The sequence below is a fragment of the Protomyctophum bolini genome (assembly GCF_963924005.1).
Source record: "Protomyctophum bolini genome assembly, chromosome: 21".
Lineage (NCBI taxonomy): Eukaryota > Metazoa > Chordata > Actinopteri > Myctophiformes > Myctophidae > Protomyctophum > Protomyctophum bolini.
Genome location: NC_137882.1, coordinates 8105812 through 8177900, shown reverse-complemented (window position 1 = coordinate 8177900; position 72089 = coordinate 8105812). Strand labels below are relative to the sequence as shown.

General features: G+C 38.6%; 3 protein-coding genes across 3 annotated transcripts; 1 reads left to right on the top strand and 2 right to left on the bottom strand.

Moving 5' to 3' along the window:
- Positions 1–32267: 32267 nt before the first annotated feature.
- LOC308336766 (small ribosomal subunit protein bS18m-like) lies at positions 32268–42002 on the bottom strand. Its single transcript, XM_080794308.1, has 6 exons — positions 41895–42002; positions 38085–38134; positions 37233–37316; positions 34950–35007; positions 33294–33353; positions 32268–32770 (listed from the first exon to the last, which is right to left on the bottom strand). The coding sequence occupies exons 1-6, from the start codon at positions 41950–41952 to the stop codon at positions 32694–32696; spliced, it is 387 nt and encodes a 128-aa protein (XP_080650434.1). The 5' UTR covers positions 41953–42002; the 3' UTR covers positions 32268–32693.
- Positions 42003–43410: 1408 nt separating this feature from the next.
- LOC308336060 (glycosylphosphatidylinositol anchor attachment 1 protein-like) lies at positions 43411–45255 on the bottom strand (the record flags this gene model as incomplete). Its single annotated transcript, XM_080793305.1, has 1 exon — positions 43411–45255. One exon carries the CDS (start codon positions 45253–45255, stop codon positions 43411–43413), a length of 1845 nt encoding a protein of 614 aa, XP_080649431.1.
- A 2160-nt stretch (positions 45256–47415) lies between these two features.
- LOC308336058 (uncharacterized protein) lies at positions 47416–66255 on the top strand (the record flags this gene model as incomplete). The annotated part of the gene is made up of 18 exons (XM_080793302.1): positions 47416–47660; positions 47802–48096; positions 48597–48683; positions 49645–49914; positions 51002–51208; positions 52472–52747; positions 52933–53160; positions 54328–54451; positions 55341–56237; positions 59505–59559; positions 59660–59954; positions 60407–60493; positions 60792–61061; positions 61927–62133; positions 63854–64129; positions 64490–64717; positions 65121–65244; positions 65339–66255. 18 exons carry the CDS (start codon positions 47416–47418, stop codon positions 66253–66255), a joined length of 5088 nt encoding a protein of 1695 aa, XP_080649428.1.
- Between the last annotated feature and the right edge of the window lie 5834 nt (positions 66256–72089).

Genomic DNA, 72089 nt, shown 5'->3' with positions numbered 1-72089 from the left:
AAAAACATGGGCTATAACCTTTCGTTTTGTCATTTTGTCATTTTTTTCAAATCTTCAAAAATGATGAAAAACGGCGCGCTATAGTATGCCGTACGATATGGGCTATAGCCCATGGTCCAAAATGATGAGAAACGAGGCTAACTTTTTTTTTCAAAATTTCAAAAAACATGGGCTATAACCTTTCGTTTTTGTCATTTCGTCATTTTTTTCAAATCTTCAAAAATGATGAAAAACGGCGCGCTATAGTATGCCGTACGATATGGGCTATAGCCCATGGTCCAAAATGATGAGAAACGAGGCTAACTTTTTTTTTCAAAATTTCAAAAAACATGGGCTATAACCTTTCGTTTTTGTCATTTCGTAATTTTTTTCAAATCTTTAAAAATGATGAAAACGGCGCGCTATAGAATGCCGTACGATATGGGCTATAGCCCATGGTCCAAAATGATGAGAAACGAGGCTAACTTTTTTTTTCAAAATTTCAAAAAACATGGGCTATAACCTTTCGTTTTTGTCATTTTGTCATTTTTTTCAAATCTTCAAAAATGATGAAAAACGGCGCGCTATAGTATGCCGTACGATATGGGCTATAGCCCATGGTCCAAAATGATGAGAAACGAGGCTAACTTTTTTTTTCAAAATTTCAAAAAACATGGGCTATAACCTTTCGTTTTTGTCATTTCGTCATTTTTTTCAAATCTTCAAAAATGATGAAAAACGGCGCGCTATAGTATGCCGTACGATATGGGCTATAGCCCATGGTCCAAAATGATGAGAAACGAGGCTAACTTTTTTTTCCAAAATTTCAAAAAACATGGGCTATAACCTTTCGTTTTTGTCATTTCGTAATTTTTTTCAAATCTTAAAAAATGATGAAAAACGGCGCGCTATAGTATGCCGTACGATATGGGCTATAGCCCATGGTCCAAAATGATGAGAAACGAGGCTAACTTTTTTATTCAAAATTTCAAAAAACATGGGCTATAACATTTCGTTTTTGTCATTTTGTCATTTTTTTCAAATCTTCAAAAATGATGAAAAACGGCGCGCTATAGTATGCCGTACGATATGGGCTATAGCCCATGGTCCAAAATGATGAGAAACGAGGCTAACTTTTTTTTTCAAAATTTCAAAAAACATGGGCTATAACCTTTCGTTTTTGTCATTTCGTCATTTTTTTCAAATCTTCAAAAATGATGAAAAACGGCGCGCTATAGTATGCCGTACGATATGGGCTATAGCCCATGGTCCAAAATGATGAGAAACGAGGCTAACTTTTTTTTTCAAAATTTCAAAAAACATGGGCTATAACCTTTCGTTTTTGTCATTTCGTCATTTTTTCAAATCTTCAAAAATGATGAAAAACGGCGCGCTATAGTATGCCGTACGATATGGGCTATAGCCCATGGTCCAAAATGATGAGAAACGAGGCTAACTTTTTTTTTCAAAATTTCAAAAAACATGGGCTATAACCTTTCGTTTTTGTCATTTCGTCATTTTTTTCAAATCTTCAAAAAATGATGAAAAACGGCGCGCTATAGTATGCCGTACGATATGGGCTATAGCCCATGGTCCAAAATGATGAGAAACGAGGCTAACTTTTTTTTTCAAAATTTCAAAAAACATGGGCTATAACCTTTCGTTTTTGTCATTTCGTCATTTTTTTCAAATCTTAAAAAATGATGAAAAACGGCGCGCTATAGTATGCCGTACGATATGGGCTATAGCCCATGGTCCAAAATGATGAGAAACGAGGCTAACTTTTTTTTTCAAAATTTCAAAAAACATGGGCTATAACCTTTCGTTTTTGTCATTTTGTCATTTTTTTCAAATCTTCAAAAATGATGAAAAACGGCGCGCTATAGTATGCCGTACGATATGGGCTATAGCCCATGGTCCAAAATGATGAGAAACGAGGCTAACTTTTTTTTTCAAAATTTCAAAAAACATGGGCTATAACCTTTCGTTTTTGTCATTTCGTCATTTTTTTCAAATCTTCAAAAATGATGAAAAACGGCGCGCTATAGTATGCCGTACGATATGGGCTATAGCCCATGGTCCAAAATGATGAGAAACGAGGCTAACTTTTTTTTTCAAAATTTCAAAAAACATGGGCTATAACCTTTCGTTTTTGTCATTTCGTATTTTTTCAAATCTTTAAAAATGATGAAAAACGGCGCGCTATAGAATGCCGTACGATATGGGCTATAGCCCATGGTCCAAAATAATGAGAAACGAGGCTAACTTTTTTTTTCAAAATTTCAAAAAACATGGGCTATAACCTTTCGTTTTTGTCATTTTGTCATTTTTTTCAAATCTTCAAAAATGATGAAAAACGGCGCGCTATAGTATGCCGTACGATATGGGCTATAGCCCATGGTCCAAAATGATGAGAAACGAGGCTAACTTTTTTTTTCAAAATTTCAAAAAACATGGGCTATAACCTTTCGTTTTTGTCATTTCGTCATTTTTTTCAAATCTTCAAAAATGATGAAAAACGGCGCGCTATAGTATGCCGTACGATATGGGCTATAGCCCATGGTCCAAAATGATGAGAAACGAGGCTAACTTTTTTTTCCAAAATAAAAAAACATGGGCTATAACCTTTCGTTTTTGTCATTTCGTAATTTTTTTCAAATCTTTAAAAATGATGAAAAACGGCGCGCTATAGAATGCCGTACGATATGGGCTATAGCCCATGGTCCAAAATGATGAGAAACGAGGCTAACTTTTTTTTTCAAAATTTCAAAAAACATGGGCTATAACCTTTCGTTTTTGTCATTTTGTCATTTTTTTCAAATCTTCAAAAATGATGAAAAACGGCGCGCTATAGTATGCCGTACGATATGGGCTATAGCCCATGGTCCAAAATGATGAGAAACGAGGCTAACTTTTTTTTTCAAAATTTCAAAAAACATGGGCTATAACCTTTCGTTTTTGTCATTTCGTCATTTTTTTCAAATCTTCAAAAATGATGAAAAACGGCGCGCTATAGTATGCCGTACGATATGGGCTATAGCCCATGGTCCAAAATGATGAGAAACGAGGCTAACTTTTTTTTTCAAAATTTCAAAAAACATGGGCTATAACCTTTCGTTTTTGTCATTTCGTAATTTTTTTCAAATCTTAAAAAATGATGAAAAACGGCGCGCTATAGTATGCCGTACGATATGGGCTATAGCCCATGGTCCAAAATGATGAGAAACGAGGCTAACTTTTTTTTTCAAAATTTAAAAAAACATGGGCTATAACCTTTCGTTTTTGTCATTTTGTCATTTTTTTCAAATCTTCAAAAATGATGAAAAACGGCGCGCTATAGTATGCCGTACGATATGGGCTATAGCCCATGGTCCAAAATGATGAGAAACGAGGCTAACTTTTTTTTTCAAAATTTCAAAAAACATGGGCTATAACCTTTCGTTTTTGTCATTTTGTCATTTTTTTCAAATCTTCAAAAATGATGAAAAACGGCGCGCTATAGTATGCCGTACGATATGGGCTATAGCCCATGGTCCAAAATGATGAGAAACGAGGCTAACTTTTTTTTTCAAAATTTCAAAAAACATGGGCTATAACCTTTCGTTTTTGTCATTTCGTCATTTTTTTCAAATCTTCAAAAATGATGAAAAACGGCGCGCTATAGTATGCCGTACGATATGGGCTATAGCCCATGGTCCAAAATGATGAGAAACGAGGCTAACTTTTCTTTTCAAAATTTCAAAAAACATGGGCTATAACCTTTCGTTTTTGTCATTTTGTCATTTTTTTCAAATCTTCAAAAATGATGAAAAACGGCGCGCTATAGTATGCCGTACGATATGGGCTATAGCCCATGGTCCAAAATGATGAGAAACGAGGCTAACTTTTTTTTTTCAAAATTTCAAAAAACATGGGCTATAACCTTTCGTTTTTGTCATTTCGTCATTTTTTTCAAATCTTCAAAAATGATGAAAAACGGCGCGCTATAGTATGCCGTACGATATGGGCTATAGCCCATGGTCCAAAATGATGAGAAACGAGGCTAACTTTTTTTTTCAAAATTTCAAAAAACATGGGCTATAACCTTTCGTTTTTGTAATTTCGTAATTTTTTTCAAATCTTTAAAAATGATGAAAACGGCGCGCTATAGAATGCCGTACGATATGGGCTATAGCCCATGGTCCAAAATGATGAGAAACGAGGCTAACTTTTTTTTTCAAAATTTCAAAAAACATGGGCTATAACCTTTCGTTTTTGTCATTTTGTCATTTTTTTCAAATCTTCAAAAATGATGAAAAACGGCGCGCTATAGTATGCCGTACGATATGGGCTATAGCCCATGGTCCAAAATGATTAGAAACGAGGCTAACTTTTTCTTTCAAAATTTCAAAAAACATGGGCTATAACCTTTCGTTTTTGTCATTTCGTCATTTTTTTCAAATCTTCAAAAATGATGAAAAACGGCGCGCTATAGTATGCCGTACGATATGGGCTATAGCCCATGGTCCAAAATGATGAGAAACGAGGCTAACTTTTTTTTTCAAAATTTCAAAAAACATGGGCTATAACCTTTCGTTTTTGTCATTTCGTCATTTTTTTCAAATCTTCAAAAATGATGAAAAACGGCGCGCTATAGTATGCCGTACGATATGGGCTATAGCCCATGGTCCAAAATGATGAGAAACGAGGCTAACTTTTTTTTTCAAAATTTCAAAAAACATGGGCTATAACCTTTCGTTTTTGTCATTTTGTCATTTTTTTCAAATCTTCAAAAATGATGAAAAACGGCGCGCTATAGTATGCCGTACGATATGGGCTATAGCCCATGGTCCAAAATGATGAGAAACGAGGCTAACTTTTTTTTTCAAAATTTCAAAAAACATGGGCTATAACCTTTCGTTTTTGTCATTTTGTCATTTTTTTCAAATCTTCAAAAATGATGAAAAACGGCGCGCTATAGTATGCCGTACGATATGGGCTATAGCCCATGGTCCAAAATTATGAGAAACGAGGCTAACTTTTTTTTTCAAAATTTCAAAAAACATGGGCTATAACCTTTCGTTTTTGTCATTTCGTCATTTTTTTCAAATCTTCAAAAATGATGAAAAACGGCGCGCTATAGTATGCCGTACGATATGGGCTATAGCCCATGGTCCAAAATGATGAGAAACGAGGCTAACTTTTTTTTTCAAAATTTCAAAAAACATGGGCTATAACCTTTCGTTATTGTCATTTCGTAATTTTTTCAAATCTTTAAAAATGATGAAAAACGGCGCGCTATAGAATGCCGTACGATATGGGCTATAGCCCATGGTCCAAAATGATGAGAAACGAGGCTAACTTTTTTTTTCAAAATTTCAAAAAACATGGGCTATAACCTTTCGTTTTTGTCATTTCGTAATTTTTTTCAAATCTTAAAAAATGATGAAAAACGGCGCGCTATAGTATGCCGTACGATATGGGCTATAGCCCATGGTCCAAAATGATGAGAAACGAGGCTAACTTTTTTTTTCAAAATTTCAAAAAACATGGGCTATAACCTTTCGTTTTTGTCATTTTGTCATTTTTTTCAAATCTTCAAAAATGATGAAAAACGGCGCGCTATAGTATGCCGTACGATATGGGCTATAGCCCATGGTCCAAAATGATGAGAAACGAGGCTAACTTTTTTTTTCAAAATTTCAAAAAACATGGGCTATAACCTTTCGTTTTTGTCATTTTGTCATTTTTTTCAAATCTTCAAAAATGATGAAAAACGGCGCGCTATAGTATGCCGTACGATATGGGCTATAGCCCATGGTCCAAAATGATGAGAAACGAGGCTAACTTTTTTTTTCAAAATTTCAAAAAACATGGGCTATAACCTTTCGTTTTTGTCATTTTGTCATTTTTTTCAAATCTTCAAAAATGATGAAAAACGGCGCGCTATAGTATGCCGTACGATATGGGCTATAGCCCATGGTCCAAAATTATGAGAAACGAGGCTAACTTTTTTTTTCAAAATTTCAAAAAACATGGGCTATAACCTTTCGTTTTTGTCATTTCGTCATTTTTTTCAAATCTTCAAAAATGATGAAAAACGGCGCGCTATAGTATGCCGTACGATATGGGCTATAGCCCATGGTCCAAAATGATGAGAAACGAGGCTAACTTTTTTTTTCAAAATTTCAAAAAACATGGGCTATAACCTTTCGTTATTGTCATTTCGTAATTTTTTCAAATCTTTAAAAATGATGAAAAACGGCGCGCTATAGAATGCCGTACGATATGGGCTATAGCCCATGGTCCAAAATGATGAGAAACGAGGCTAACTTTTTTTTTCAAAATTTCAAAAAACATGGGCTATAACCTTTCGTTTTTGTCATTTCGTAATTTTTTTCAAATCTTAAAAAATGATGAAAAACGGCGCGCTATAGTATGCCGTACGATATGGGCTATAGCCCATGGTCCAAAATGATGAGAAACGAGGCTAACTTTTTTTTTCAAAATTTCAAAAAACATGGGCTATAACCTTTCGTTTTTGTCATTTTGTCATTTTTTTCAAATCTTCAAAAATGATGAAAAACGGCGCGCTATAGTATGCCGTACGATATGGGCTATAGCCCATGGTCCAAAATGATGAGAAACGAGGCTAACTTTTTTTTTCAAAATTTCAAAAAACATGGGCTATAACCTTTCGTTTTTGTCATTTTGTCATTTTTTTCAAATCTTCAAAAATTATGAAAAACGGCGCGCTATAGTATGCCGTACGATATGGGCTATAGCCCATGGTCCAAAATGATGAGAAACGAGGCTAACTTTTTTTTTCAAAATTTCAAAAAACATGGGCTATAACCTTTCGTTTTTGTCATTTCGTCATTTTTTTCAAATCTTCAAAAATGATGAAAAACGGCGCGCTATAGTATGCCGTACGATATGGGCTATAGCCCATGGTCCAAAATGATGAGAAACGAGGCTAACTTTTTTTTTCAAAATTTCAAAAAACATGGGCTATAACCTTTCGTTTTTGTCATTTTGTCATTTTTTTCAAATCTTCAAAAATGATGAAAAACGGCGCGCTATAGTATGCCGTACGATATGGGCTATAGCCCATGGTCCAAAATGATGAGAAACGAGGCTAACTTTTTTTTTCAAAATTTCAAAAAACATGGGCTATAACCTTTCGTTTTTGTCATTTTGTCATTTTTTTCAAATCTTCAAAAATGATGAAAAACGGCGCGCTATAGTATGCCGTACGATATGGGCTATAGCCCATGGTCCAAAATTATGAGAAACGAGGCTAACTTTTTTTTTCAAAATTTCAAAAAACATGGGCTATAACCTTTCGTTTTTGTCATTTCGTCATTTTTTTCAAATCTTCAAAAATGATGAAAAACGGCGCGCTATAGTATGCCGTACGATATGGGCTATAGCCCATGGTCCAAAATGATGAGAAACGAGGCTAACTTTTTTTTTCAAAATTTCAAAAAACATGGGCTATAACCTTTCGTTATTGTCATTTCGTAATTTTTTCAAATCTTTAAAAATGATGAAAAACGGCGCGCTATAGAATGCCGTACGATATGGGCTATAGCCCATGGTCCAAAATGATGAGAAACGAGGCTAACTTTTTTTTTCAAAATTTCAAAAAACATGGGCTATAACCTTTCGTTTTTGTCATTTCGTCATTTTTTTCAAATCTTCAAAAATGATGAAAAACGGCGCGCTATAGTATGCCGTACGATATGGGCTATAGCCCATGGTCCAAAATGATGAGAAACGAGGCTAACTTTTTTTTTCAAAATTTCAAAAAACATGGGCTATAACCTTTCGTTTTTGTCATTTTGTCATTTTTTTCAAATCTTCAAAAATGATGAAAAACGGCGCGCTATAGTATGCCGTACGATATGGGCTATAGCCCATGGTCCAAAATGATGAGAAACGAGGCTAACTTTTTTTTTCAAAATTTCAAAAAACATGGGCTATAACCTTTCGTTTTTGTCATTTTGTCATTTTTTTCAAATCTTCAAAAATGATGAAAAACGGCGCGCTATAGTATGCCGTACGATATGGGCTATAGCCCATGGTCCAAAATTATGAGAAACGAGGCTAACTTTTTTTTTCAAAATTTCAAAAAACATGGGCTATAACCTTTCGTTTTTGTCATTTCGTCATTTTTTTCAAATCTTCAAAAATGATGAAAAACGGCGCGCTATAGTATGCCGTACGATATGGGCTATAGCCCATGGTCCAAAATGATGAGAAACGAGGCTAACTTTTTTTTTCAAAATTTCAAAAAACATGGGCTATAACCTTTCGTTATTGTCATTTCGTAATTTTTTCAAATCTTTAAAAATGATGAAAAACGGCGCGCTATAGAATGCCGTACGATATGGGCTATAGCCCATGGTCCAAAATGATGAGAAACGAGGCTAACTTTTTTTTTTCAAAATTTCAAAAAACATGGGCTATAACCTTTCGTTTTTGTCATTTCGTCATTTTTTTCAAATCTTCAAAAATGATGAAAAACGGCGCGCTATAGTATGCCGTACGATATGGGCTATAGCCCATGGTCCAAAATGATGAGAAACGAGGCTAACTTTTTTTTTCAAAATTTCAAAAAACATGGGCTATAACCTTTCGTTTTTGTCATTTCGTAATTTTTTTCAAATCTTTAAAAATGATGAAAACGGCGCGCTATAGAATGCCGTACGATATGGGCTATAGCCCATGGTCCAAAATGATGAGAAACGAGGCTAACTTTTTTTTTCAAAATTTCAAAAAACATGGGCTATAACCTTTCGTTTTTGTCATTTTGTCATTTTTTTCAAATCTTCAAAAATGATGAAAAACGGCGCGCTATAGTATGCCGTACGATATGGGCTATAGCCCATGGTCCAAAATGATTAGAAACGAGGCTAACTTTTTTTTTCAAAATTTCAAAAAACATGGGCTATAACCTTTCGTTTTTGTCATTTCGTCATTTTTTTCAAATCTTCAAAAATGATGAAAAACGGCGCGCTATAGTATGCCGTACGATATGGGCTATAGCCCATGGTCCAAAATGATGAGAAACGAGGCTAACTTTTTTTTTCAAAATTTCAAAAAACATGGGCTATAACCTTTCGTTTTTGTCATTTCGTCATTTTTTTCAAATCTTCAAAAATGATGAAAAACGGCGCGCTATAGTATGCCGTACGATATGGGCTATAGCCCATGGTCCAAAATGATGAGAAACGAGGCTAACTTTTTTTTTCAAAATTTCAAAAAACATGGGCTATAACCTTTCGTTTTTGTCATTTTGTCATTTTTTTCAAATCTTCAAAAATGATGAAAAACGGCGCGCTATAGTATGCCGTACGATATGGGCTATAGCCCATGGTCCAAAATGATGAGAAACGAGGCTAACTTTTTTTTTCAAAATTTCAAAAAACATGGGCTATAACCTTTCGTTTTTGTCATTTTGTCATTTTTTTCAAATCTTCAAAAATGATGAAAAACGGCGCGCTATAGTATGCCGTACGATATGGGCTATAGCCCATGGTCCAAAATTATGAGAAACGAGGCTAACTTTTTTTTTCAAAATTTCAAAAAACATGGGCTATAACCTTTCGTTTTTGTCATTTCGTCATTTTTTTCAAATCTTCAAAAATGATGAAAAACGGCGCGCTATAGTATGCCGTACGATATGGGCTATAGCCCATGGTCCAAAATGATGAGAAACGAGGCTAACTTTTTTTTTCAAAATTTCAAAAAACATGGGCTATAACCTTTCGTTATTGTCATTGCGTAATTTTTTCAAATCTTTAAAAATGATGAAAAACGGCGCGCTATAGAATGCCGTACGATATGGGCTATAGCCCATGGTCCAAAATGATGAGAAACGAGGCTAACTTTTTTTTTTCAAAATTTCAAAAAACATGGGCTATAACCTTTCGTTTTGTCATTTTGTCATTTTTTTCAAATCTTCAAAAATGATGAAAAACGGCGCGCTATAGTATGCCGTACGATATGGGCTATAGCCCATGGTCCAAAATGATGAGAAACGAGGCTAACTTTTTTTTTCAAAATTTCAAAAAACATGGGCTATAACCTTTCGTTTTTGTCATTTCGTCATTTTTTTCAAATCTTCAAAAATGATGAAAAACGGCGCGCTATAGTATGCCGTACGATATGGGCTATAGCCCATGGTCCAAAATGATGAGAAACGAGGCTAACTTTTTTTTTCAAAATTTCAAAAAACATGGGCTATAACCTTTCGTTTTTGTCATTTCGTAATTTTTTTCAAATCTTTAAAAATGATGAAAAACGGCGCGCTATAGAATGCCGTACGATATGGGCTATAGCCCATGGTCCAAAATGATGAGAAACGAGGCTAACTTTTTTTTTCAAAATTTCAAAAAACATGGGCTATAACCTTTCGTTTTTGTCATTTTGTCATTTTTTTCAAATCTTCAAAAATGATGAAAAACGGCGCGCTATAGTATGCCGTACGATATGGGCTATAGCCCATGGTCCAAAATGATTAGAAACGAGGCTAACTTTTTTTTTCAAAATTTCAAAAAACATGGGCTATAACCTTTCGTTTTTGTCATTTCGTCATTTTTTTCAAATCTTCAAAAATGATGAAAAACGGCGCGCTATAGTATGCCGTACGATATGGGCTATAGCCCATGGTCCAAAATGATGAGAAACGAGGCTAACTTTTTTTTTCAAAATTTCAAAAAACATGGGCTATAACCTTTCGTTTTTGTCATTTCGTCATTTTTTTCAAATCTTCAAAAATGATGAAAAACGGCGCGCTATAGTATGCCGTACGATATGGGCTATAGCCCATGGTCCAAAATGATGAGAAACGAGGCTAACTTTTTTTTCAAAATTTCAAAAAACATGGGCTATAACCTTTCGTTTTTGTCATTTTGTCATTTTTTTCAAATCTTCAAAAATGATGAAAAACGGCGCGCTATAGTATGCCGTACGATATGGGCTATAGCCCATGGTCCAAAATGATGAGAAACGAGGCTAACTTTTTTTTTCAAAATTTCAAAAAACATGGGCTATAACCTTTCGTTTTTGTCATTTTGTCATTTTTTTCAAATCTTCAAAAATGATGAAAAACGGCGCGCTATAGTATGCCGTACGATATGGGCTATAGCCCATGGTCCAAAATGATGAGAAACGAGGCTAACTTTTTTTTTCAAAATTTCAAAAAACATGGGCTATAACCTTTCGTTTTTGTCATTTTGTCATTTTTTTCAAATCTTCAAAAATGATGAAAAACGGCGCGCTATAGTATGCCGTACGATATGGGCTATAGCCCATGGTCCAAAATGATGAGAAACGAGGCTAACTTTTTTTTTCAAAATTTCAAAAACATGGGCTATAACCTTTCGTTTTTGTCATTTTGTCATTTTTTTCAAATCTTCAAAAATGATGAAAAACGGCGCGCTATAGTATGCCGTACGATATGGGCTATAGCCCATGGTCCAAAATGATGAGAAACGAGGCTAACTTTTTTTTTCAAAATTTCAAAAAACATGGGCTATAACCTTTCGTTTTTGTCATTTCGTCATTTTTTTCAAATCTTCAAAAATGATGAAAAACGGCGCGCTATAGTATGCCGTACGATATGGGCTATAGCCCATGGTCCAAAATGATGAGAAACGAGGCTAACTTTTTTTTCCAAAATTTCAAAAAACATGGGCTATAACCTTTCGTTTTTGTCATTTCGTCATTTTTTTCAAATCTTCAAAAATGATGAAAAACGGCGCGCTATAGTATGCCGTACGATATGGGCTATAGCCCATGGTCCAAAATGATGAGAAACGAGGCTAACTTTTTTTTTCAAAATTTCAAAAAACATGGGCTATAACCTTTCGTTATTGTCATTTCGTAATTTTTTCAAATCTTTAAAAATGATGAAAAACGGCGCGCTATAGAATGCCGTACGATATGGGCTATAGCCCATGGTCCAAAATGATGAGAAACGAGGCTAACTTTTTTTTTTCAAAATTTCAAAAAACATGGGCTATAACCTTTCGTTTTTGTCATTTCGTCATTTTTTTCAAATCTTCAAAAATGATGAAAAACGGCGCGCTATAGTATGCCGTACGATATGGGCTATAGCCCATGGTCCAAAATGATGAGAAACGAGGCTAACTTTTTTTTTCAAAATTTCAAAAAACATGGGCTATAACCTTTCGTTTTTGTCATTTCGTAATTTTTTTCAAATCTTTAAAAATGATGAAAACGGCGCGCTATAGAATGCCGTACGATATGGGCTATAGCCCATGGTCCAAAATGATGAGAAACGAGGCTAACTTTTTTTTTCAAAATTTCAAAAAACATGGGCTATAACCTTTCGTTTTTGTCATTTTGTCATTTTTTTCAAATCTTCAAAAATGATGAAAAACGGCGCGCTATAGTATGCCGTACGATATGGGCTATAGCCCATGGTCCAAAATGATTAGAAACGAGGCTAACTTTTTTTTTCAAAATTTCAAAAAACATGGGCTATAACCTTTCGTTTTTGTCATTTCGTCATTTTTTTCAAATCTTCAAAAATGATGAAAAACGGCGCGCTATAGTATGCCGTACGATATGGGCTATAGCCCATGGTCCAAAATGATGAGAAACGAGGCTAACTTTTTTTTTCAAAATTTCAAAAAACATGGGCTATAACCTTTCGTTTTTGTCATTTCGTCATTTTTTTCAAATCTTCAAAAATGATGAAAAACGGCGCGCTATAGTATGCCGTACGATATGGGCTATAGCCCATGGTCCAAAATGATGAGAAACGAGGCTAACTTTTTTTTCAAAATTTCAAAAAACATGGGCTATAACCTTTCGTTTTTGTCATTTTGTCATTTTTTTCAAATCTTCAAAAATGATGAAAAACGGCGCGCTATAGTATGCCGTACGATATGGGCTATAGCCCATGGTCCAAAATGATGAGAAACGAGGCTAACTTTTTTTTTCAAAATTTCAAAAAACATGGGCTATAACCTTTCGTTTTTGTCATTTTGTCATTTTTTTCAAATCTTCAAAAATGATGAAAAACGGCGCGCTATAGTATGCCGTACGATATGGGCTATAGCCCATGGTCCAAAATTATGAGAAACGAGGCTAACTTTTTTTTTCAAAATTTCAAAAAACATGGGCTATAACCTTTCGTTTTTGTCATTTCGTCATTTTTTTCAAATCTTCAAAAATGATGAAAAACGGCGCGCTATAGTATGCCGTACGATATGGGCTATAGCCCATGGTCCAAAATGATGAGAAACGAGGCTAACTTTTTTTTTCAAAATTTCAAAAAACATGGGCTATAACCTTTCGTTATTGTCATTTCGTAATTTTTTCAAATCTTTAAAAATGATGAAAAACGGCGCGCTATAGAATGCCGTACGATATGGGCTATAGCCCATGGTCCAAAATGATGAGAAACGAGGCTAACTTTTTTTTTTCAAAATTTCAAAAAACATGGGCTATAACCTTTCGTTTTGTCATTTTGTCATTTTTTTCAAATCTTCAAAAATGATGAAAAACGGCGCGCTATAGTATGCCGTACGATATGGGCTATAGCCCATGGTCCAAAATGATGAGAAACGAGGCTAACTTTTTTTTTCAAAATTTCAAAAAACATGGGCTATAACCTTTCGTTTTTGTCATTTCGTCATTTTTTTCAAATCTTCAAAAATGATGAAAAACGGCGCACTATAGTATGCCGTACGATATGGGCTATAGCCCATGGTCCAAAATGATGAGAAACGAGGCTAACTTTTTTTTTCAAAATTTCAAAAAACATGGGCTATAACCTTTCGTTTTTGTCATTTTGTCATTTTTTTCAAATCTTCAAAAATGATGAAAAACGGCGCGCTATAGTATGCCGTACGATATGGGCTATAGCCCATGGTCCAAAATGATGAGAAACGAGGCTAACTTTTTTTTTCAAAATTTCAAAAAACATGGGCTATAACCTTTCGTTTTTGTCATTTTGTCATTTTTTTCAAATCTTCAAAAATGATGAAAAACGGCGCGCTATAGTATGCCGTACGATATGGGCTATAGCCCATGGTCCAAAATTATGAGAAACGAGGCTAACTTTTTTTTTCAAAATTTCAAAAAACATGGGCTATAACCTTTCGTTTTTGTCATTTCGTCATTTTTTTCAAATCTTCAAAAATGATGAAAAACGGCGCGCTATAGTATGCCGTACGATATGGGCTATAGCCCATGGTCCAAAATGATGAGAAACGAGGCTAACTTTTTTTTTCAAAATTTCAAAAAACATGGGCTATAACCTTTCGTTATTGTCATTTCGTAATTTTTTCAAATCTTTAAAAATGATGAAAAACGGCGCGTTATAGAATGCCGTACGATATGGGCTATAGCCCATGGTCCAAAATGATGAGAAACGAGGCTAACTTTTTTTTTTCAAAATTTCAAAAAACATGGGCTATAACCTTTCGTTTTGTCATTTTGTCATTTTTTTCAAATCTTCAAAAATGATGAAAAACGGCGCGCTATAGTATGCCGTACGATATGGGCTATAGCCCATGGTCCAAAATGATGAGAAACGAGGCTAACTTTTTTTTTCAAAATTTCAAAAAACATGGGCTATAACCTTTCGTTTTTGTCATTTCGTCATTTTTTTCAAATCTTCAAAAATGATGAAAAACGGCGCGCTATAGTATGCCGTACGATATGGGCTATAGCCCATGGTCCAAAATGATGAGAAACGAGGCTAACTTTTTTTTTCAAAATTTCAAAAAACATGGGCTATAACCTTTCGTTTTTGTCATTTCGTAATTTTTTTCAAATCTTTAAAAATGATGAAAAACGGCGCGCTATAGAATGCCGTACGATATGGGCTATAGCCCATGGTCCAAAATGATGAGAAACGAGGCTAACTTTTTTTTTCAAAATTTCAAAAAACATGGGCTATAACCTTTCGTTTTTGTCATTTTGTCATTTTTTTCAAATCTTCAAAAATGATGAAAAACGGCGCGCTATAGTATGCCGTACGATATGGGCTATAGCCCATGGTCCAAAATGATTAGAAACGAGGCTAACTTTTTTTTTCAAAATTTCAAAAAACATGGGCTATAACCTTTCGTTTTTGTCATTTCGTCATTTTTTTCAAATCTTCAAAAATGATGAAAAACGGCGCGCTATAGTATGCCGTACGATATGGGCTATAGCCCATGGTCCAAAATGATGAGAAACGAGGCTAACTTTTTTTTTCAAAATTTCAAAAAACATGGGCTATAACCTTTCGTTTTTGTCATTTCGTCATTTTTTTCAAATCTTCAAAAATGATGAAAAACGGCGCGCTATAGTATGCCGTACGATATGGGCTATAGCCCATGGTCCAAAATGATGAGAAACGAGGCTAACTTTTTTTTCAAAATTTCAAAAAACATGGGCTATAACCTTTCGTTTTTGTCATTTTGTCATTTTTTTCAAATCTTCAAAAATGATGAAAAACGGCGCGCTATAGTATGCCGTACGATATGGGCTATAGCCCATGGTCCAAAATGATGAGAAACGAGGCTAACTTTTTTTTTCAAAATTTCAAAAAACATGGGCTATAACCTTTCGTTTTTGTCATTTTGTCATTTTTTTCAAATCTTCAAAAATGATGAAAAACGGCGCGCTATAGTATGCCGTACGATATGGGCTATAGCCCATGGTCCAAAATGATGAGAAACGAGGCTAACTTTTTTTTTCAAAATTTCAAAAAACATGGGCTATAACCTTTCGTTTTTGTCATTTTGTCATTTTTTTCAAATCTTCAAAAATGATGAAAAACGGCGCGCTATAGTATGCCGTACGATATGGGCTATAGCCCATGGTCCAAAATGATGAGAAACGAGGCTAACTTTTTTTTTCAAAATTTCAAAAACATGGGCTATAACCTTTCGTTTTTGTCATTTTGTCATTTTTTTCAAATCTTCAAAAATGATGAAAAACGGCGCGCTATAGTATGCCGTACGATATGGGCTATAGCCCATGGTCCAAAATGATGAGAAACGAGGCTAACGTTTTTTTTCAAAATTTCAAAAAACATGGGCTATAACCTTTCGTTTTTGTCATTTTGTCATTTTTTTCAAATCTTCAAAAATGATGAAAAACGGCGCGCTATAGTATGCCGTACGATATGGGCTATAGCCCATGGTCCAAAATGATGAGAAACGAGGCTAACTTTTTTTTTCAAAATTTCAAAAAACATGGGCTATAACCCATCGTTTTTGTCATTTCGTCATTTTTTTCAAATCTTCAAAAATGATGAAAAACGGCGCGCTATAGTATGCCGTACGATATGGGCTATAGCCCATGGTCCAAAATGATGAGAAACGAGGCTAACTTTTTTTTTCAAAATTTCAAAAAACATGGGCTATAACCTTTCGTTTTTGTCATTTTGTCATTTTTTTAAAATCTTCAAAAATGATGAAAAACGGCGCGCTATAGTATGCCGTACGATATGGGCTATAGCCCATGGTCCAAAATGATGAGAAACGAGGCTAACTTTTTTTTTCAAAATTTCAAAAAACATGGGCTATAACCCATCGTTTTTGTCATTTCGTCATTTTTTTCAAATCTTCAAAAATGATGAAAAACGGCGCGCTATAGTATGCCGTACGATATGGGCTATAGCCCATGGTCCAAAATGATGAGAAACGAGGCTAACTTTTTTTTTCAAAATTTCAAAAAACATGGGCTATAACCTTTCGTTTTTGTCATTTCGTCATTTTTTCAAATCTTCAAAAATGATGAAAAACGGCGCGCTATAGTATGCCGTACGATATGGGCTATAGCCCATGGTCCAAAATGATGAGAAACGAGGCTAACTTTTTTTTTCAAAATTTCAAAAAACATGGGCTATAACCCATCGTTTTTGTCATTTCGTCATTTTTTTCAAATCTTCAAAAATGATGAAAAACGGCGCGCTATAGTATGCCGTACGATATGGGCTATAGCCCATGGTCCAAAATGATGAGAAACGAGGCTAACTTTTTTTTTCAAAATTTCAAAAAACATGGGCTATAACCTTTCGTTTTTGTCATTTTGTCATTTTTTTAAAATCTTCAAAAATGATGAAAAACGGCGCGCTATAGTATGCCGTACGATATGGGCTATAGCCCATGGTCCAAAATGATGAGAAACGAGGCTAACTTTTTTTTTCAAAATTTCAAAAAACATGGGCTATAACCCATCGTTTTTGTCATTTCGTCATTTTTTTCAAATCTTCAAAAATGATGAAAAACGGCGCGCTATAGTATGCCGTACGATATGGGCTATAGCCCATGGTCCAAAATGATGAGAAACGAGGCTAACTTTTTTTTTCAAAATTTCAAAAAACATGGGCTATAACCTTTCGTTTTTGTCATTTCGTCATTTTTTCAAATCTTCAAAAATGATGAAAAACGGCGCGCTATAGTATGCCGTACGATATGGGCTATAGCCCATGGTCCAAAATGATGAGAAACGAGGCTAACTTTTTTTTTCAAAATTTCAAAAAACATGGGCTATAACCTTTCGTTTTTGTCATTTCGTAAATTTTTTCAAATCTTTAAAAATGATGAAAAACGGCGCGCTATAGTATGCCGTACGATATGGGCTATAGCCCATGGTCCAAAATGATGAGAAACGAGGCTAACTTTTTTTTTCAAAATTTCAAAAAACATGGGCTATAACCTTTCGTTTTTGTCATTTCGTCATTTTTTTCAAATCTTCAAAAATGATGAAAAACGGCGCGCTATAGTATGCCGTACGATATGGGCTATAGCCCATGGTCCAAAATGATGAGAAACGAGGCTAACTTTTTTTTTCAAAATTTCAAAAAACATGGGCTATAACCTTTCGTTTTTGTCATTTTGTCATTTTTTTCAAATCTTCAAAAATGATGAAAAACGGCGCGCTATAGTATGCCGTACGATATGGGCTATAGCCCATGGTCCAAAATGATGAGAAACGAGGCTAACTTTTTTTTTCAAAATTTCAAAAAACATGGGCTATAACCCATCGTTTTTGTCATTTCGTCATTTTTTTCAAATCTTCAAAAATGATGAAAAACGGCGCGCTATAGTATGCCGTACGATATGGGCTATAGCCCATGGTCCAAAATGATGAGAAACGAGGCTAACTTTTTTTTTCAAAATTTCAAAAAACATGGGCTATAACCTTTCGTTTTTGTCATTTTGTCATTTTTTTCAAATCTTCAAAAATGATGAAAAACGGCGCGCTATAGTATGCCGTACGATATGGGCTATAGCCCATGGTCCAAAATGATGAGAAACGAGGCTAACTTTTTTTTTCAAAATTTCAAAAAACATGGGCTATAACCCATCGTTTTTGTCATTTCGTCATTTTTTTCAAATCTTCAAAAATGATGAAAAACGGCGCGCTATAGTATGCCGTACGATATGGGCTATAGCCCATGGTCCAAAATGATGAGAAACGAGGCTAACTTTTTTTTTCAAAATTTCAAAAAACATGGGCTATAACCTTTCGTTTTTGTCATTTCGTCATTTTTTCAAATCTTCAAAAATGATGAAAAACGGCGCGCTATAGTATGCCGTACGATATGGGCTATAGCCCATGGTCCAAAATGATGAGAAACGAGGCTAACTTTTTTTTTCAAAATTTCAAAAAACATGGGCTATAACCTTTCGTTTTTGTCATTTCGTAAATTTTTTCAAATCTTTAAAAATGATGAAAAACGGCGCGCTATAGAATGCCGTACGATATGGGCTATAGCCCATGGTCCAAAATGATGAGAAACGAGGCTAACTTTTTTTTTCAAAATTTCAAAAAACATGGGCTATAACCTTTCGTTTTTGTCATTTCGTCATTTTTTTAAAATCTTCAAAAATGATGAAAAACGGCGCGCTATAGTATGCCGTACGATATGGGCTATAGCCCATGGTCCAAAATGATGAGAAACGAGGCTAACTTTTTTTTTCAAAATTTCAAAAAACATGGGCTATAACCTTTCGTTTTTGTTATTTCGTCATTTTTTTCAAATCTTCAAAAATGATGAAAAACGGCGCGCTATAGTATGCCGTACGATATGGGCTATAGCCCATGGTCCAAAATGATGAGAAACGAGGCTAACGTTTTTTTTCAAAATTTCAAAAAACATGGGCTATAACCTTTCGTTTTTGTCATTTTGTCATTTTTTTCAAATCTTCAAAAATGATGAAAAACGGCGCGCTATAGTATGCCGTACGATATGGGCTATAGCCCATGGTCCAAAATGATGAGAAACGAGGCTAACTTTTTTTTTCAAAATTTCAAAAAACATGGGCTATAACCCATCGTTTTTGTCATTTCGTCATTTTTTTCAAATCTTCAAAAATGATGAAAAACGGCGCGCTATAGTATGCCGTACGATATGGGCTATAGCCCATGGTCCAAAATGATGAGAAACGAGGCTAACTTTTTTTTTCAAAATTTCAAAAAACATGGGCTATAACCTTTCGTTTTTGTCATTTTGTCATTTTTTTCAAATCTTCAAAAATGATGAAAAACGGCGCGCTATAGTATGCCGTACGATATGGGCTATAGCCCATGGTCCAAAATGATGAGAAACGAGGCTAACTTTTTTTTTCAAAATTTCAAAAAACATGGGCTATAACCCATCGTTTTTGTCATTTCGTCATTTTTTTCAAATCTTCAAAAATGATGAAAAACGGCGCGCTATAGTATGCCGTACGATATGGGCTATAGCCCATGGTCCAAAATGATGAGAAACGAGGCTAACTTTTTTTTTCAAAATTTCAAAAAACATGGGCTATAACCTTTCGTTTTTGTCATTTTGTCATTTTTTTCAAATCTTCAAAAATGATGAAAAACGGCGCGCTATAGTATGCCGTACGATATGGGCTATAGCCCATGGTCCAAAATGATGAGAAACGAGGCTAACTTTTTTTTTCAAAATTTCAAAAAACATGGGCTATAACCCATCGTTTTTGTCATTTCGTCATTTTTTTCAAATCTTCAAAAATGATGAAAAACGGCGCGCTATAGTATGCCGTACGATATGGGCTATAGCCCATGGTCCAAAATGATGAGAAACGAGGCTAACTTTTTTTTTCAAAATTTCAAAAAACATGGGCTATAACCTTTCGTTTTTGTCATTTCGTCATTTTTTCAAATCTTCAAAAATGATGAAAAACGGCGCGCTATAGTATGCCGTACGATATGGGCTATAGCCCATGGTCCAAAATGATGAGAAACGAGGCTAACTTTTTTTTTCAAAATTTCAAAAAACATGGGCTATAACCTTTCGTTTTTGTCATTTCGTCATTTTTTCAAATCTTCAAAAATGATGAAAAACGGCGCGCTATAGTATGCCGTACGATATGGGCTATAGCCCATGGTCCAAAATGATGAGAAACGAGGCTAACTTTTTTTTTCAAAATTTCAAAAAACATGGGCTATAACCTTTCGTTTTTGTCATTTCGTAAATTTTTTCAAATCTTTAAAAATGATGAAAAACGGCGCGCTATAGAATGCCGTACGATATGGGCTATAGCCCATGGTCCAAAATGATGAGAAACGAGGCTAACTTTTTTTTTCAAAATTTCAAAAAACATGGGCTATAACCTTTCGTTTTTGTCATTTCGTCATTTTTTTAAAATCTTCAAAAATGATGAAAAACGGCGCGCTATAGTATGCCGTACGATATGGGCTATAGCCCATGGTCCAAAATGATGAGAAACGAGGCTAACTTTTTTTTTCAAAATTTCAAAAAACATGGGCTATAACCTTTCGTTTTTGTTATTTCGTCATTTTTTTCAAATCTTCAAAAATGATGAAAAACGGCGCGCTATAGTATGCCGTACGATATGGGCTATAGCCCATGGTCCAAAATGATGAGAAACGAGGCTAACGTTTTTTTTCAAAATTTCAAAAAACATGGGCTATAACCTTTCGTTTTTGTCATTTTGTCATTTTTTTCAAATCTTCAAAAATGATGAAAAACGGCGCGCTATAGTATGCCGTACGATATGGGCTATAGCCCATGGTCCAAAATGATGAGAAACGAGGCTAACTTTTTTTTTCAAAATTTCAAAAAACATGGGCTATAACCCATCGTTTTTGTCATTTCGTCATTTTTTTCAAATCTTCAAAAATGATGAAAAACGGCGCGCTATAGTATGCCGTACGATATGGGCTATAGCCCATGGTCCAAAATGATGAGAAACGAGGCTAACTTTTTTTTTCAAAATTTCAAAAAACATGGGCTATAACCTTTCGTTTTTGTCATTTTGTCATTTTTTTCAAATCTTCAAAAATGATGAAAAACGGCGCGCTATAGTATGCCGTACGATATGGGCTATAGCCCATGGTCCAAAATGATGAGAAACGAGGCTAACTTTTTTTTTCAAAATTTCAAAAAACATGGGCTATAACCCATCGTTTTTGTCATTTCGTCATTTTTTTCAAATCTTCAAAAATGATGAAAAACGGCGCGCTATAGTATGCCGTACGATATGGGCTATAGCCCATGGTCCAAAATGATGAGAAACGAGGCTAACTTTTTTTTTCAAAATTTCAAAAAACATGGGCTATAACCTTTCGTTTTTGTCATTTCGTCATTTTTTCAAATCTTCAAAAATGATGAAAAACGGCGCGCTATAGTATGCCGTACGATATGGGCTATAGCCCATGGTCCAAAATGATGAGAAACGAGGCTAACTTTTTTTTTCAAAATTTCAAAAAACATGGGCTATAACCTTTCGTTTTTGTCATTTCGTAAATTTTTTCAAATCTTTAAAAATGATGAAAAACGGCGCGCTATAGTATGCCGTACGATATGGGCTATAGCCCATGGTCCAAAATGATGAGAAACGAGGCTAACTTTTTTTTTCAAAATTTCAAAAAACATGGGCTATAACCTTTCGTTTTTGTCATTTCGTCATTTTTTTCAAATCTTCAAAAATGATGAAAAACGGCGCGCTATAGTATGCCGTACGATATGGGCTATAGCCCATGGTCCAAAATGATGAGAAACGAGGCTAACTTTTTTTTTCAAAATTTCAAAAAACATGGGCTATAACCTTTCGTTTTTGTCATTTTGTCATTTTTTTCAAATCTTCAAAAATGATGAAAAACGGCGCGCTATAGTATGCCGTACGATATGGGCTATAGCCCATGGTCCAAAATGATGAGAAACGAGGCTAACTTTTTTTTTCAAAATTTCAAAAAACATGGGCTATAACCCATCGTTTTTGTCATTTCGTCATTTTTTTCAAATCTTCAAAAATGATGAAAAACGGCGCGCTATAGTATGCCGTACGATATGGGCTATAGCCCATGGTCCAAAATGATGAGAAACGAGGCTAACTTTTTTTTTCAAAATTTCAAAAAACATGGGCTATAACCCATCGTTTTTGTCATTTCGTCATTTTTTTCAAATCTTCAAAAATGATGAAAAACGGCGCGCTATAGTATGCCGTACGATATGGGCTATAGCCCATGGTCCAAAATGATGAGAAACGAGGCTAACTTTTTTTTTCAAAATTTCAAAAAACATGGGCTATAACCTTTCGTTTTTGTCATTTTGTCATTTTTTTCAAATCTTCAAAAATGATGAAAAACGGCGCGCTATAGTATGCCGTACGATATGGGCTATAGCCCATGGTCCAAAATGATGAGAAACGAGGCTAACTTTTTTTTTCAAAATTTCAAAAAACATGGGCTATAACCCATCGTTTTTGTCATTTCGTCATTTTTTTCAAATCTTCAAAAATGATGAAAAACGGCGCGCTATAGTATGCCGTACGATATGGGCTATAGCCCATGGTCCAAAATGATGAGAAACGAGGCTAACTTTTTTTTTCAAAATTTCAAAAAACATGGGCTATAACCTTTCGTTTTTGTCATTTCGTCATTTTTTCAAATCTTCAAAAATGATGAAAAACGGCGCGCTATAGTATGCCGTACGATATGGGCTATAGCCCATGGTCCAAAATGATGAGAAACGAGGCTAACTTTTTTTTTCAAAATTTCAAAAAACATGGGCTATAACCTTTCGTTTTTGTCATTTCGTCATTTTTTTCAAATCTTCAAAAATGATGAAAAACGGCGCGCTATAGTATGCCGTACGATATGGGCTATAGCCCATGGTCCAAAATGATGAGAAACGAGGCTAACTTTTTTTTTCAAAATTTCAAAAAACATGGGCTATAACCTTTCGTTTTTGTCATTTTGTCATTTTTTTCAAATCTTCAAAAATGATGAAAAACGGCGCGCTATAGTATGCCGTACGATATGGGCTATAGCCCATGGTCCAAAATGATGAGAAACGAGGCTAACTTTTTTTTTCAAAATTTCAAAAAACATGGGCTATAACCCATCGTTTTTGTCATTTCGTCATTTTTTTCAAATCTTCAAAAATGATGAAAAACGGCGCGCTATAGTATGCCGTACGATATGGGCTATAGCCCATGGTCCAAAATGATGAGAAACGAGGCTAACTTTCTTTTTCAAAATTTCAAAAAACATGGGCTATAACCTTTCGTTTTTGTCATTTTGTCATTTTTTTCAAATCTTCAAAAATGATGAAAAACGGCGCGCTATAGTATGCCGTACGATATGGGCTATAGCCCATGGTCCAAAATGATGAGAAACGAGGCTAACTTTTTTTTTCAAAATTTCAAAAAACATGGGCTATAACCCATCGTTTTTGTCATTTCGTCATTTTTTCAAATCTTCAAAAATGATGAAAAACGGCGCGCTATAGTATGCCGTACGATATGGGCTATAGCCCATGGTCCAAAATGATGAGAAACGAGGCTAACTTTTTTTTTCAAAATTTCAAAAAACATGGGCTATAACCTTTCGTTTTTGTCATTTCGTCATTTTTTTCAAATCTTCAAAAATGATGAAAAACGGCGCGCTATAGTATGCCGTACGATATGGGCTATAGCCCATGGTCCAAAATGATGAGAAACGAGGCTAACTTTTTTTTTCAAAATTTCAAAAAACATGGGCTATAACCTTTCGTTTTTGTCATTTTGTCATTTTTTTCAAATCTTCAAAAATGATGAAAAACGGCGCGCTATAGTATGCCGTACGATATGGGCTATAGCCCATGGTCCAAAATGATGAGAAACGAGGCTAACTTTTTTTTTCAAAATTTCAAAAAACATGGGCTATAACCCATCGTTTTTGTCATTTCGTCATTTTTTTCAAATCTTCAAAAATGATGAAAAACGGCGCGCTATAGTATGCCGTACGATATGGGCTATAGCCCATGGTCCAAAATGATGAGAAACGAGGCTAACTTTCTTTTTCAAAATTTCAAAAAACATGGGCTATAACCTTTCGTTTTTGTCATTTTGTCATTTTTTTCAAATCTTCAAAAATGATGAAAAACGGCGCGCTATAGTATGCCGTACGATATGGGCTATAGCCCATGGTCCAAAATGATGAGAAACGAGGCTAACTTTTTTTTTCAAAATTTCAAAAAACATGGGCTATAACCCATCGTTTTTGTCATTTCGTCATTTTTTTCAAATCTTCAAAAATGATGAAAAACGGCGCGCTATAGTATGCCGTACGATATGGGCTATAGCCCATGGTCCAAAATGATGAGAAACGAGGCTAACTTTTTTTTTCAAAATTTCAAAAAACATGGGCTATAACCTTTCGTTTTTGTCATTTCGTCATTTTTTCAAATCTTCAAAAATGATGAAAAACGGCGCGCTATAGTATGCCGTACGATATGGGCTATAGCCCATGGTCCAAAATGATGAGAAACGAGGCTAACTTTTTTTTTCAAAATTTCAAAAAACATGGGCTATAACCTTTCGTTTTTGTCATTTCGTCATTTTTTCAAATCTTCAAAAATGATGAAAAACGGCGCGCTATAGTATGCCGTACGATATGGGCTATAGCCCATGGTCCAAAATGATGAGAAACGAGGCTAACTTTTTTTTTCAAAATTTCAAAAAACATGGGCTATAACCTTTCGTTTTTGTCATTTCGTAAATTTTTTCAAATCTTTAAAAATGATGAAAAACGGCGCGCTATAGTATGCCGTACGATATGGGCTATAGCCCATGGTCCAAAATGATGAGAAACGAGGCTAACTTTTTTTTTCAAAATTTCAAAAAACATGGGCTATAACCTTTCGTTTTTGTCATTTCGTAATTTTTTTCAAATCTTCAAAAATGATGAAAAACGGCGCGCTATAGTATGCCGTACGATATGGGCTATAGCCCATGGTCCAAAATGATGAGAAACGAGGCTAACTTTTTTTTTCAAAATTTCAAAAAACATGGGCTATAACCTTTCGTTTTTGTCATTTTGTCATTTTTTTCAAATCTTCAAAAATGATGAAAAACGGCGCGCTATAGTATGCCGTACGATATGGGCTATAGCCCATGGTCCAAAATGATGAGAAACGAGGCTAACTTTTTTTTTCAAAATTTCAAAAAACATGGGCTATAACCCATCGTTTTTGTCATTTCGTCATTTTTTTCAAATCTTCAAAAATGATGAAAAACGGCGCGCTATAGTATGCCGTACGATATGGGCTATAGCCCATGGTCCAAAATGATGAGAAACGAGGCTAACTTTTTTTTTCAAAATTTCAAAAAACATGGGCTATAACCTTTCGTTTTTGTCATTTTGTCATTTTTTTCAAATCTTCAAAAATGATGAAAAACGGCGCGCTATAGTATGCCGTACGATATGGGCTATAGCCCATGGTCCAAAATGATGAGAAACGAGGCTAACTTTTTTTTTCAAAATTTCAAAAAACATGGGCTATAACCCATCGTTTTTGTCATTTCGTCATTTTTTTCAAATCTTCAAAAATGATGAAAAACGGCGCGCTATAGTATGCCGTACGATATGGGCTATAGCCCATGGTCCAAAATGATGAGAAACGAGGCTAACTTTTTTTTTCAAAATTTCAAAAAACATGGGCTATAACCTTTCGTTTTTGTCATTTCGTCATTTTTTCAAATCTTCAAAAATGATGAAAAACGGCGCGCTATAGTATGCCGTACGATATGGGCTATAGCCCATGGTCCAAAATGATGAGAAACGAGGCTAACTTTTTTTTTCAAAATTTCAAAAAACATGGGCTATAACCCATCGTTTTTGTCATTTCGTCATTTTTTTCAAATCCTCAAAAATGATGAAAAACTGCGCGCTATAGTATGCCGTACGATATGGGCTATAGCACACGGTCCAAAATGATGAGAAACGAGGCTAACCTTTTTTTCCAAAATTTCAAAAAACATGGGCTATAACCCATCGTTTTTGTCATTTCGTCATTTTTTTCAAATCCTCAAAAATGATGAAAAACTGCGCGCTATAGTATGCCGTACGATATGGGCTATAGCCCACGGTCCAAAATGATGAGAAACGAGGCTAACTTTTTTTCCCAAAATTTCAAAAAACATGGGCTATAACCCATCGTTTTTGTCATTTCGTCATTTTTTTCAAATCCTCAAAAATGATGAAAAACACGCGCTATAGTATGCCGTACGATATGGGCTATAGCCCACGGTCCAAAATGATGAGAAACGAGGCTAACTTTTTTTTCCAAAATTTCAAAAAACATGGGCTATAACCCATCGTTTTTGTCATTTCGTCATTTTTTTCAAATCCTCAAAAATGATGAAAAACTGCGCGCTATAGTATGCCGTACGATATGGGCTATAGCCCACGGTCCAAAATGATGAGAAACGAGGCTAACTTTTTTTTCCAAAATTTCAAAAAACATGGGCTATAACCCATAGTTTTTGTCATTTCGTCATTTTTTTCAAATCCTCAAAAATGATGAAAAACGGCGCGCTATAGTATGCCGTACGATATGGGCTATAGCCCATGGTCCAAAATGATGAGAAACGAGGCTAACTTTTTTTTTCAAAATTTCAAAAAACATGGGCTATAACCCATCGTTTTTGTCATTTCGTCATTTTTTTCAAATCTTCAAAAATGATGAAAAACGGCGCGCTATAGTATGCCGTACGATATGGGCTATAGCCCATGGTCCAAAATGATGAGAAACGAGGCTAACTTTTTTTTTCAAAATTTCAAAAAACATGGGCTATAACCTTTCGTTTTTGTCATTTCGTCATTTTTTCAAATCTTCAAAAATGATGAAAAACGGCGCGCTATAGTATGCCGTACGATATGGGCTATAGCCCATGGTCCAAAATGATGAGAAACGAGGCTAACTTTTTTTTTCAAAATTTCAAAAAACATGGGCTATAACCTTTCGTTTTTGTCATTTCGTCATTTTTTCAAATCTTCAAAAATGATGAAAAACGGCGCGCTATAGTATGCCGTACGATATGGGCTATAGCCCATGGTCCAAAATGATGAGAAACGAGGCTAACTTTTTTTTTCAAAATTTCAAAAAACATGGGCTATAACCTTTCGTTTTTGTCATTTCGTAAATTTTTTCAAATCTTTAAAAATGATGAAAAACGGCGCGCTATAGTATGCCGTACGATATGGGCTATAGCCCATGGTCCAAAATGATGAGAAACGAGGCTAACTTTTTTTTTCAAAATTTCAAAAAACATGGGCTATAACCTTTCGTTTTTGTCATTTCGTAATTTTTTTCAAATCTTCAAAAATGATGAAAAACGGCGCGCTATAGTATGCCGTACGATATGGGCTATAGCCCATGGTCCAAAATGATGAGAAACGAGGCTAACTTTTTTTTTCAAAATTTCAAAAAACATGGGCTATAACCTTTCGTTTTTGTCATTTTGTCATTTTTTTCAAATCTTCAAAAATGATGAAAAACGGCGCGCTATAGTATGCCGTACGATATGGGCTATAGCCCATGGTCCAAAATGATGAGAAACGAGGCTAACTTTTTTTTTCAAAATTTCAAAAAACATGGGCTATAACCCATCGTTTTTGTCATTTCGTCATTTTTTTCAAATCTTCAAAAATGATGAAAAACGGCGCGCTATAGTATGCCGTACGATATGGGCTATAGCCCATGGTCCAAAATGATGAGAAACGAGGCTAACTTTTTTTTTCAAAATTTCAAAAAACATGGGCTATAACCTTTCGTTTTTGTCATTTTGTCATTTTTTTCAAATCTTCAAAAATGATGAAAAACGGCGCGCTATAGTATGCCGTACGATATGGGCTATAGCCCATGGTCCAAAATGATGAGAAACGAGGCTAACTTTTTTTTTCAAAATTTCAAAAAACATGGGCTATAACCCATCGTTTTTGTCATTTCGTCATTTTTTTCAAATCTTCAAAAATGATGAAAAACGGCGCGCTATAGTATGCCGTACGATATGGGCTATAGCCCATGGTCCAAAATGATGAGAAACGAGGCTAACTTTTTTTTTCAAAATTTCAAAAAACATGGGCTATAACCTTTCGTTTTTGTCATTTCGTCATTTTTTCAAATCTTCAAAAATGATGAAAAACGGCGCGCTATAGTATGCCGTACGATATGGGCTATAGCCCATGGTCCAAAATGATGAGAAACGAGGCTAACTTTTTTTTTCAAAATTTCAAAAAACATGGGCTATAACCCATCGTTTTTGTCATTTCGTCATTTTTTTCAAATCCTCAAAAATGATGAAAAACTGCGCGCTATAGTATGCCGTACGATATGGGCTATAGCACACGGTCCAAAATGATGAGAAACGAGGCTAACCTTTTTTTCCAAAATTTCAAAAAACATGGGCTATAACCCATCGTTTTTGTCATTTCGTCATTTTTTTCAAATCCTCAAAAATGATGAAAAACTGCGCGCTATAGTATGCCGTACGATATGGGCTATAGCCCACGGTCCAAAATGATGAGAAACGAGGCTAACTTTTTTTCCCAAAATTTCAAAAAACATGGGCTATAACCCATCGTTTTTGTCATTTCGTCATTTTTTTCAAATCCTCAAAAATGATGAAAAACACGCGCTATAGTATGCCGTACGATATGGGCTATAGCCCACGGTCCAAAATGATGAGAAACGAGGCTAACTTTTTTTTCCAAAATTTCAAAAAACATGGGCTATAACCCATCGTTTTTGTCATTTCGTCATTTTTTTCAAATCCTCAAAAATGATGAAAAACTGCGCGCTATAGTATGCCGTACGATATGGGCTATAGCCCACGGTCCAAAATGATGAGAAACGAGGCTAACTTTTTTTTCCAAAATTTCAAAAAACATGGGCTATAACCCATAGTTTTTGTCATTTCGTCATTTTTTTCAAATCCTCAAAAATGATGAAAAACTGCGCGCTATAGTATGCCGTACGATATGGGCTATAGCCCACGGTCCAAAATGATGAGAAACGAGGCTAACTTTTTTTCCCAAAATTTCAAAAAACATGGGCTATAACCCATCGTTTTTGTCATTTCGTCATTTTTTTCAAATCCTCAAAAATGATGAAAAACGGCGCGCTATAGTATGCCGTACGATATGGGCTATAGCCCACGGTCCAAAATGATGAGAAACGAGGCTAACTTTTTTCTTCAAAATTTCAAAAAACATGGGCTATAACCCATCGTTTTTGTCATTTCGTCATTTTTTTCAAATCTTCAAAAATGATGAAAAACTGCGCGCTATAGTATGCCGTACGATATAGGCTATAGCCCATGGTCCAAAATGATGAGAAACGAGGCTAACTTTTTTTTCCAAAATTTCAAAAAACATGGGCTATAACCAATCGTTTTTTTCATTTTTTTCAAATCCTCAAAAATGATGAAAAACGGCGCGCTATAGTATGCCGTACGATATGGGCTATAGCCCACGGTCCAAAATGATGAGAAACGAGGCTAACCTTTTTTTCCAAAATTTCAAAAAACATGGGCTATAACCCATCGTTTTTGTCATTTCGTCATTTTTTTCAAATCTTCAAAAATGATGAAAAACTGCGCGCTATAGTATGCCGTACGATATAGGCTATAGCCCATGGTCCAAAATGATGAGAAACGAGGCAAACTTTTTTTTCCAAAACTTCAAAAAACATGGGCTATAACCCATCGTTTTTTTTATTTTTTCATTTTTTTCAAATCCTCAAAAATGATGAAAAACGGCGTGCTATAATATGCCGTACGATATGGGCTATAGCCCACGGTCCAAAATGATGAGAAACGAGGCTAACTTTTTTTTTCAAAATTTCAAAAAACATGGGCTATAACCCATCGTTTTTGTAATTTCGTCATTTTTTTCAAATCCTCAAAAATGATGAAAAACGGCGCGCTATAGTATGCCGTACGATATGGGCTATAGCCCACGGTCCAAAATGATGAGAAACGAGGCTAACTTTTTTTTTCAAAATTTCAAAAAACATGGGCTATAACCCATCGTTTTTGTCATTTCGTCATTCTTTTCAAATCTTCAAAAATGATGAAAAACTGCGCGCTATAGTATGCCGTACGATATAGGCTATAGCCCATGGTCCAAAATGATGAGAAACGAGGCTAACTTTTTTTTCCAAAATTTCAAAAAACATGGGCTATAACCCATCGTTTTTTTCATTTTTTCCAAATCCTCAAAAATGATGAAAAACTGCGCGCTATAGTATGCCGTACGATATGGGCTATAGCCCACGGTCCAAAATGATGAGAAACGAGGCTAACTTTTTTTTTCAAAATTTCAAAAAACATGGGCTATAACCCATCGTTTTTGTAATTTCGTCATTTTTTTCAAATCCTCAAAAATGATGAAAAACGGCGCGCTATAGTATGCCGTACGATATGGGCTATAGCCCATGGTACAAAATGATGAGAAACGAGGATAACTTTTTTTTTTTAATTTAAAAAAACATGGGCTATAACCGATCGTGTTTTTCATTTTTTTCAAATCCTCAAAAATGATGAAAAACGGCATGCAGTATGCCGTACGATATGGGCTATAGCCCATGGTCCAAAAGGATAAACAAACGCCATAGCCTACTTTTGCCACGATGCAAGGCATTTGTAGACTATTTTTTAACTCAGTATTGGACAAATGACAGCAACAATATTCGGTATCTAGAGATACTATAATGTTTTAAACTAGCTCATTTCTCATTTGTTAAACAAAAAGAAAAGAATACCACTATTATCAGTCTGAATGTCTGAATTTGACCCTTTCCAATTTATTTTCAGACCATAATGCCACCTGAGGAGGAATAAAAGGAGTAAGGAATAAAGGTAAAATAAAACACATGGTTGTTGTTGTTTCCTTCAAAGTCAAAATGAGAAGTATTTTGCTGGAAATATTTAAATCGGGTTTTAAGTTTGGTCTGCTATTTGTTTTTAATAGTGAAAATGTGGCACAAATCATTGAAAATGATATATATTCTTTCAGAGCGAATGTTTTTAACTCAAATCTTTGCTTATGGGGGATCCCTAGAACAACATATTTTCAGATGGGGGTCGGCGGCCAAATACATATAGTTTTTGGGGGTCCTTGACATGAACCACTGATATAGAAAGATAGGTTTTTCAGAAAACCCGTCATGATTTAGAAGACATTTGTAGAATCGTCCTCAGGTCTAAATGGGTTAAAAGGTTGTGCGGTGGCTGGCTATGGAATGTCAGGAGACTGAGAACAGGGGGGAGAAATTAAAAGTAAAGGAGACGTGACTGAAAGAGGAGGACTAAAAAGGTTGAACAATGAAGAGCTCCACTCAGTGGAGAGAGAATGTTGATGCCACTCTTCAGCAACCATAGGTACATGGTGAGGGTACTACAGTAGCTTGCCCTCTGGTGGACGATGGAATGAGTGGCCACAAGTGTTGTTTTTTACAGCTAATTTAGATTTTAGTTTACATTTTTAAGATTTTTAGTTGAATCATTTTCATTTAGTTTTAGTCACCTGAAATTTTCTAGTCAGTCCAGTTTTAGTCAACTAAATGTCATAAGATTTTAGTCGACTAAATCTACAGTTGATTTAATAGACTAAAATGTGTTTTGACAGGCCTTGATATCATTGTAATGGCAGATTTTACACTTTGGTTGCATGCTGAAAATAGCAGATTGCGAGCGCGGTCCCGTGAATTTGTTGCGTGCGTGCTCGTTACGTGCACACGCCCACGACTCACCAGACCTGGATTCGGTTTAGCTTTTTTTTTTACGCTCTTCAACAGAGAACAAGAGACCTGTGTTGATCCAGGCAACAACGCCTGCGTTCCTCGCTTCACGTTTGCAAGGCCCTTTAAGCGTGAAAGAAATAGTCCTCCACTCCTCCAGCGCAGTTTGCTATTGTAAAGTTATGCTTTGCTATTATGGTTTTAAACCTAGGTTCCTGCTGTTCTACATAATTATAGGCAACCATTTGAAGAAATCGTAGACAAGAGGAAACCTCTTAAGAAATGTGTTAAGACAATTAGCATTTTATGGACAACTAAATATTACGACATTTAGACATAAAGCCGAGACATAGACAAGAGAATGACGGACTCTGTGGAATCCAAAATGACTGAAATCAGCAGTGGCAACTGAGAACTTGACTCCGTGTGAACAGCTACAGCATCTGCTGCTTCAGCTATGGAGGGTCGTGCCGCGGCAAGCCGCTCACCACAGAGTTAGGGGGAGACACAGAGGAGTCATTCCCTCGGGAGGTCCAGCAAGTCTTTAAGGTCGGGAAGGAAAATGAAGAAGCCAGCAGACAGCCGTGGGGAGTTGTGGTGCTTAAGAAGTTATCTGAAGCTACAGACAAAAAAAACCTTATTGTAACTGAATCAGCCTGTAACCGGAAAATGGGGTCCAGGTTGGAAAACCCCCCCCCAAAAAAACAAACTATTCCAAGAGTCTGATATCACAGATGTTCGGGTCTTTCATAAACTGCGGATGTTTGTGGGTCACCGACATGAAACCTGCGTAGTGAAAAACAAGAATGAAAACTTCATATCATACCAGCATGCGTGCCAAGCTAAAACCTCTTGAAAGTATTGGCATGACTCTTGCAAAACAAAAATGTGCTTTAATTAGATACTGTAAGTAACATGATCAGCATGGACATTTTGGTAACAAATTCACAATGTGATTTTGTCTGCTGTCCATATCAAGCTTTAAGAATGTAAAATGTAAGATTGATGCCAGGAAAAAAAAATTAAACGCTGGCACGATTTCAGGGTATGCGCATGCATGAAGTGAGTGGAAAATCGAGTGGCAATGTGAATTTAACTTGAATGATGAATCTGTCATTTAATGCAATCAGATAGGACTTTTCTGTTTGGAAACTTTGGATGTATGGGCTGTCTGTCAAGGCCAGAAATTAGGATTTTGTCACTCAGTAGGCATTCCCGCAGAACTTCCAGGTATGATGATGTCATGCGCATACCCTCTATTTGGAAAACAACTTAAGTGTTTTTAGAACATTATGCAGGGTAGACTTACCCATTATTCTGGCCTTTTTAACAGCTTTAGTGACATCCCGTTGTTTTTTTGCACATAGGCCTGTAAAATAAAATAAAAAAATGTAATTCTTAACCCGACAACCTACTTCCATCTTTTGTTTATTAGTTATAGTCCGGGAGCTAGACCCAGCCCTCATAACAATTTTTGCTACCTTTTTTTCCACTATTATTTCCTGTTAGCATATACCTTGGGCCATCTCAAAATGAAGGGACCACTCCCAACTCGGGGCCGTTTGGTTTCAGGGGCCCAAAAAACCCTTTTTTGGTATATGTCTCTGGCGAAATTGTATAAAGGCAAATAAAAAATCACTAAAATTACATAAATACACATGGAAGTGTGAAATTTGGCATGGAGTATCCTGACACATAGGGGTAAGTATCAGAATAGGATTTTGGGGCTATCTACCATTGTATTCTTAAATATGACCTACATCATCCTCAGAAACACAAAAATATACACTGTCCGTTTAACCAATGGTGGCGGTGGAGCTGGGGAGGGGGACTCCGGTCCATCTCTGATGGCAGGGTGATCCGTGCTCGAAGGACCATGAAAGAATTGTATACTGTACGAAGGGGTTTGCTGGTTGTAGGCTATATCACCCTTACACCAGTTATGCCTATTAGAGAACCATGCAGGACCATAGTCGGCTTGTGGTTTCACATATATTTATTGAGGGTGACATGGAGTGATGATGGTTGAATTATATTAATGCATCAAGGTGGACACAATCAGGTTTCTACCTCTTCTCCCATTCAACATTTCTATTTTATTTTTTTCTATTTTCTATTAACATTTGGGGTGCACATTGATTTGGGTGACTATTGATAGGCTATGTACTGAAACAAGCTATTATGTGCATATAATATAATAAATAAATATAAATATAATAAAATGCATTTGTGTTCCTGCTGTAGTATTCATGTTTCTAACTTCAGACAGCAGTAGTTGCAGAACATGTGAACCTATTGTTACATTCTAGGTCTCTGGAAGGCTATAGTGACTGATAATGAAAATGTCTCCGATTTGAGGTATAGTGCAGCATTTTGGCCACAGAAAGAGTAATCTTCAAGATAGAGAGGTCATCTTGGGCTTAAATTGAAGCTTAAGGATATGGGAAGTTTTCTATATACAAGTGAGGCAGTTATATTCACCCTAATGTGCTGGAAAATAACCATCTTTGTTGTTATTTGTTAAACGGACAGTGTATATTTTTGTGTTTCTGAGGATGATGTAGGTCATATTTAAGAATACAATGGTAGATAGCCGCAAAATCCTATTGTGATACTTACCCCTATGTGTCAGGATACTCCATGCCAAATTTCACACTTCCATGTGTATTTATGTAATTTTTTATTTGCCTTTACACAATTTCGCCAGAGACATATACCAAAAAAGGGTTTTTTGGGCCCCTGAAACCAAACGGCCCCGAGTTGGGAGTGGTCCCTTCATTTTGAGATGGCCCAAGGTATATGCTAACAGGAAATAATAGTGGAAAAAAAGGTAGCAAAAATTGTTATGAGGGCTGGGTCTAGCTCCCGGACTATTATTACACTGCAGGGTCTGTACTTGAGACTATAGCATTGAACTACAGTACATTGAACTTAAGTGTTATATATAATTTAAATACTTCTTCACCTGTTATGTGTCGGCCATAAATTCTACCGGTATGAGGGGATATGAACTGGGACAAAAGCTGCAAGGAAAAGAGCACAGTACTGCAAATTAATTTGATCAATGCAACTTCAATATAAAGCAAGATAATATAAAAGCAAGATAGTGCCACCAGAATTTGAATAGTATAATTTGGAATAGCATAACTTGAAATGTAGTGGTATAGATACCAAGAATACTCTTTTAAATATTCTCTCTCTCTCTCTCTCACTATACGCACGCAGCCACACACTGTTCTTTTGGGCATGGAGGCACAGCACTGAGCGGCGTGAGCGCACTGATATAACAGACAGCAGCGCAAAATGTTTACACGTTTATTGAGATGAAAGTTCCTACTCCCCACTAGTCCCCACACAGTGACAGCACTCCATGTTTACGGCACGCACAGACAGAATATTCTGTAGGCTAATACTATTACACTGCAGTGTTTATGTGTTTTCTTAAGCAATTGATTAATGTACTCGTCCTCATTTGGATCAGGGCTTCAGTCTCCTCATTCGACCACGTCTATCCACGGTAACGGGACATCTTTGCGCTGCGTAAAATATGCCTTCTCCGTCTCCAACTGTGTTCAGCTCCTCACCCGCCACATTGTTTGCTTCATTTCCTTTATTTACTGTGGATTGCATTCACACCTGCACCGAATCGTAATCAAGCCCGATTGGAAGCGAAGCGAAACCCCCGTTATTGCTCGGAGTATAATGCGGTTCTTTGATCCGCATTACGATTCGTATGAGCCTTCACACCTGCCAAACGAAGTGCACTTTCTGAAAATGCGGAGCAGGATTCGTTTTAATCGCAGCAAAGCTCTCTGGTATGAATGTGACCTGAGAAGGGCTGGACAATTAACTGAAAATATATCAAAAGATTCAAAACCAATATTCAGAACTAATAACTGACTTAATCTGGCTCATGTAGATGAATAGATTAATCGAGAAGCAGTATTTTTCCTTTCTTATTTCAATGAATCAAAATTTGAATAGATTAAAAATAAATAAATATAATCGATTAAATGATTCATTTGTATGATTAACCACTAAGGATATGGTAAGTGATATATTTGGTTCAGTTTCAGTCAATAGGGAGGGTATCAGGTTACGATCGCCCATAATACATCTCGCCCACGATTTTTTCACACCGACCGCTCTGTGCTATATTCTTTATTTAGTTTTACTGAGAATAAGGTTAGAAATAAGTTTAGGGTTAGGCATAGTTTAGCTGGGGTTAAGTTTAGGTATAGGGTTAGGTTTAGGCATAGTTTTATTGAGATTAAGGTTAGGTTTAACCGTTTAGGCATAATTGACTTAGGTTACTTTAGGAATACCAGGGCACGCAGTTCCGCCGGCTGTACGCCCCGGGCAAGGTGTTAAATGGGCGACTCGTCTGGTATTCATAAGGAGAGAGAGAGTACCCACTTATCAGCTTTAATTTGAAAGTGTTCCAGTTCCAATTTTGTCTGCTCATTTCTTGGTATTATCACTTCCAACAGAAAATGCAATTTCTTTTTTTTTTATATATATATTTTTTATCCTATCCCACGATTTTGTAACCCATTTTTCACCCCTGTGTCAATCATCTAATGTGATCCTGGGCTCTACACACCCTCCACCAACCTAGTCCCCATATATGGGGGACAAGGGGAGAGCAACGGACTTGAACTCATGCTTCCTTCATGCCTGAGTGTCCAAGTTGCTCCTTTACACCTGACAGGGGGGAGTTTCCCTGGTTGGACGTAGCGCATGGAAGGAACACGTTATTCCAACCAGTTCCTTTCCCCTCCATCAGGCAGTTTAGAAAATGCATTTTCAGTTTACTAAAGAGATGGACTAGACAGGGAGACCCCTGATACTGAACAAACACTCATTAGCAACGAGTACCATCATAGAGCTAAAATCACTATCATTACCCTATCATAATTCATTGTACAATGTGACGTACAAAAATAGCTAATGTATTGTACAAGCTCACAACACTTGCAGTTCTGCTACGATGCAGTCACCTTTTGAGAACCTTTCCCGAATTATTACAATATAACCTTTAAAAAGAAGAAAACAAAGCAAAATAAATCAACCGATTGTTGTTCATATATAATGGACTACTAGTTTGTAAATATGATAAAGGTATCCATTATATGAGCACATATAACACATTATTGTTTATGTCTCAGTTAAACCTTCGCATTGTTCTTGTTACAAAGTTTAATCAAATAGCAAAAAATAAATAAATATACATGTTTTTAATACTAACCTGGATATTCTTATAATCCACTGTGATATTGTGAAGAATACAGACTTTGGGTGGTTTCTTGAATGGATTGTCCATCTTCACAGGCTAATGAGTGAATGAGTCATAAAATATTTGCTGAGACAATGTGCTGTAACTTCAAAGTATAACATGAGTAGGGGTGCAACAGTTAATGGAAGAAATATTAGAATCCATAAGGACCGATATTCGAAAGGTGAAAATTTTGTAAACAATTACAAAAATAATAAAGATAGCCAATCTAACAAGCTACGACTCAAGGAGCTCACAGAGATCTGCTACTTTGCCATTTGTTGAACATTTCTGGAAAATCGTACATTTCACCAATTTGTCTTTGTTTCTCTTCTCTTTATTGATTTATTTTAAATAAAAGGAATATTTTTACTCCACTACTTTAACTCAAGTATAAATTTGACTTTCACTTGTAGTTGAATAATATTTGACCAGGAGTATCTATACTTTACTTTGAGTCAAGTACTGTCCACCGTAGTGTTGCACAATTAATCAAAACAAATGTTGAGATCTAGATTCAGACACCTATGCGATCGATCTCAATTCTAAATTTGAGTTAGAATCGTGCAGCACTAGTTGGCTGTCCAAAAAGGGAGGTTTAATTAAAGCCACAGGGCTCCATGGGGTGCTACATTTTGAATGTACAGTAGTAATGTTCAGCAACTACACTAAAAAAACATTTCCATGGAAAACATTAGAATCGTGTGACGGTGTGAGAATCGCAATCTCAATTCTTGTGGAGGGAAATCGGGATTCACATTTGAGCAAGAATCGTGCAGCACTATAATAAGCACATGGTGTTATATAGTTTTATAGTTTTCATACCAGAGCATCGTTGTGTTGAGTCACACTGGCGGTGGACAGACTCTTTACATCTGGAACAGACAATACAGTCACTTGTTAATACAGTAACACGGACTGGGCAACTAAACATTGTGGGCAGTGTAAAGTAGAAAATAATAGTAATAATAATAATAACTAGAACTGCACACTGCCATATCAAGCACAAGTAGTCATTAAGTCATACGCTGGCACGGCGCATACACATCAAACCGCAATATGGACGAAAACTATTACTTGTGCGCTCTGCTTGTGCAAGTAATAATAATAACTAGAACTGTACTCTGCCGAGTGCCTACTTGCGCTTTGCACACAAGTAGGCCATAAATGACCTACTAGTGCGCAAGCAGAGCGTGCAAGTACTGTCAACCGCTACGAACTTTAAAATCTTAGCCTCTCTGTACAACATTGGAATTAAATACTAAAGTCGGGTTATAACTGGCCGTCAATGGTGACTTAATTAGTTTCAATATTAGTTAGCTAACAGGTAATGTATGTAAATTGTAAGTTGAATAAAGGTAATTATTCAGATTACGTACATGTATACATACAAGGCATTACCTTTAATCCAACTGACACTGAAACTTTATTACGTCACCATCGAGAGCCAGTTATACCCTGGCATTTGTACATACTGTATCTTCATATAAACAGTACAACTTACATAGATACATGTATGTAAGTTGTATATGTATTATGTAATTTTTTTTTTTAAACATCTGTTTATTATGATTTTTGGCATAGAAGCATTTCAATAATGATTAACCATAAAATTACAGATCGGACAAAAAATAGCAAAAAACATACAAACAAGAGACTTACAATAAAAGGAGACAAAAACAATAAAATTATAACTGACAAGGCTGATGACTACACGGCACTCCGAGGGCAGAAACAAACAACATCACTATAAATTCTAAAAAACATTTCTGATATGAAAAGGAAGACATATGCATACATGTGTACCCTCATAGACAATACAAACATACATACAGTATACACATATCAAACATTAATTAGATGACATTACGGGGCAGAACAACATTGAATTACACCACTTCAGTCCAATGTAACAAGCATCTCAATAATGGGCGACCAGGTTTTTAGATAAAGGTGTTCCCTTTTCGACAAGGTGAATCTAATTTTCTCCATATGCAGCACTCCTCCCAGCTCCCTTAGCCACATGTCAACTGTCGGAGGTTTATCCGATTTCCAGGCTTGTAGTATTAATTTACTAGCTAACAGTGTTGCGAGCGAGATGGCCTGTGCCTCGTATTTGTTTTGTACTTGATCTGGTTCCACCACACCGAAGAGTGCAACTAGAGGTGCCGGGGGGGAAGTCTCTTTTATAAGCTTTAGCCAAGAAATCAAAAATTTCATTCCAGAAACGTTGCAATTTATGACATTGAAGGAACTGATGAGACAAAGTCCCTTGTTCCGTTAAACACTTTCCACACATGGGAGAAGAATCTTTAAAGATTTTGTTTAATTTAGTTGGGGAATAGTGCAGCCTATGAACAATCTTAAATTGAATCAGAGAGTGCCTAACATTGATAGAGCTATGGTGAATGTTGGTGATACAATCCTCCCATACTCCATCTGAAATCTCTATGCCTAATTCTCTTTGCCAATTGTCCTTAAACAAGCTTGAGGATGGGTTAACCACGGTCAGTAAGGTGTCATAGAATTGAGAGACTGCACCTTTTTCAAAGGGCTCAGTGTTGAAGAAACTATCCAAGACTGGATGACTGGGTTGTTGTTCATATTGTGGGACATGCGTTCTAAGAAAATGTCTCAATTGCAAGTAACGGAAGAAATGTGATGATGGGAGCCGGAAGGATTCTCGTATTTGTTGAAAAGAGGCAAGATAACCTTTACCACGACCTTGATTAAAGTATACATTTCGAAGGTTCACAATACCTTTCTCCTTCCATGACATAAAAACCGGGTCTGCCAGTCCCGGCTGAAAAGCCGGATTGGAACATATAGGAGAATCCAAATATATTTTAGGAGCCTTTGTCAATGCTAAGATCTGAGACCATATTTTCAGAGAGTTTTGAATTATGGGGTTATGTCCATAACTACTTTTCGTGATCTTAATAGGGCTATTAAGTAATGCAGGAAGACACGACCCAGAACAGGATGCATGCTCGATACTAAGCCATGCAGGCAAATTTTCCAGGTTACATCCAGGATAGCAGTCATACCATAGATAAATAAAGTTTAAGTGAGCCGCCATATAGTATAACCTGAATTGAGGGAGTCCAAACCCTCCTTCGTTCTTACTTTTGCATAGATGTGGCCTGGCTATTCTAGGTGTTTTACCAAACCAGATGAAGGATGAAATGATAGAGTCCAGTTTTTTTAAATAATATTGAGGGATACTTATTGGAATTGACTGGAATATATATAGGAATCTAGGCAGAGTCACCATTTTTATAGCATTTATGCGCCCAGCCATTGAAATAGGCAAAGTGCTCCAGAATTCTATATTTTTCTCTAATTGCTTAATATTTTTTTCCCAATTTAGTTTCAATAACTGATTCAATTTACTCGTAACCACTATGCCTAAGCTTGTAAATTTATCCAGCACAATTTTAAACGGGGTAGATTCCAGGAATGATCTATCTGCAACCTGTGACAAGGGCATCAATTCACTTTTTGACCAGTTTATCCTATATCCCGAAAAGGAACGAAAATTATTTATGAGGTCTAGCAAGGGAGGAATGGAAGCCCTGGGATTTGAAATGAATAAAACCACATCATGTATTATGTAATTTGTAAGTTGAGGAGTAGTATACTGTGGTTACTTGGGTTATTTTATGTGTATGTCGTGGCTGCATGATTTGAGAGTAACGTAATGAAGATATGTACAAATTAATCATTACATGACGATATGTACCAAGATATGTACCAATGCCAGGCAACTGGCTCGCAATGGTAATGTAATAAAGATAGGTTTCAGATACATATACACATATATATTTATATACATGTATGTATAATGTCAGTTGTATATATGTACATACATACATACGTATACATACGCTTGGATTTTAGGTATGCGGTGTAGATTTCTGACGAGCCGAAATCATTTCGGCACTACAGCGCCGAAACAGCGGTAAAATAGGAGTATGAATCGGCCCTAACTTGGACTCAGGGGGGTGGACGCCTCTGCCTTGCATAGTCCCCAGTGAATAGGCATGTTGCCCTTCACTGGTAAAACTATTTTGGTATTCTTTTAAAAAATATATGAATGTATTGTGGGCTGGGATTTTACAAAAAAGCCCCCCTTTTAAATACATACATACATACATACATCTCAGAAGTTGAAGCAGTTTTTTTAAGGACCCACTTTTAGGCCAGTGCAACAGAGCATGCTTTTGCCTTTTTTAAACCCTACCCATTTTAACCAAATACATTATGCTTGGATTTTACACGGTATGCCATCTGGTGGCCAATAAACCGAATACAAATCTCAGAATGTTTAAGCCGTTTTAAGGAACCATTTTTAGGCCAGTGCAATAGAGCATGCTTTTGCCTTTTTTTAAACCGCACCGATTTTAATCCAATACATACATACATACATACATACATACATACACAAGCCCCTTTTGGCACCCTCGAAAGGGAAGCGCGCACGCACACAGGCGCGCGCACACACACACACACTATATGGACCAGAGCTAGTACTACATACATACATTACATTTCATGAATTCCATATACAATAGCAATACATCACCCCCACGCGCTATTTATGTATTTGTATATTTTGCGTGAATGTAATCTTACTTGAGATTCTGGGCGTAAAAACACGTTTTAGTGTTTGTAATCCTCGGAGAAGAGACATGTCGAGAAAATAAAAACTGACGGACAGAGAACACAGGATGTTGGTACGGCCATTAATTCATTCCGTGTTCGACTCGGGCGCTGTTGCAGCCTATATTGTAGTTCCTACCATGGGATGTATTATTTAACTCTGTTCCCAGGGCTCGGGCCTCGGTGCCGGTGCTCGGGTCTTCAACGTGACTAGCGATTCACCGGCCCTGTTCTCAGTCCATGAGTCAGAGTAAATTACGAATTGAGTGGGCAAAACCATATTAAATTGTTTTTATATGATCAATATATCGTAAAATCGGAATCCCTCCCCCCCTTTGTTTCCCCCTCACTGTATATGTTTCTTTTCCCTTTTTACCTCCTTTATGATGAATTCCTGTTCTGTTCTGTTCTTTGGCTATATAGAAGTGTCTATTTGTACATCTCTAAATGTTTTGATGAATTGAACAAGGTGGACCCTCTTGTAAACAAGTGTAATACTTTATTGGGTCATCCGTCTTTTGTATTGAGTTGTGCTTGAAATGTACTGTAATTCTGCAAACTGTTAATAAATATTTCAATCAATCAAAAACAGGTGAATAGGTAAAAATCACACCTGTGTGAAGTGAGGCCGGGGCTCTCATACATCAACATTCCGAGCTCAACCAATCAAATCATCACAAATGTCATTCCGGCCAATCACTTTTCTTCCCTCACTTTTATCTTCTTTTAGTTTAGTTTAGTTTATTTGATCATCCTTCAGTTTCAAATACAATATTTACAACAATGAATGGAAGCTGTTACAACTTACAAAACATGAACACAAAAACATGTATTCTGCTCAGTGGAACAAATCATCGCTATGGGGTGATCAGCCAATCACAAGCCAATGTTTGTGACCACACAAACCCGGAAACCTAAATTGAATTAGCCTAATATTTATCACCATAAAACTTCCCCAGTTGATTACTTACACGAAGACAATGATTTATTGTAGGCCTATTAAGTTTTCTGAAATTGTACATTTTAATATACAAATTAGGCATTATATAGGAAAATATGAAAATATGAAAAAGCTACTGCTGTGGAAGGGTTATCATATATGTTGTGGTTTTGCCCGCACTCAATTCATAATTAACTCAATTCATAATTAACATTCCAATTAGCCCTTCACTATAGGTCGCCTCCCCAACGCATCATTGTCCAATAGGCCCGTTAGCAGCGAAGAAAGCTTGACCTGCATAGAAACCGTTGCTAAACTATTTGGATTGGCATTGGACAATCGCTTTTTGGGGTGGGATTTAGTGAAGGGCTAATTGTGGAGCCCTAGCCTCGGAAACCCAGACAGTGAAGCCCTGGCTCATGGATTAAGAACCGGAACGGTTTAACCGTGGTGGAAAAGGGGCCCCTGTGCAATCTACCTGTTGAAATAAAGAACCAATACAACCACTGCGGTTTCCTAATGCCAAAAGGTGATTGCCGACTGTATCTACTACCTCCAGAAAAGAATATTCCAGAACAGCAGCCAGCAGGGGTAGATTGTTAAGGCCACAAGAGGGTAGACCAGAGAGCCATACAGGGAGTTGTCCAGGATGCCCTGTGAGATGGCAGACAGGAGGAGCCTCCAGCCGTCCAGGAAGTCGACAGGCCTCCCCTGCAGCTCCCGGGAGAATAACACGCTGCAAAGTAGCGTGCCTGCAGGGCTGAGGACGATCATGATGAAAGCCGACGGAAACTTTGGTACGTGGGGTGTGACGAAGGCTGCCAGGGGCACCAAGGTGAGAGCCAAGACGAAGCCAAGGGAGAAGTTGACGAAGGCGGTGCAACCCAGCAGCAGAGTCAAGTACACGACAGCCACCAGCTTCAGAACTCTCAAGCCCTGCTCCGTAACCTGTCCTGACAGCAGCCTGTGTGGAAGAGCGAGGCCCGCTGTGTAGATGACAACGGCCGTCAGGACAACAGCCTCCGTCTCAGACAGAGGGAAGTGTCCCACGGCCGCCACCTGAGAACGGATGGGCAGTGTGTAAAGAGCCACACCTGTCAGGTGGCTGATCGCAATCGGAGTCAACACAGACAACAGTATCCCCGAAGGGCTGGATGTCGAGTCGATGGCAGTGACGCCGTTGTCTGCCGTTGACGGTGGAGATACAAGTTGAACCCACAAGTCTAAGGCACGAAGCAGCAGTACGACAGCGAGTAAGCCAAAGGCTGGCATATAGTAAGCGATGGAGACGAAGTGAGAGAGCGATGGCATGAGATAGAAGAAGGAGGACTGGTGCAGGCGAGCCGAGAGATTATTGAGCTTCCGATACATTCCTTCCATGAGCCTGCCGACTTTGGTGGCATCAGCCTTGTACTGGTGGAAACTGTTGATCCCCTTGATGGAGGCAGCATCTATGTGGTAGCTCAAGAACAGTCCGTGGTTACCCCAGGGCCGTCCACTGGCCTGCTTCAATACCATCAGTAACATGGTCTGGATGGCATGGCTGTAACCTGACACTGTGTGCCAGTCCTTCCTCTGATGTTTGCCCTGGATGGTGCAGGGAACCATTATCTTCTGGCAGAAGGCACTGAAGAGGTTGACCAGATCCAGGTTGGGCAGCTGACCATTAAGCCCCTCTAGAACCAGGTCTAAGCTGGTAATGACATCACTGCTGAGCTCCAAGGAAAGTGCTGCTTGGATGGAGCCACCGCGGCCTAGGAGTGGAGACCAGCCCATACCCGTAGCATTGGGGTGGTGGTAGCCCTCCAGCCAGGCCTGCATACCAATCAGATCATGATCATTCACCAGGAAGATGATATCCTTGGCCCAGTAAATCTGACTCCGAAGGTACTGTGCCAAGCCAAGCAGAAGGCCCACGGCCTGGTTGTTGCTATTCCCTGGGCTAGAGGGGACACTCAGCATCAGGGCTTCGGCGCGATGGGCTCTAGGAGCCCGCAGGATCCCATACACATTAGTACCGTTCACAATAACTCTCTCTGTGTTGTCGTCAGGGAAGGGGAGTGTCCGGTTGAAGCTCTGGGTAAACGCCTCCAGCCCTCGAGACTCCATGGTTTTCACCAGCCAATCCACTGGCATCCCATGTGCCTTCTTTTTGTTAGCCGCGAACTCCCTGCCAGTGGCCATAGCCATCTCTCCCGCTGTGAAACCCTCCTGAACCACAGTGTGATGCAAGGCCGTCTCCGTCATCTTTGTATGCGGAATAAATGGCTCAAAGGCGAGGCCCATGAACCATGCCACGCCTGCCATGTAACATATAACAGAGATCAGGGCATTCCGACGGACGAGCACCTGTGTCAAAGCACGCCTTCTGTTTGGGTCTAGCAGTAGTCCCATCATCATGCATACTGTCCTGTTGAGACGACTTGAGATGGTACAACCTTTCTTTTCAGACGTTATAAAGGGCCAATATTGCAAAACTGCAAAACTGATGACGTGGTGTGATGATGACATAACCAGTTCCCTACACTAAATGCTGTTTTTGTCTGTCATAGTAACATGATAGGGTTGACGTGGTAATAATGATGACAAATTCAAGAGGGTTGAGAACATAGCTACAAAAGAAGAATACAAAACTGCTCGCCCCAATTCCAACTCGGCCCAAACTGCGAAGAACGGTCGCCCCGACCGCGAAGAACGGTCGCCCCAAATTTGCCGGGCGCGGCTGCACTAATAACTTTGGGGCAGGCCCGTCTAGAGTTTGAATGGACAGGTATCAATCAGAGGGAGACATCGAAGAGGAAGGACGGGTGGGGAAGGATCAAGTTAACATATGGAATGTCAGAACAGGTCAGCTCCATATATAGAGATGGAGGCGTGATGTCACGCGGCGTGACCATATGGAGGCGTGATGTCACGCGGCATGACCATATATGGAGGTGTGACATGACACAAGGAAATGCAGGTTTTCATAGTAAATGCGACCCATGGTCGCAAAAATTGTGAGCTTGTTGATCAGTAGTTTTGTTCTCAATTGTCTTATATAAAGTTTAAACCATTTGGGCCCACATAGGAGCGGTTCTGGCCAGTCTGGGTCACGTGTCACGTGAAGTGGACAGTTCTCAGTAGAGCGATGCAATGGAACTATTCAATTACGATAAAAATGTAGACCTTCATCAGACATTCTTATCGAGTGACTTATTATTTTTTATTATAAGTCATCATTGTATAGAGAAATAGGCATTTGTATAAAAGGCGTTGACCCGTGTGATATTGAATTAGCGTTCTTCTTAAACCTTGTGTCTTCCCAATGGCCTGTTGATGTGTCTCTTAGTTCTGGGTTAATTAAAAAAACAACATGTTTTTGTCAGATTACATCACTCCGCTAAGGGACTGTCATTTTGGAGCAGAGCTCATTGCGGGAACACCTCTGTGAGTTGAAGACGCCTTAATGCCTTAGGCTTCAACCTTGATTTCCCTCCCTCACACCTCAGCCATTGAAAACAACATCCCCAATCCTCCACTCACTTCCCCCTGGAACAGTGTCTTTCAAGTCTGTTGCATCATGGGAACTTGGGCCTGTACGTGCCACAGGCTGTCACCTAGTCAGATCACCTTTACTGTCATTGACCCTGATATTTACTGTAGTAGTTACAGTCTCAGCTGCCTGCCTGCCTGCCTTAAAACAAAGGCAGCTTGCTGTGGTTGTCTACAATTAGGGGTGAGGTACTGCCAATGTATCTTTTTAATTTAGTTTTCACCCACGTCTTTCAGAAGCTAGACTGGACAGGCACGATCTCAATGGATTGGGCCTGTGCCCGAGGGGCCCAATGGGCTCTCTGTCTGTCTGTCCGTCTGTCCTGAGCATAACTCGGCCACCGACTAGTGACAATTCCATCGGACCAACGGTGTATGCACCGGCCTCCTGATTGACCAATTAACCCAACCCCCCAGATTGGCCCTTATATGCAGACATCGGCTTCCCCATGCCTTCGTGCTGGTGGAGAAAATAATGGGTCTTGATATGAAAAGGGTTGAAAACCACAGGATTAGAATATCAGCATTTCTATTACAAAAATCACACCCATGTGAAGTGAGGGGCGTTCTTATTGTCATACATCATCATCATACCTCATCATACATCACGCTCTGTCAAATCATCACAAACGTGGTACACACAAACATACATGGTATCAAAAAAGGAAAAAAAAAGTCGGAAGCAGCTTTATTTACATGTGTTTACGGGATGAAAAAAGGAGCCTCCGGAGTGCTTTTGCCGTACGATGTAATGTAAGTCAATGAGGAGCATTATTTAATTATAAAAGTCAATGGAGAAATTATTTTAGATTTCTCGCCAATCTATGGATTTTCATCTTGTCAAGGTAACTACACAACCCAAACCTCTACCAAGGTGGTCTTTCCCTTTAAGCCCTGCCCCTATACTCATTATGTAATGACATACATTTGGCACAGGGGACAGCCTATAGTTACTTAGTACTGTGTATAAAATGTAGAAACTGGACAAAGGACTTGGAAAGGGGACAGAGGAGGACAGTCATGAGGGTTTCTCTAGACATACACATGCTTCCATACCTGTACTTGTACTTGATTGTGTTCCATCACTCCTCTCCTTTGTCCTCCTCCCCTTCCTCTTCCTCATGCGAGTTACAGGCACAGTTTAATCTCAACCAAATTTACAAGGCTGGCGACTTCATTCTGGGTGGCTTGTTTCATGTCCACCTCTCTTCTATCTTCCCCGGGCTGTCTTTCACCTCCAAACCACAGGACCCCACTTGCTATGGGTGAGTATCACACAAAAATACAAAAGCAAAACAAGAACAAGTTATTTGTTTTTGAAAACAATACTACCACAGGATGATTTGATGTATGTTTCTAGAAAGATACATGTTCAAGGTTACATGGGCATTCTGTGTGTTATATAGTTTTGACATTCAAAGGTTCAGGTGGGCTCAGACTATGGCTTTTGCAATAACTGAGATCAACAGGAACCCCAGCCTGCTACCCAACGTGACTCTGGGATACAGGATTTATGATACCTGTCACACGCTTGGAGTTGCGTTCCGTACGGCATTGTCACTGGTCAGTGGCAGAGAGGAGCAGTTTCAACTGGACGAGCGCTGCGTTGGCTCCCCTCCAATGCTCGGAATTGTGGGCGCTGATTCCTCAACAAATTCTATTGCCATCTCTAGTATATTAGGTTTGTACAGGGTGCCCATGGTAAGTTTCCTATACTTGAACCACCCTTTTCAAGTTTCAATTTGATTCATGTTTAAATGTAGTAATATTCCATTATTATTTACAAATCTATAATATGACGATTTCTGAAGGGCAAAGAAAGTCTCTCAGAGACAGACAGAGAGACCGAGAGAGGGGACTGTGTGATTTATTATTGTTTGCAATTTACAGTAAGCAACGAAAACAAGAATACAATAATAATACAATACATCAAATATAGAAATATAATCTAGGATTGTAGCTAAACCAAGAACGTATGATCAGTCTAAACAGTATAATATAATAATAATCAATGGTGCTGAAGTGAACAAAGAGCAGTGTTTTCACACACCTTTAAATTGCGCAGACCCATTTGTATGGGTTGCAAGTACATATTCCCTTTTTTTCCTAAATATTTTCTCCTCACTCACATGCTCTCTGCTTACAGGGAAAATGTAGAAAATGTAGCGTATAGCAGAACAGATGTTGTGTGTCTGTTCCAGGTGAGTTACTACGCTGCCTGCTCCTGTCTGAGTGACCAGATGCACTTCCCATCCTTCTTTAGAACAATCCCAAGTGATGCCTTCCAGGTGAACTAGCTTCTACACACTAAAGATCTGTCGGTATCAAGTAGGCCTAGTTAGTACATTTTCCACACTTAAAATATCCCTCTAGTGCAGGGGTGTCCACAAGTTATTTTCAAAGGGGGAATTACTTGAGTATTATGGGCCAACTGTACTCTACCTTTGGACTAGTACAACAGACACGATAAATTGTGATTTGCTCAAATGGCTGTGTAGCCAAACGTAACCTGGTGCGAAAAATCCTCTATAAAAATAAAGTATTTCTTTGACATATTGAGAATTAAACAACACAAGGAACAAGCAGTTAGGAATCCTCAGTAGAATTCTACTGAGAAATAGACCTGTCTGCCCAGGTTGATTTCAGAACAGTCAACTATTTCAATGTACGAATAGCCTTCTGGCGTGCAATAAATAATACATTTTTAGGAAGGAAGCCATACAAAATCTGCCTTCCTAGCTGCATCAATTGCCCCCTGGGCAGGACTTTGGACCTGTCTCTAAAGTGAGTATAATAATAGAAATAGAAGCGCTGCAGGGATGTCAGTGGCTCTTAAAGATATAGGGTGCTCTTTATTAGTGATACTAGGTAGGATTATAGACACAAAGGTTTTTCTCCCCTCCAAGGTGGTACTGCTTAATTTCCAAAAGGTGTAAAATGCAGACTTTGTCAGAAAAAAGGATTCCAAGGCACTCTGTCTTTGGTGAAAAAATATAAATATGATTTATGTGATGAGCATTTCTAATATAAATATGATTTATGTGATGAGCATTTCTCACCAAAGACGAATCCTTTTTTTCTTTGCTAGTCTGCATTTTGGAAATTAAGCAGTATACCACCTTGGAAGAAGATTTTTTTTTTTTTTGTCCAAGTGTAATTGATGTTTCATAGATATCTATTTCATAGATAGATTCACTGTTTTTACCCCTATGTGAATATGGCCTTCCTCCATTCTTTATCTATAATTAGGTACGAGCTATGCTCCAGATTATGAGGCGGTATGGTTGGACCTGGGCAGGAATGCTTTTCACTGACGATGACTATGGCCGCAATGCTGCCCGATCCTTCCAGTCTGACCTGGCCCAGTCTGGTTTGGGTTGTCTGGCGTATGTGGAGGTTCTGCCCTGGGACCACGACCCGGCTGAAATTCAGAGAATTGTCACTGTGATGAAGAAATCGACAGCTCGCGTGGTCATTGTATTTCCATACGGGAGCTATCTAGTCGATCTCATGGAAGAGGTCAGGGCTATAGATGCTTATTTAGTCATTCATAATAAGAATTACAAGTAATCTCAAATTAGTTTTTATTGGCGTTGATACATCCTTTCATATATTTCAATTAAATGTATTGTTGAGGGGCGCTAGCCCCTCCTATATCCAGCTTTTAGTGTATGTTCACAAACTTGCACCTACACAAAAATGTAATTCCCATTGACAATGAATGGAATTCTTTTTACGTCATAGTGTCTGAGAAAATAGACAGTGTCTATTTTACATCATGTTGATGTACGATGATAAGAGCGTCCCTCACTTCACTTGTGTGAGTTTTTAAATGTAACTGCAATGCAATTTTATCTTATACCAAGTATAATCAAATTGCTTGTGTGCGTTTACTTCACTCCACTACAATGTGAACATTTTAGTTACTAGCTACTTTGTAGATTTTCATTATTATTATTATGAGAAAACTCACTGACATTTGAAAATAGCAGATCTAGATCAGCTATTCTTTTGTTGTCGTTTAAAAAAATTAATACATTTTGAACTTGTGAAATGGGACTGCACAATGATATTGTACTTTTGCTACCTTAAGCATATAGGCCTACATTTTTTAATACGGGTTCTTTACTTGTAACAGAGTATACCGGTATCTGAATTGTATTACTTAACCCATTAAGACCTGAGGACCTGATTCTACAAATGTCTTCTAAAACCTATGTTTCTATATATCAGTGGTGCTCAAACCTTTTCATGTCAAGGAGCCCCAAAATGATGATGTATTTGCCCACCGACCAACCAATCTGAAAATATATTGTTCCAGGGACCCCACCAGAAGCAAATAATTTGAGTTAAAAACGCTTGCTGTGAAAGAATATATATTGAAAGATACGCACACATTTTCACGATAAAAAAAAAAAAGCAGATCTACAAGCTTATAGCGCGGCACTCGGTGCCGCACTATGAGCTTGTAGATCTGCTATTTTTCAACAGCTAAAGCTTAAAATAATGGTTAAAGTTGCTAAACGCTAAAGCGACGCGGATGCGGACCCTAAAAATGGGTTAAGCAAAACATGAGTGAGTGCTTCTTTCATCACGGAATATACAGGTGATCAAGCAGGACGTGAGGGGCCTGCAGTGGATAGCCAGTGAAGACTGGACATCCTACGCCATACTGGAGTCTCCTCGTTTCCTGCCGTACCTGACCGGCGTCCTGGGCATTGCCATCCATCGCGGACGGATACCCGGTCTCAAGGACTTCCTGTTGAATATACATCCTGACAATGACCCCGACAACAGCCATGAAAATAACATAGTGAGTCCAGGAGTTTGGTGTTTAACCTGCCATGTCTGCTTTCAATGACTTACGGTATCTATCTATAAATGCACCATGTCTCTGTACGTCTGTCTGTACGTATACGTACGTGTGTACGTACGGCTGTAATGCACGTAACTCGAGAACCGTTTGCCAAATTCGTCACACGCGTTTCACACCCCCACAGAAAGTGAAGTGACCGGTGTCGAGTCGGTCGGACCCACGGTTGTCCAGAACCGCCACAAAAGGCCTTTGTCCGGGCTCTGGACATGCAGGGCCCCTGCCCATGCTCCATACATGGAGCTGGCCTGTTCTGACATCACAACACTTCATATTTGGGCATGTCTGACACAGAACTCCATATATAGAAATAAAGGAACACAGAGAGAGAGATACAGAAATCTCCATATGGGCATTAAAGGGACAGACAGATGGGTGGAACGGGTACTCTGACACGAGTACAACGGGTATTGCCTATAGCTGGGTGGGGCGTGGCTCTCCAACTCTCCTACAGACTCTGTGCTTTATAGCCGGCACCGGTCTAGTGTATTATTAAAGGTAGGGAAGTGTGTGGTATTCTTTTGGTTAAGTGTGTTTTGTTAAAGAGTTGACGCTCCATATTTCTGAATCATTGCGATAAAGCAGGGGTTTTCAACTGATTGTGAACCAGGGACCACCACCCTGACTAAGAATCAAGATCAAGAGGAAAGAATTGCACTTTTACTCCACTACAAGTATATGAAAACATTTACTGGTTAGGCTAACCTTGTAGATTTTGATTATTAATTACATAAAACATATTTGAATTAATAGGTGTGGTGTGGGGGAAAGCTTGAAAATGAATAATTCATTGCACAATACTACACGATAGTACACGCCACGGTAGTACATGCAACTAATTATATCAAAAACCATTATCGGTCATTATTCAACTGAAATATGCTAGTAGAGAACCACTGATCAATTCTTATCTGACGGTTACCCTAATTCCATTTTACTTTATTCAACCTTCCATATTAAATTAACTGATATACTGATTGTACGAGCGTCGAGCACACACATGCGATACATATTTCCTAAAAAGGATGACTCAAAAGAAACAATGGCAATCTGGTACACTTCCCCTTCTTGAGATTAAAACTCCCTTTTTCTGTGGAATTTCCACAGTATCCTGTACTGAACAAACAGTCTATATAGCAATGAATACCATGTAATACAATATAAAGATATGTCACTTAGCCTGCCTTCCTTGTATTCCTTCAGGTGAGGCAATTTTGGGAGTACACATTTGGATGTAAATTTGCACCCCTTCCGTCTGAGTGGGTGGATGCTGGTGGAAGGATGTGTACAGGACAAGAGGATCTCTTAACAGCAGAAACAATACTTTTGGATTTGTCAGTCTTCAGGCCAGAGTACAATGTGTACAAGGCTGTGTATGCTCTGGCCCATGCCTTCCACGACATGTTGCAATGTGTGCCAGGAAGAGGGCCTTTCTCTGGTCACAGCTGTGCCAGTTTGCAAACAATACAGCCATGGCAGGTGTAATACTAATTCAGAGATTACCTGTTGCTGTTTCCAGGACATTTGTAATTAATGTATTGTGTATGACATCGTCAAAAAGCCATATTGTTTTCTGACAGATGTGTGTAGTTAATACAGCAGTCCAATGTATATTGCATACACTAGTTTAGTTATTTTTGTATTTGTTTTTAATAATTTTCTAGCTTGTCTATTATCTGGAAAAGATCAACTTCACCACATCAATTGGTGAGCATGTATCATTTGATGAGAATGGTGATGCTTTACCTTTCTATGATGTCATCAACTGGGTGCAGTTCCCTGATGGAAGCGCAAAGGTTCTCAATGTAGGCGTGTACAAGAAGTCAGCCTCCGGAGTTGAAGAACTCGTTCTTGATGAAGACAGAATCTTCTGGAACTTTGAATCCAAAAAGGTCACTTAATTTATTTTTCTGAAACAGCTCATCGTTAGCCTCATAGCATAATAAGTCAATCAAGGTGACAATCAAAGATTTGTTTTTCTGCCCTTATATGTGCCTAACTCTCCTAACATTGCTGATTCATCCTGCCTTATTGCCTACGTATGTCGTATCAGAATGCTTGATACATACAAAAAAATGGAATGTAACAGGTGTTAATCTTCTTTCTAATCGTCTAGTCAAGGGGTTCCCAAAAGGTACTGTATCGTGATCTACCAGTAGATCACAAAGGCTGTGCCGGTAGATCACCACATGCATGGCCGTAAGAAATGTAATTAAAAAAAAGCATCTGCCATTGAATTAGGGTGTCTGCAATGAATTACCGTACATCAAATAGGGCCTGTCAGCTCATACCCACAATGCAATACTTTGTTTTCAAGAGTGTTGCTGTGCACAAACGTCAGTAGCATTACAAAGGTATACAAAACAAAACACTGACAGTACCAATTCCATTTCCCCTCCCTCTATTTCCCATTCCGAGTGTGTTTTTGTCTTATATGCAACACCAACAACTCTATACCAAAGCCCCTTCAGGTACATTTTCAAACTATTCTCAGCAATGGGATAATATTTTTTTGGTCTGGTCATTTTGAAAGTAGCTCTTAACCCATTCTGACCGGGCACCCATTTTGGTGTTAGCATCATGTTATGCTTTACCTATTGAAAAATAGCAGATCTACAAGCTCATATCGCGCCACCGAGTGGCGCGATACGAGCTTGTAGGTCTGCTATTTTTTTTTAATTCGAAGAACGACTGACATTTTTAGAATCTGATCTCAGGTCAGAATGGGTTCATCAGACCAGTGTGTGTCCAGTGGAAAACCTCGTATGAATCTGATCTCAGGTCAGAATGGGTTAAGTCAAAAAAGTGCACCTCTGGTCTAGTCTATCTTCTATAGTCTATCTTCTTTCTGATAGACTGAGGACATACTGTATGGTCAATAAGGCACAATGAAGCAGCAGTGTTAGGAGTGTATACACTCCTAACACTACTCTATAGAGTAACTAGAGTTGTGCAGAAATCTCAATTTGACCGTGCTATGAGGCCAACGTCATGTTGAGCGCAATGCAATTTAGTTTCAACTTAAATTGATCATTGCTATGCTACGTTCCTCTCTATAGCCACCTCGGTCAGTGTGCAGTGAGAGCTGCTCCCCTGGAACCCGTGTGTCCAGAAGGAAAGGGGAATCTGTCTGCTGCTTTGACTGCATTGCTTGTTCTGAGGGGGAGATCAGCAATGAGACTGGTACTGTATGTTAAGTTATGAGACTGGTACTGTATGTTAAGTTATGAGACTGGTACTGTATGTTAAGTTATGTATGTATTTGCGTTACTATGAAATTGTAAATTTTTGTCCGTCAGTCAGTGAGTGTATCACTCAAAATCCCCATACATGGAAAAGCCCACATATATGGTGCCCTGCACCTGCAGATCTTGTGACATCACGTGAGATCATCAGGGATCATCCCTGATGTCATAGTAAATGCGACCTGCTGTCACAATTAAGCCCATATATGGAGCTCGCTGGTGTCATCAACATTGGCATTTGGCAAGCAACTCTACATCTGACCTCAAACCCTTAGATCTCCATATATGGATATATGTCAGAACCTGTCGTGACATTCCATATGTTTATCCTTCCCCATCCAGCCTTCCTCTTCGATGCCTCCCTTTTAACTGACACCTGTCCATTTAAACTCTAGACGGGCCTGCCCAAAGTTATGAATGCAGCCGCGCACGGCACCCGGCAAAAACTATAGAGTTCTCAACATGAGGCCCGAAAATTAAGGCGGGCCCTACCTGGGCCCTCATCAAACCCTGTACACTAAAGACACTGTCCCTGCTGCCACCCTTAGATCTCCATATATGGAGCTGACCTGTTCTGACATTCCATAATTGATCTGACCTCATCAAACCCTGTACACTCAAGACACGCTCCATATATGGCCAGTACAGAATTCATTCCATATGTTGATCTGACCCCCCATGCCAAAGCGCCAGCGCTCGCCCAGCAGTCTGCTGTCATCCAGGGGGATGCGTCGCTTCTCGCCCTCAGGCGTCTTGACTCTTAATGGTAGTATAGGCTATCTTTAAGCTGATACTGTCTATCCCTTTAACCTTGCTGTCTTTGTTAGACTCTACAGAGTGCAGCAATTGTCCAGAGGACTTCTGGTCCAGTCTCCAGCGTGACCACTGTGTCCCTAAGAGCCTGGAGTTCCTCTCCTACCATGAGGCTCTTGGTATCTCCTTGACAACCATCTCATTGCTGGGCACATTTATCTCTGCCATTGTACTGGGAATCTTCATCTATCATCGCAGCACACCCATGGTGCGCGCCAACAACTCAGAACTCAGCTTCCTTCTCTTGTTGTCACTCAAACTATGTTTCTTGTGTTCACTTCTGTTCATTGGCCGTCCCAGGATCTGGACTTGTCAGCTGAGGCATGCAGCATTTGGGATCAGCTTTGTGCTGTGTGTCTCGTGTATCCTGGTAAAGACTATGGTGGTGTTGGCTGTATTCAATGCCTCCAAGCCTGGGGCTACAGACATTTTGAAGTGGTTTGGTACTATGCAACAGAGAGGAACAGTTCTGTCTCTGACTTTCGTTCAGGCAACAATCTGCATAGCCTGGCTTGTGTCTGCCTCACCAGCTCCTCATAAAAACATGCAATACCACAGTGATAAGATAGTCTATGAGTGTGATGTGGGATCAACAGTTGGATTTGCAGTGTTATTAGGATATATTGGTTTACTGGCACTCCTCAGCTTCCTCCTAGCATTCATGGCAAGGAATCTTCCAGACAACTTCAATGAAGCCAAGTTAATCACTTTCAGCATGTTGATCTTCTGTGCCGTGTGGATAGCCTTCATCCCAGCATATATCAGCTCTCCAGGCAAATATGCGGATGTAGTGGAGGTTTTTGCTATTTTATCATCTAGTTTTGGCATTTTGGTGGCACTGTTTGGACCAAAGTGTTATATAATCCTTTTTAGACCTGAGAGAAACACTAAGAAGTCCATCATGGGTCGAGGTAGCACTGATAAGTAGATACATAAATTCAACAACAATATTTTTTTTCTGTGTATATACAGTTTATTCAGACTTCAGACTAAAGTTTGCTGTTACAGCTAGTGCAGCTACTGTATAGGCTCTGAAAGGCTGAGTGGATGATTTCAAAACAAGATACATTTTAGAGACTATTCCTCTGAATCTAGACAGTATGACCTTTTGAACAAAATGAACATCCTGTTTTAAGTCAACTTTTTGCATTTCTTGAACTGATACATTTCGTTTCAACCATAGATTAATCATACAAAAGAATTGAATAATTAAATAAAACTGTGATAAAATAAATGGTGCTTTACTCAAACATTTCATTTGGTATATTTTTAATTTAGCTACTGTAGGAATCAACAGTAGCTAAATATATAATTACAAACCAACATGATATCATATGGCCAGGTTTCTCAGAGAATTCTTAGCTCTAAGTACTTCTGAAGACTGGTACATTGTTTCAATAAATACTGTAATATCTCTGAAGAGTTCTACACCAGAAATGACTGTCACCCGGACCAATCACCCTGATAAAGGCAGTTGTATACCGCAATGCACAGTGCAGTTTTTATTCTTGCAATGCATTAGCCAAACTCTTAAAGGCGTAGTGAAATGAAAAATACGTTTTTCACACTTTTAGACCATATCCTAGCCGCAATTTGCAACTCTAGATTTTTTTACAATGGGCTGAATCTAGAGTTGCAATACCCTCCATCAACTTCCTATTCATGTTTTTTGGTTTGTGATCTCCTGGTCTTAAATGACGTTAAACTCACCAACATTGCAGCTGCAGTCCAAGCTTGAATTATCCTCTTTCAATCTGCTGTCGCTTGTTTTTCATAAAAATCCCCCGTAGAGATGTTATGAGCTACTTTCTGTCCAAAATATTCCAAGAGTGACAATATCGAGCCGCCATTTTGATTTTTGCAACGTGCCGTAAAACAAGACGCGAGGGGGAGCGCTTGTTTAATAGAATCTTACCTGCGCAGGTAAGACACCCAAAGAAGAGGCCGACGCCCTAGGGAGGGAGGGACGCTATTAAACAAGCGCTCCCCCTCACATCTTGTTTTACGGCACGTTGCAAAAATCAAAATGGCGGCTCGATATTGTCACTCTTGGAATATTTTGACATCGATAAAAGCCAATAAAAATGAAGCTCACCCGTTTAATTCCCCATATCTGTGCATCCGTCCAACACAGCTGCTACTGATTACAGAAATCCTCAGTTTTTATTCCCATTCAAGATGACATCCAGACAGTGTATTACTCGTTTTCAACTTAATCATCACGCTAAAATATGTATCTGAAAACATTATAGGGTAGAAATTAGCCACATAACAGTAAACTGGTACAGCTGGCCGACTATCTGACTTGTATAGCTACCGTCCCATCGCCTGAAGGGATGCGACACTCTGATTGGTTCAGAAACTTCAGAGCGGTGTTTCAAGTTGAAACCGTCTGAAACTTAACTTAAAATAAAGTGCCCACCATTTCCGTTTCCCTACACCTTTAAAGGCTTTTGAATTTTTCCTTATTGGTCTCATCCTTTTGTGCATCAATTCTTTCAACCTTTTGAAGGCCTACCAAAGAGCACCATGGATATTTTTACTAGTCTAGCCAAACATGTGCGCTTCCTCGCTTTTATATTCATCAGAGGAGGCTTTGTGTGCAAAATCAGTGAAGGGCCCCTTTAAAGCTGCATTCTGGGAGTGTTTTGAAAAATATTTTACTATACTCTGCGGCTAACCTGACCCCGCCAGATGGGGCAGTAGAGAGTACACAGGTTCCCCCCGGGGGGAACCTGTGTACTTTCTCAGCGGCTCCAGCAGAGACTACATTGTTGAGGTTCTCTCTGGGAGTGACAAGGATGGATAGGATCAGGAACGAGTACATCAGAGGGACAGAAGGATGGATAGGATCAGGAACGAGTACATCAGAGGGACAGAAGGATGGATAGGATCAGGAACGAGTACATCAGCGCATGTCAGATGTTTTGGAGATGAAGCCAGAGAGGCCATGCAGACTGAGATGGTTTGGACACGTACAGAGGAGGGATAGTGAGTATATCGGTAGAAGGATGTTGAGGTTGGGACTGCCAGGCAGGAGGCCTAGAGGAAGACCAAAGAGAAGATTTATGGACGTAGTGAAAGAGGACAAGTTAGTTGGTGTGAGAGAAGATGAGGCAGAGGACAGGATGAGATGAAGGCAGATAATTCGCTGTGATGACAGAAGACAGGGTGAGGTGGAGGCAGATGATTCGCTATGGCGAGAGAGGACAGGATGAGATGGAGGCAGATGATTCGATGTGGCGAAAGAGGACAGGGTGAGGCGGAGGCAGATGATTCGCTGTGGCGACAGAGGACAGGGTGAGATGGAGGCAGATGATTCGCTGTGGCGACAGAGGACAGGGTGAGATGGAGGCAGATGATTCGCTGTGGCGACAGAGGACAGGGTGAGATGGAGGCAGATGATTCGCTGTGGCGACAGAGGACAGGGTGAGGTGGAGGCAGATGATTCGCTGTGGCGACAGAGGACAGGATGAGATGGAGGCAGATGATTCGCTGTGGCGACAGAGGACAGGATGAGATGGAGGCAGATGATTCAATGTGGTGACAGAGGACAGGGTGAGATGGAGGCAGATGATTCGCTGTGACCCCTGAAGGGAAAAGCCGAAAGGAAAAGAAGAAGAACCTGTGGCTCCAGGCAAAAATTAGCATCGGGGGGCATACATTTTTCCAACACCCCTATGAATAACAAATGGTCCCCTATACAATAAACACTGATGCAATCTTGTGTGTGTGTGTGTGTGTGTGTGTGTGTGTGTGTGTGTGTGTGTGTGTGTGTGTGTGTGTGTGTGTGTGTGTGTGTGCGCGTGTGTGTGTGTGTGTGTGTGTGTGTGTGTGCGTGTGTGCGTGCCCCTACTTCTATCTCTGCCCAGATGAGGTGTTGCGACAGATTACGTAAGGGCATAATTAAGGTGACTACTGGGGATGGCATAGCGTTGTGTATAAAATGGAGAAACTAGCTGGACAAACGATTTGAAGGAGGAAAGTCATGAGGGCTACTACAGACGTACACACGTTTCCATATGCATACTTGTCCTTGATAATGTTCTCTCTCTTTTCTCCTCTGTCTTCCTCACGCTCCTCGTCTTCGTGTGAGTTACAAGCACAGTTTAATCTCAACAGAATCTTCAAGGCCGGCGACTTTATTCTGGGTGGTTTATTTTATATCCACTCCTCAGCCGTCTTCCCTGAGCTGTCTTTCACCTCCAAGCAGCTGGATCCCACTTGCTATGGGTGAGTATGACATATGGTGATAGCAGCATACTGGATAATGTGATGGCGTATGTTTCTACAAATAATCAAAGTTACAGTGATGTTTTGTTTTGCGTTATAGTTTTGACATTCAAAGGTTCAGATGGGCCCAGACTATGGCTTTCGCAATCACAGAGATCAACAGGAACCCCAGTCTGCTACCCAACGTGACTCTGGGATACAGTCTCTATGATACTTGTCTCAGTCTTGGAGGTGCATTCCGTGCAGCATTGTCATTGGCCAGTGGGGGAGAGGAACAGTTTCAATTGGATGAGAGCTGTGTTGGCTCCCCTCCAATGCTCGGAATTGTAGGTGGCGATACCTCAGCACATTCTATTGCCATCTCTAGTATATTAGGTTTGTACAGAGTTCCCATGGTAAGTCTCCTATTTGAACACATGTGTGCAGCGAAATACAACACTGCTGCTACTGTACATCATATTATAATTTTATTTATTTATTTATTTTCTTTTCTTTTCCTGAGCAGTGAGCTAAGCAGGGGTAAATCTACATGAGCGGTGAGCGATTATGAGCGGCAGGATATGTTTTTGAGCAGTGGAGCAGCGAACAGCAACAGCCTCGTGATCATGGTCCGCTATTTCTCCCTGCTCTGCTCACATACTCTGTTTGTTACTCTATTGATACTCTACTCTATTGATACTCTATTTCTCCCTGCTCTGCTCACATACTCTGTTTGTTACTCTATTGATACTCTACTCTATTGATACTCTATTTCTCCCTGCTCTGCTCACATACTCTGTTTGCAGGGAAGATTGTCACAAATAATGTAAACGTAGATTACAGAATATGTATTTTGTGTTTTTTCCAGGTGAGTTACTATTCCACGTGCTCCTGTCTGAGTGACCGGAATAGGTTCCCATCTTTCTTTAGAACAATCTCAAGTGATGCTTTCCAGGTGAATTTGTATACAGACAAAAGTTCAAATTAGTAGTAGCCTACATGCTCCACACACTTAAGAAAAAACGTCTCTCTAGTGAATGTAATCGATGTTGCATATCGCCTTTCTTTTCCTTGTGTGTATTATAGATTTTTGTTAAAGTCAACAATTTGACCTTTTCCGTTAATCACTATGTGAATAATCGAAACTACGCACTATTCAATCCCTTTATTCTTTATCCAATCTGTACTCTCTCTTTTTGTGACTGAATTTCCCTTTGCGGGATCAATAAAGGTCCTTACCCTATATTCACCAGGTGCGTGTTATGCTCCAGATTATGAGGAAGTATGGGTGGACCTGGGTAGGACTACTGTTTATGGCGGATGCCTATGGCCGCAATGCTGCCCAGTCATTCCAGTCTGCCCTGGCCCAGTCTGGTTTGGGTTGTCTGGCGTACGTGGAGGTTCTGCCCTGGGACCACGACCCGGCTGAACTTCAGAGGATTGTCACTCTGGTGAAGAAATCCACAGCTCGTGTGGTCATTGCATTTGTATATGGGACCTATATGGTTGATCTCTTGTCAGAGGTTGGTGTAACGATACGCCAATTCATAAGGAATCTGAAAGGAGTTATATTGAAGTGAATACATCCTTCTGCTGCACTTGCTGCACTTCAATTGCAAGAATTAAAGTTTTGTAACAGCAATGCAAATTATAGGGATATTTCACTTTCAAACATGTTTGTACTTGCGTGAGGGGGCTGTGATATTTCCATTATGAACTTAATTTTTTTTTCTTTTAACATATATTTTATTTGAAAGTGAAATATCCATTTTACCACTCACTATCTCACTTAAATGCTCAGCAACTGTGTATTTTGTTTTATTTTTGATCTCTGCACTTCTCTGAAGCAAATATCAAAATCACACCATTCACTGATATCTCTGCTAACTGTCATATTGTTATAACAATAGTACATTGCATTTGGCTTCATTGAACAATGGATTATAGCTGTGCTCATTTGCCTTTAACCCATTAAGGACAGGAACGCATCAAAATCGACACACACTTTCGATTACAAACACTTTAACCATTAGTTTATACTTTAACTGTTGAAAAATAGCAGACCTACGAGCTTGTAGATAAAAAAAATTGGAAAATCGTGAAAATGTGTGCAACATTTGGTATATTATTCTTTCACATTGAACATTTTTAACTCAAATCTTTACTTCTGGGAGGGGTCCCTGGGAATTATTTTGAGAGGGGGGTCCGCGGCCAAATACAGATAATTATTTGTGAAAAACATGAAAATGATTGAGCACCAGACCAGTGCACCACTGATACGTTTTTTAGAAAACTCAGGATTTAGAAGACACTGTAGAATCTGGTCTCAGCCTGTCTTAATGGGAAAAATGTACGTCTGTATACTATTCTGTTCACTACAACCAACAGGTGGTAAAGCAGAATGCCACGGGTCTGCAGTGGATGGGCAGTGAGGGCTGGACGACAGACACTATACTCCAGAATCGTGACTTCATGCCCTACCTGAGAGGCACCCTGTGTGTTGCCATCCGCCGTGGGGAGATACCAGGTCTAAAGGACTTCTTGTTAAAAGTCCACCCTGACAATGACTCTGACAGCAGACATGACAATACCATAGTGAGTCTTTGGTGGTTTCATGTAGCATCGGTCTAAGACTACAGAAATGCATTCTAAAGCAGTAGTTCTCAAACTATTTCGAATCGTAACTCAAAATTATTCAAAGCGTTTCAAACACAAAACAATTGCATTATGTCCGGTACAAGCTTGCAGCGTGGCACAAACTGCATGGTGTGCTGTGGGCTTGTATATCTGCTATTTGTTTATAAGATTTTTTTTTGTGGCTTTCGCCTTTATTTATTTTTGTAAAGGAATAGAGTCCTAAAATATAGGTCTGCTCTGCCGGAAGTATCGCGAAAAAATGTTATGGCCATTTTTGTATACCCAACCATAGACAATTTCATCATAATAATATCAGCCTACTACAGTACGCGGTGGCCACCAGATTAATTGTATTGGTGCAGAGGGCGCAACTAATAGGTTACTATAATAGGTTAATTGCGGACCTACAGAGAAACTGTGGATAATGCGTGGCGTGTGCATAGCCGTGTGAAACTATATTCTTGTGTGTAAAGTTAGTCTGACAGCTACACCAGCGCACGCCACATGGATGTGAGAATCATGCATTTCCTCGCCTATTGTGACATCCCCTACCCTACGACGTGTTCATTGCGATGAAACATGGCGAAACATGACAGTCGTATTGTTTCAGAGCTATGATAAGACATTATAATGTTTTGTCAAAGGATAGATTGTAGACATGCCGTTTCATGATCATGGTCATAGAGGGAGAGAGGTACAGTATGTGAATGCCATCGCATCAAATAGCGTGGTTGGTGAGAAGTAGCCTATGCAGTGGGTCATGTCCAATCGCGCACCGTGCGCATGGCAGAAATCTCTCCTGTTTAGGTAATAAAGGGCGCACCCTTGACTGCATGCATTCCGTTGTTACTGTGCCTGCCGAGTGCCGACCATGTGCGCATGTGACATTTACTATATACCTCGAAAATAGCCACTCTACAAGCTCACAACTGGTTGGCGGACGCGACACTCCTATAGGTCTCTATTATTTTCTGTGCAGGACTTGCCAGAGCAATGATAAAGTGTCTATGTGTATTAATCGGAATCATATTTTTAAATTATATGGAGAGAGAAGATCGAGTGTCAGGATTTGGAGATACACGCCACGCCCATAGCATGACATGCTGACAGACTATTATTAATCGTTAATATTGAATTATACTAATCGATTTTCATTTTGGACACATTTAAACATCCCATGTCTCTGTGTGTGTGTGTGTGTGTGTGTGTGTGTGTGTGTGTGTGTGTGTGTGTGTGTGTGTGTGTGTGTGTGTGCAGTTGGAAGTACTTACCTAGCATGCGAATGTACAGGGCTGTCTGGTCTGAGCTGTCATAGGAGATGGCTCCTCGTCTCTGTGCAAACACAAAAACAAAATCATTAGCCGACACATACACATTAATGTACATTCTGCCCAATGGAACATATTTTTCATCACATGGATTATATTTGAGTTTTCTAAACTGCCATGTGGACATTAGTCTTGTGCCGAGAGGCTGACAGGAATGACAGATGGGGGGGGGGGGGGGGGGGTGACATGCAGTAAAGGCTGTCGGGACAGGACATATATCTGCTATTTTTTAATGCTAACATCTAAAATAACACAGATGCTTTCCATTAATGGGTTAAACTGCAATTTTGTTTATTTTTATATTCCCAAGCTATTAGATCAATTCTGAAGATTTCATCGTGTTCCTTCAGGTGAGGCAGTTTTGGGAGCACACGTTTCGTTGTAAATTTGCTCCGCTTCCGTCGGAGTGGGTGAATGCTGGTGGAGGGGTTTGTACTGGACGAGAGGACCTTGGAACAGCAGAAACTGCTCTTTTGGATGTGTCTGATCTCAGGCAAGATTATACTGTGTACAAGGCTGTGTATGCTCTGGCCCATGCCCTCCACGACATGTTGCAATGTGTGCCAGGAAGAGGGCCTTTCAGTAGGAACACATGTGCCAGTTTGCAGACAATACAGCCATGGCAGGTGTAATATACAGTACATTCACAGTTTACCTGTTCAAATTTAGAATAATAGAAAATGTATGAAAATTGACATAGGATGAAAATGTACATTATAACGGTGTTATTATTATTATAGTGATGAATATGATTACTAATTGACAAGCAGTTAATGTTTATCAGTGTTTGGAACAGTAACACAGTAAACAGAAGTCTTTAGGCCGGGGATATTTACTGTGTCAAGGTTTTTTCTCTCTCTCTATTGTTCAGATATTTTAATGCCCCTTACATAGACTCACAACAACTTGAGTAGGGAGGGACAGAACATCTATTGTGTATATTGCACTACTGTCTACTACAGTCTGCTGCTCTTCACCATTTTTAGCTTCTCCATTATCTGGAAAAGGTCAACTTCACCACATCCTTTGGTGATCCTGTATCATTTGATGAGAATGGTGATCCTTTACCAATCTATGATGTTGTTAACTTGGTGAGTCTCCCTGATGGAAGTACTACAGTTAACAATGTAGGTGTGTACAAGAAGTCAGCCTCGGGAGTTGAAGAACTAAACCTGGATGAAGACAAAACCTTCTGGAACTTTGAAACCAAAAAGGTCACTTCAAGTTTCTAAAACAGATAATGCTGAGCTCATGATGTGAATGAATGAATGAATATTGTATTTTCGTGTAAAAAAAAACATTCAGATATACAGCTAGCCAGCCATGCAGCAACTGTCACACTTCACCTCCTATCCCCGGCCGGGTGCAGGCTTTAGTTCCGACATACTATTGATCCGAAACCTCAATCCTAACCTAACCCTAACCGCAAGCACGGGAGCAGCGCATGTCGGACCATCGCTTTTACGCATCGCATCGCATGTCCCCCCGCTTCGGATCTTCGGTGTGTCGGAAAAGCGTGCGCACCCCTCCCCGGGTATGCCCTATGAAGATACTCTGAAGATGTGTGAATGTCATTTAGTTTAGACATGAATTGGTCATTGTTCATTTCCTCTGTAGCCGCCTCGGTCAGTGTGCAGTGAGAGCTGTTCCCCTGGAACCCGTGTGGCCAGAAGGAAAGGGCAACCTGTCTGCTGCTTTGACTGCATTGCTTGTTCTGGGGGAGAGATCAGCAATGAGACTGGTAGGTTTACATCAAGTACTGCAGCAATGTAGGCCTACAGTTGTTTATCTTTAGGACAATATTGTACTTGTCTTAACCTTGCCGTCTTTGTTAGACTCTACAGAGTGCACTAGTTGTCCAGAGGACTTCTGGTCCAGTCTGCAGCGTGACCACTGTGTCCCTAAGAGCCTGGAGTTCCTCTCCTACCATGAGCCCCTGGGTATCTCCTTGACAACCATCTCATTGCTGGGCACACTTATCTGTGCCATTGTACTGGGAATCTTCATCTATCATCGAAGCACACCCATGGTGCGCGCCAACAACTCAGAACTCAGCTTCCAACTTTTGCTGTCACTCAAACTATGTTTCTTGTGCTCACTTCTGTTCATCGGCCGTCCCAGACTATGGACTTGTCAGCTGAGGCATGCAGCATTTGGGATCAGCTTTGTGCTGTGTGTCTCGTGTATCCTGGTAAAGACTATGGTGGTTTTGGCTATATTCAAGACATCCAAGCCTGGGGCTACAGACATTCTGAAGTGGTTTGGTACTATGCAGCAGAGAGGAACAGTTCTGGCTCTTACTTCCATCCAGGCAACAATCTGCATAGCCTGGCTTGTGTCTGCCTCACCAACTCCTTATAAAAACACACAATACCACAGTGATAAGATAGTATATGAGTGTGATGTGGGATCAACAGTAGGATTTGCAGTGTTGTTAGGTTATATAGGATTACTGGCACTCCTCAGCTTCCTCCTAGCATTCATGGCAAGGAATCTTCCAGACAACTTCAATGAAGCCAAGTTAATCACCTTCAGCATGCTGATCTTCTGTGCCGTGTGGATAGCCTTCATCCCAGCATATATAAGCTCTCCAGGCAAATATGCAGATGTAGTGGAGGTTTTTGCTATTTTAGCATCTAGTTTTGGCATTTTGGTGGCACTGTTTGGACCAAAGTGTTATATAATCCTTCTGAAACCAGAGAGAAACACAAAGAAGTCCATCATGGGCCGAGGAGGTGCAGCCAAGACGTAGAAGCAGACATTCTATGATAATAAATGTGTATTTTATAACACATACTGTACGCCAAAATGACAGCTCCAAACTACTCGGCCGATGTATTCTAGCGAAAAAGTTGTCAGAATGTTGAGTACCTTGTCTTAACGCTAAGTTTGATGCTTTTTGACCTACAGTATATGTAGATACTGTACAAATGTAGCACCTCTTCATTCTCTGGTTTATGCATAAAGAATTAGCAAACGTACCTTTTAAGCTATACTATTTTGTCTAACCTTTTGTCTCTGGCAGGCCAAAAGCCGAGAGACTGTTTTCACCGTCCGTCCGTCCGTCCGTCCTTGTGTGTCCCCACGCATGCATGAGGAGGCCGAATTTTGGGAAACACATTTTTGGATATTACTCCTACAGATTATTATGTCCAAACCTCACGCAAATTGGAACACATGCAGTATCCCTATAGTCATGTGATCAGGTTTGCAGGAGTGGTCCGTTTTGAACAAAACACCTCAAGTCATTATCTATTATATTGTCTGATTGCCGCAAAACTTTCCGCAGGCACATTCCCACTTTGTAAAGGAAGAAATTCCATCCTACATTTTTTTGTCGTGCAACCACTACTCCTATACAGAGCTTTGTGTGTCTCTGGCTGTGTCCCTGGCTGGCTGTGTCTGAACAAGAAAATAGCGTTTGGCTGATTTTCATCACCAAGTGTCACTGTTGTGCAGCCTTGTACACTCTCAGTGTTATGGGGGTCCTTGAAATTAACTGTTTCAAGGATTCATTATTGAATGTTTAATGGCCCACAATGGAAACAATTAAGCTTTTGTGGCTTTTTTGTGTCACCCATTTGGCATGTTTTAACATTAAAAATTAAAATCGTCAATATAATCTACAGTCAAACAATCAAAACAAGTAAAAGAAAAACCATCAAGAGTGATATATGTGTGCATTGCCACCAGAGCGAGCCACATCACTTCCTTGTTTTGCTCAAGGACTGTCTAAAGAGGACGAGGCGCGAAGACCGTACGGGCGACACCATGTTGCTCCATGGAAGGAAAGAAACAGCAGTTGAGACCAGGAAGTTGTACATGCACAAATTTGGGCATGTACAACTTCCTGGTCTCAACTGCGCATCACCTGATGCATATTGTTGTTGTACCATTTCCATATAGCCATGCATTACCCTCCATTCCTCCATTGTTACTGAAATTACCTTATGCATGTTGTTGTTGTTGTTGTTGTACTATTTCCATATATCTATTGCATTCTCTATTCTGCTATGTCTGCCTAAAAGTACAGTACTTGTTAGTTAAAGATTTAGCTGGGGACCAATGGGCCATCATGGAACCCCCTCAAGGACCACTGCAATTTACGTGAAATATTTCACAGACTTTCCTACTAGGCTGTGGAATATATCCCACCATGAAATATTTCACAGACTTTCCTACTATAGGCTGGGGCGTGTGGAGCGTTGTCCAGGGTGTTTTAGAGAAGGTAGAAGAGTCTAGGACGTGTGGAGCATTGTCCAGGGTGTTTTAGGGAAGGGAGAAGAGTCTAGGACGTGTGGAGCGCTGTCCAGGGTGTTTTAGGGAAGGGAGAAGAGTCTAGGACGTGTGGAGCATTGTCCAGGGTGTTTTAGGGAAGGGAGAAGAGTCTAGGACGTGTGGAGCGTTGTCCAGGGTGTTTTAGGGAAGGGAGAAGAGTCTAGGACGTGTGGAGCATTGTCCAGGGTGTTTTAGGGAAGGGAGAAGAGTCTAGGACGTGTGGAGCGTTGTCCAGGGTGTTTTAGGGAAGGGAGAAGAGTCTAGGACGTGTGGAGCATTGTCCAGAGTGTTTTAGAGAAGGGAGACGAGTCTAGGACTTGTGTTGTCCAGGGTGTTTTAGAGAAAGGGGATGCCTGAAAGGGTCAAACAAAGTTATAACTATAATTCCCTTGTGGAATAGGAGTGCAGGGCGACTGTGGCTCAAGAGGTAGAGCAGGTCGTCCAATGATCCAACGGTTCGAATCCCGGCTCCTCCTGTCTACATGCACGATCTATGTAAAGCGCCTTGGATAAAAGCACGATATAAATGCACCATTTACCATTTGATGTACAGTAATTTCAGGTGGATGGAGGTCTGAATATGACATGTGAAACCCCCTGAAAAAAATAAAGATTATAATCACAACTATGTATGCTGTAATATTCCCAACATGGCAAATAACCACTTTTCCTGATGCAGACTTTATTTATTTAGTCTATTTCAAATTACCTCACATTTGTTTTTCGGAAATGGTGCACAAAGCAAAGTAAGCTAAAGTTTGTTTTGTTTGCTGAATGGATTGATTTCTGAAAATGATTACTGGAAGAAACCTTTACCGGAAAACTCTGTTTAGTCAATCAAAAGTAAACATCAAAATTGTAATCATGGTTCACGACCTCTGATGACATTATCAGACCAGTAAGCGCATTACTGAATGACGTGTCGTGTGCCAGATATAGCAGATTTACAAGCTCTCAGCACGCCACAATGCAATACGCCAAGAGCTTATAGATCTGCTCAAACTTAAGTCATATATATATATAGAGCCACTGTGCGGTCACTACCCGCTACTATCCTATCCCTTCCTAGACAGGAAGGCCAGACGTACATTATTTATTCATGCATCAGACGGACAGCAGAAATGCATGTCATCATAACGCAAAGCTGCCTCCTGTTGATATGGATCCACATGCTGAATTCAGTGAGTTCCTTCGTAACACAAGGTAGGTAAGACCGCATTCTCATTCATAGATGACATTGAATTAGTAGAAGTATATATATACAGTATCACTGATACACTACATAAATATGTATACTAGTGCTGCTACTATAGTGTGATTACTGTAGCTGTTTTAGTATAAATACTACTGCTACTATTATTATATTATTGTGATATGGATTCCCCTGAGTCTAAAGTAAAGATTGAATTGAATTGGAAACAATAAAAATAACATAAAACTATAGCTGCTTTAGTATAAGGTGTATTAGCACATGTGTTCTTCAACCGGCAACATGGCGATATGCCTTATTGCATATTTAGCTTTTTCCCCCTCCCTGTTCTTATGCTGATGTGGATACTACTGAAAATGTATTATTTTACTACAAGCCAAAAGGGCTATAGCCTTATCGTGGAAAAAGATAGGCAAACCCAGTATTGCTCAGTGGTTTAGGGAGTTATCATTGTGTCTTCCTCTGGAAAGAATCACGTATACTTTCAAGAATAAACAGAAGATGTTTGATAAGATATGGGGAAGGTTTATCCAATATATTACAGTTAATGATTTATCTTATTTAATGGTGGAAACTGAAGTTGTCTAATTGTGTTCTCTTCAGCTGTTTGGTCTTGTTTGTTGTTTGACTCTGTTGTTGTTGCCATTCAAGTGCCATTATTTTATTGTACTGTACTTTTATATGTATGTACTGTATGTTGTTTTGTTTTTTGTTTGTTTTTCATTTTTAAGTAATTGTATTGTATTGTATTGTCTGTATTATGTATTGTTTTGTTGTATTGTCTGTTTGTCAAAAAAAATGCAATAAATATATTGTTAAAAAAATAAAACGTATTATTATTATTTTTTATTTTTTACCATTGTTGTTGTATCACAGTACTTTGTGGACTGCACAAAAGTATTATTATTATTTTACTATGTACAGTATTACACTGTACAGTACTACAGCATGTATGAGTATATAGTGACAAATACAACCTTCCTCTTTTTTTGTATCAGTTTTTAATGTTTGTTTTGATTACTGTATTGTTATTTTTTACAAAATTGTGTTAAATTGGTACACATGTGTTTTATTTCCCTCTTTATTGTTCAGACTGTACACGTGCAGACTTTACAAGCAGTTCTGATTATGACTCCAATTATGACATAATTGGAATGAAGGAGACCTACCCTACAGGATCGCGGGTCGAAGTGGGGTGCAACGTCGGCACCTGGGGATATATCGAGTTAATGTGTATGGGGGACAATGGCTGGATCATCCATGGCCCCAAATGTAAACGTAAGTTATACCATAACTTTACCAGGAAAATATACCGGATTTTATTTTATTTTATCTGTTAATCATTGGAATTATTTTTTGTTCGTTTTTATCAGGTCATATGAAAGCGAGCTTCAAATTGACATAGACATGTTCAGTTTGACCCACCAGTTTTTCAGTCATGTGGATTCTTAACGTTGATTGACATGAAATGTACATGTAAATATGAAATAAAAACTTAAATATGTAGCTATAGGTGCCTACTGTACATCGCAGTCCCGCCCCCTCGAGAGACCCGGAAAATAAATCCCAGTTCATTTTCCTCAAAATATTTATTTAAAGACGTTTACGCCGCGGACAAAGCCAACTCTTGTCGTGACAAATCATGACAACAAACACAATTCTTCGGGCCAAACAAAGAATTAGAAAGTAGGAAAAAAATGGCAGGTTACAACACTTTTTTTGTTGTTTTTCTTCTTGTAATTATTTGTTTGGTCCAAAATATCGTGTGTGTTGTCATGATTTGTCACGACAAGAGTTGGCTTCGTACGACGCTTAAAAGGTCTTTAAATAAATACGTTTTGAAATGTCTATGGGAAAAATGCATTGGGATTCATTTCCTGGGCCTGGCGTTGTCATGAAAGGGGGCGGGACTGCGACGCTCTATAGCTATACATATTTAAGCTTTCATTTAATCAATTTCAGCTAATATATTTCAGACATGCTCTATGTATGTGAGTCTGTCTGTGCTATTAACTCATTTTGGATACAAATACAAATGTTTTTCTCCTCTGATAAAAAGCTGGAGGCTGCACGATGTCAGTCGAATCTGGTCACAAATGTGTTAAATCTAGGGTCAGTTATGATAGGATATGTACATATTAATATACTTGTTTATACTTGTATGTTTATTATATTACTTACATTAATGCATATTCACTAGTCATCTTTTTGGAGTGCACAATTCTTATATATGCCTTGCAAAACTATACAAATCCTGTTTTACAAAGATCAACTACAGAATTACTATGATGAGTAAAACAAAATTTGTATGTGCACAGTTTGAGATTTGTACAGTAGTTTGCAATTTGTGTAATGATTGTTTAGCAGTGCACAAAACACACAAGTTTCTTGTATTTTTCATGCGCCTTTTGCTTTTCAGCGATATCATGTGGTCACCCGGGTGATGCAGAATTTGCAGAATACACTTTTGTGAAGGGAGATGCCTTTGTCTTTGGGGCAGAAATTGAGTACACATGTAAAACAGGGTAAAACTAATTTGCCTTATTTCTCACTATGTATCTTTAAAAGGCCCATTTTCAATGTTATCTTCATAATGGTCGTCACTAATTCATAATAATCATAATACGATGTCACCTTTCAGTCTACTGTCTCAGAGGTGGGCAGTGGTCAGTTCGGAAAAACCTGCCATTTTATCTATCTATAATCTATAAAAGTATAAATGCAGCAAGTTTCTGTCTGTCTGTACGTCTGTCTGTGTGTAATCCACGTAACTCGAGAACCTTTAGCCCCACCGACTGCAATTTCGACACACGCGTTCCACACCACATTTCCAACTTGCATCGTTCCAACGGGCACCTCTCTAGTTACTATTCAAAATAATAATATTATTAATAAATATGATTAGTGGAATGAAAGCATAAGCGCCCCAAAAAGAGGGCTGAGGCAAGCGAGCCATTCTTAATTGGGCTGTGCGCTCCAAAGGCAAAATCAACGAAACAAACAGCAAAGGGTGCTGTTGCTTTTCCTTTTTCTTTGCCGATTGGTTCCCAGATTGGTAATAATGACCAACCAAAAGAAGACAGTATTGAAAATGTGTG

What these genes read in the sequence shown, in the direction of transcription:
- LOC308336766 (XM_080794308.1), bottom strand. Translation starts at nt 41,952, where the DNA reads ATGTCTCTTCTCCGAGGATTACAAACACTAAAACGTGTTTTTACGCCC. An exon ending in CTCAACACAACGATGCTCTG is followed by an intron (nt 37,317 to 38,084) that starts GTATGAAAACTA and finishes TTCACTCATTAG; the next exon opens with CCTGTGAAGATGGACAATCC. An exon ending in TAAAAAGGCCAGAATAATGG is followed by an intron (nt 32,771 to 33,293) that starts GTAAGTCTACCC and finishes TTCACTACGCAG; the next exon opens with GTTTCATGTCGGTGACCCAC.